Source organism: Triturus cristatus, chromosome 4_1 (genome assembly GCF_964204655.1).
Source record: "Triturus cristatus chromosome 4_1, aTriCri1.1, whole genome shotgun sequence".
Taxonomy (NCBI): Eukaryota; Metazoa; Chordata; class Amphibia; order Caudata; family Salamandridae; genus Triturus; species Triturus cristatus.
Window position 1 is genome coordinate 1141893321 of NC_140585.1, and position 60948 is coordinate 1141954268.

Genomic DNA, 60948 nt, shown 5'->3' on the forward strand with positions numbered 1-60948 from the left:
CTCCATTTACCACCCCTCAATGTAGCACAGTAGTGAATTTGCAGTTACAAATAGTCAATGAAGCACAGCAGCATATTCCGTTTTCACACCTCAGTGAAGGACAGCAGCGTACTTCCAGTTACCCCCCCTCATAGTCCGTACCACTCTTCAATGAAGCACCGCAGCATACTCTGTTACCATCCCTCAATATAGCACAGTACAGTATTTGCAGTTGGAAATTGTCAATGAAGCACAGCAGTGAATTCAGATTAATGAACGCTCAATACAGCACAACAGCGTATTCTGTTACCATACCTCAGTGAAGCAGAGCAGCGTAATCCCAGCTACCACACCTGAATCATAAAAAAACGTACTCTGTTACCACCTCCCAATTTAGTACAGTGGAGTACACCAGTTATCAACCCTCGAAGATGCACAGCACCATACTCCAGTTACCAGCCATCATTGTAGCACAGTGGCAAATTAGCATTTATCAATCACCAATAAACCACAGCAGTGTATTTCCAGTAATGAACGCTCAATACAACACAGCAGCGTATTCTACCCCACCTCAGTGAATCAGAACAGCGTACTTCTATTTACCACCCCTTAATGTAGCACGGTGACCAATTTGCAGTTAGCAATCATCAATGAAGCACAGCAGCGTCTTCACGGTTACCAACGCTCAAAAAAGCACAGCAGCGTATTCTGTTACCACACATCAATGAAGCACAGCAGCGTACTCCCAGTAACAAATACTAAAACAGCACAGCACCTATGCCCAGTGACAAATTCTCAATACAGCACAGCAGCGTATTCTGTTACCACATCTCACTGAAGCAAAGAAGTGTACTCCCAGTTACTATTCCTCAATTTAGCATAGTAGCTAATTCGCAGTTACCAATTATCAATGTAGCACAGCAGTGTATTGCCAGAAAGAAACGCCCAATACAGGACAGCAGCATATTCTGTTACCACTCCTCAGTGAGGCAGAACAGCGTACTTCCATTTACCTCCCTCAATATAGTACAGCAGTGAATTTGCAGGTACAAATCGTCAATGAAGCACAGCAGCGTATTCCATTATCAACACTCAATATAGCACTGCAGCGTATTCTGTTACCACAGGTCAGTAAAGCAAAGCAGTGTACTACTAGTTACTACTCCTCAATGTAGCACAGTGGCAAATTCGCAGTTACCAATCACTATTGAAGAACAGCAGAGTATTCCCTGTTACAAAGGCTCAATAAAGCACAGCAGCGTATTCTGTTACCACACCTCAGTGTAGCAAAGCAGCGTACTCCCAGTCACTTACCCCATAGCCCGTACTACTCTTCACTGAAGTATAGCAACGTAGTTATAGTTACCACCCCTCAATGTAGCACAGTAGCAAATTGTCAATGAAGCACAGCAACGTAACCCGGTTACCAACGCTTAATAAAGCACAGCAGTGTATATTCGGTTACCATACGCCAGTGAAACACAGCAAGTACTCCAGTTACCACCCCGCAATGTATCACAGTAGCGAATTTGCAGTTACCAATCATCAATGAAGCACAGCAGCGTGTTCCCTGTTACCAAGGCTCAATAAAAGCACAGCAGCGTATTCTGTTACCACCCCTCAAGAAGAGAACAGTCTATCAAAGTACTGAGAAGTCAATTACACAAAGCAAGTATACGGTATGAAATATTGCCTCATGAAGAGACCAGTTCACCAAAGCACCTAGAAGTCAATTATGAGGTGCAATTGAGAGGTATGCAAGACCGCCCCATGAAGAGGAGCATGCATCAAAAAACTGAGAAGTCAATCATGCAGAGCAAGTAAGAGGTATGCAAGATCGCCTGATGGAGAGACCAGTGCCTCAAAACACTGAGAAGTTAATCACGCAGAGCTAGTCAGAGTAATGGAAGTGCTTCAAAGCACCAAGAAGTCAATTCAGCAAAGCAAGTCAGAGGTATGCAAGATCGATTCATGAAGAGAAGACAATGACAGAGCAGGGAGTTCGAGGGTAATTTGACTCTCACCCCAACACCTACACAACACAATTAAAGAAAACTTACAAATGGCCTATTAGACACAGATTTTTCATTAGATACACTGCAATCTGGGGCATCGCATATCCTCCTCTTGGCTAGGGGCATTCAGGACCCCGGATGACCTCTGCTGTAAGGAATGCATCAAACAAGTCATGCTGAGCACCAGAAGATCGACATAGTCTGCACATACTCACTCGAAAAAGGTTCCACAGTCTTTGGCCTACTTCTTCATCCACTTCCAGAAAGGGTGTACTCCGTCGCCTTTGACATACAGTTTGCTAAATATGTGATGGACTGCACCCGGCAAAGGCTTGAATCTGCACGTCATCCTCAGGTTCCTGAGGGAGAAAAGCGTCAGTCAATGAGCATAGAAGCTGCTATGTGGTAGGTGCAGCACTACCTGCCTCTGGCGCCCTCTTCACTGTGGAATGCCCTATGTAAGTTAATTAAAGCCTCAAATAGGAGCTGAACTCCAGTACACTGCTCAAAGACCACCCCTCACCCCTGCCCATTACAGGCCTGTTTAACAAACTGGCTAGAAGGGAAACCTGGGATCCGTAAACCCTTCTCAGCATACGTTGCGCAACGTTAAACAAGCGGAGTGTATTTTACAGGGTCTTTCCTCATTTGGAGGGTAAGTTGACAATGATGCAAACAAGCCGACTAGAATGAACTGGAAAAGGAAATGGTCAGAGAAAACCTTTCTTTACCCATTTATTCAGTGCACGTCTCCAACTTCAAGTCTCTTCTAAGTAAGAAACATACGGTGGCTGCTGGGAAAAGCGAGCTCGGAACCATCAGCATTAGTCTGCCAACATCAGGCAGACACAAGATGCAAATCCCAAGAGTGCAAGTAATACTCACCTGTATTTTTCCAGGGACACCTTGTTTTTATCAATGTGTCTGGATGAGAACTCGTAAATGGACTTGACTGCCCTCCAGTCATCCACTTGGGCATACTGTAGAAGAGAGGAAAGTGAAGAGTGAATTACACAGAAAAAGTTAGATGTATGCAAGATCATCTCATGAAGAGACCAGTGTATAAAAAGCACCGAGAAGTCAGTTACATAGAGCAAGTCAGAGGCATGGAAGATCACCTCATGAGGAGACCAGTGTACCAAAACACTAAACAATTATGTGGTATGCAAGAACGCCTTATGAAGAGACCAGTGTACCATACACACAGTTACCACCACTCAATGAAGCACTGCAGCGTACTCCAGTTGCCACCCTTCAGTAAAACACAGCAGCGTATTCCCAGTTACCACTCCTCAATGAAGCAAAACAAACAAGTTCATTATTACCACTCAATAAAGCACAACTGTGTAATATGTTACCAGCCCTCATGCTCCCAATCACCAACCTTCAGTGAAGCATAGCAGCATACTCCCGGTTACCACCCTGTGACGCAAAGCAGCGTACTTGCAGATTCCACCCCACAGTAAAGTACAATATAGTACTCCATTACCACCCTCAAAGAAGAACAGCAGTGGATTAAAATTTGGAGGATAAATTGGCAATGATGCAAACAAGCCCACTAGAACAAAGCGGAAAAGAAAATGGTCAGAGAAGCCTTTACCCATTTAATCAGTGCATGTCTCCAACTTCAAGTCTCTTCTAAGCACTCTGTGAAACATACGGTGGCTGATGAGACAAGCGAGCTTGGAACCATCCGCATTACCTCCTCGTAAGTCTTCCTCACCACATGATTAACAAAGTAAGCTTCAGCTCCACACCAGAACCCTCCAAAGCAAAAGTTAGCCTCCCATCCCTTCCCAACATGGCCGACCCCTATCACCCCTGCAGATTCTCCAGAGCGTGGTTCAGGTAAGTGGTTCATGCTGTACCTGGAACTGGGGTCCCTGGTTGGTGGCCCTGCTCTTGCGGGCCCTAGGACCATCCTCCTTCGTTCCCCCGGTGTCCGGTCTGGGCCAGTTAGGCTCTGCTTTAGCAAGCCAAAGGTTTACAGGAGGATGGACAAGGAGGTCTGGGGCTCTTCCTGGTGACCTTTTTTTCCCCTCTCCCCTAGTCCATGTGGGCAGAGTGTTTGGTAGTTTTACTCGTGCCCCCCCTGGTGTCGCACCTTCTGTTGCATTAGCATGCCTGAACGGGGATGCGGACTGTTATTACCTTGATATGAGGAGTTCTAGTCTTGCCCTTTATCAGACGCCTCAGGTTTCCCATTATACCTGCTGGTCAGGTTCTGGAATGGCTTGGGGGCTTGTGTGAGAGGTGGGAGTGCCCGGAGATCCATTCTACGGTCCCCAGGCGCGCCTCTGCTTCAATATTTTATTTTTCGGGTCCCCCGTGGCCAGCGCTGGCTGCTGCGGGGCTCCGCTTCACCTAGCGTGCCTCGGTTGGATGATTTAGTCCTTGTGGTGAGGCCGGTCTCGAGGGGCCTGGTCTCGAGGGATCGCCTGCTGGTCTCGTCGGACAGAGGAACCCGTACTGCTTCCCCGGGGTGGGATGGGGTGGGGTGGGTACGCATACTCCCGGGTGCCGTGTACGGCTGCAGGCTGTCTGGAGCCGCACGCTGCTGCCGTTGCCTCAGGCGATCCTGGTCACGAAGTTGCCCAACACTCACACGTTCCTCAGTCGGGGGGCGTGCGGATTACAGGTGCCCCTGGAGTGGCACCGGTCCTTGATGGGATTCTTTATGCCTCTTGGGTAGTTCACTTTCCTACACGTAGCTTTCAGGGTGTTTAGTTTGAGGTGTCTTGCATGCACGCTTCGTCCTTACACTGTTCACATGGTTTACGGCTGTGTATGGGATTTGGCATTCTCGTCTAGGCGCGGCTTTTCTGCTGCCGGTCACGTTTGGGCCACTGGAACTTCGTACTCTGGGTGAATGTTAGTTATAGGTTTATACCAGTTTCTGCATTCCTGCTCAGAATCTTGATTCAGATTAGTCTGGGTTTCCCCCTTCTGCCTAGTGATATCGGTCCTGCGTCTACGCGGAGTGTGTGTAGGGCAATTTAGATGTTTGTGCTTTATGTATGTAGGTCCTATTTATTTTTGTTGTGCGTATTGATGTTTTGTGAAGCGGCATCAAGAAGCCGTACGTCCACTGTACCGTGCACTTCTTGACACCATTGGGCCCTTCTCAAATCTTTCTTTATTCGGAGGCTGCAGAGGGGTTCCATTGGGTAGTAATACGCACTTAGTAGAGGTGCTCTTTGATTGCTATTAATGTACATACTGGTGGTGACCCATGCTTCGACTATTTGCCCTTTGGGGTGTGTGTTTGTCCTGGTGTTTTACTGGCGTTTAGGGGTATATCACGGGGCCACGGATTCATTTTGTTTGCTGCGTTTGTGCCGGACTTTTTCCCTTCCGGGCTTTGGGCCTGCAGTCCTGTGTGCTCTTGTTCGAGCCTGCTCCCAGTTGTGTGGGGTTTGTCCCTATCGGTCCCTGGTTGGACGTCCTCCAGGGGCTGTGGGCCGCTACATGGCTGATGGGGGCGGGCTGCGGTTGGCGCCTGTCCGTCCGTCTCTGGGCTGCTTTGGTGGTCTCCTGGTGGGCTCTTGCTTCTGTTTCTGCTCCTGGTGGGCTTGCCATTTCTTGTCGAGAGCCACGGCTGCGGCTCCTCCTCCTGCTCCCTGGCTCAGCAGGCGGCTCTTGCTCCCCCATCCTGGCCGTGCTTCTCCTCGCTTCCTGGGGTTTGGGGCTCTGTTAGGGCCTTCTGTTGACTCTCCTCCCATTCTGGGTGGCCTGTGTCACGGTTTAATGGGTCCTGCTGCTCCGGTTGTCACCAGTTGTCAGTTGTTGGGCTCCCCTGCTCATGTCCTTAAGTGCTGTGGCTGTTTGGTTGGTCTACTACCTTTGGGGGGGGAATGATTGGTCGGGCCAGGGGTTCAGCGTGCACCTCTGCTGGGGTGTGCGTTTTGGCCTGTTCTTGCGGGGTCGCTTATTGGCTGTCTCGCTGGTCCTTCTCCGGCGGGTCCTCTTCATCCAGTTCCGGTTTACCGGTAGGGTATTGGTGTTTTCCGCATCCGGTTTGTTTTTCCGGTTGCCTTCCTCCTGGTGCCAGTCCCCCTTCGGCTGGTATCGTGTGGCCCCTCGGCTCTTCACGTTGGGGTTCTCTGCCTTGGTAGGGGCCTTCCCGGGGAGTGTTTTGGGTGTCTTTGTGCCTTGTTGACTGGCGGTGCTTCCCCGGTTCTGTCCCTTGTGGGTCCTCCCCGTCCAGTTGGTCTCAATGCTTCTGGGCCTTCCTGGGTTCCGGTTCATTCCCGGCTTCGCCGGTTCACGTGGGTGTCCCTTCTCTTGCCCCGGTGACTCCTTTCCCACCCTGTCTACTTGTGTGGCCAGTGGTTTTTCTGTTCTGGTATCCCTTTTCGGGGTGTTGACGGCCTTTGCCGTCCTGTGGGGCATGCTTGGGTTCCCAGTCTGTACTGGGTCGGTTGGTACGCCTGATGGCGAGTTTCCAGTCTGCCTTCTGTTTGCCGTTCCTTGGTTTCTCTGGGGTTTGCCCCTGCCCTGCGGGGGCTTCTTGTTGCTTTTCTGGGCAGTTTTTTCACCTGCCTCATTCCCCGGGGGGTTGCTGGGCCTACAGCCATATCACCATGAAAGCACCTGCTCTCGTCGGTCTCAGAAGTTGACAGGGTCGGGCCTGTTTTGTACCTGAAAGGGAGACCGCCTGGTAATACCAGGTGCTGTTTTCTTATGTTTGCCCCTTTGGTTTTTTGGCACGGTTGTGCGGTCGTCGACTGGGTCACGGTTTGAGCCCCCGATGAGGGCTCTGTCTACCTTCTCGTCCGGACTCCTGGCATTGCGCTTTCCTTTGGTCTCTTTTGCTTATGGGAGTCAGGGCTGGCTTAGCCTGGACAGGGCGTTTGACCTGTTGGTGGTGCTCGTCTGGGTGCTTCTCCCTTGGTTTATGCTGCTGCGAGTGTTGGACCAAGGGGCTATGGCACGATGGTAAGTATTGTGCTTCGGGGGCCACAGGCTTGCACAGGCCGAGGGTTTGTTTCCTGCCACTTCTTTCGAATATTCCCAAGGTGGTATATGTTAGAACGGTGATTTTAATTGTCCGGGAATGCTGTGATTTCCTGGTTCTCCTTCCCCGGGCGGGGCCCTGCGCTTCCTGTGCGGAATTTGCATCCTTTTCTTCTTTGTCCATGGTTTTGGGGTACTGGGGCCTGCTGGCTCGGGTTTACTCCCTGGAGGGGTTGCCGTTGCTTGGGCTCGTTTCGCCCAGCTCTTCTGTCCTTCTCACCTTTGGTGTGTTTCTGCTTGTGGCTTTTCCACCCTGTACGCTCCTGTTCCTATCGGCACTTCGTTGTTCAGGTGGGTCGGGCCTGGTTGTAGGCTGGCTGTGTGGCCACCTGGGTGCTCGCTTCGGTGGCTCGCTTCCTTCAGGTGGAACGTTACGGGGACGGTTTGCTTGGTCCCTGAGCAGGGCAGTCTTGCTCCTCCGTGCTGCGTTCCCCTCCCCGCCGGGTTCTATATGCTTTCTTGTGCATGGTAGCCTCTGGTGGACGTTCGCTTCCTTTCTAGTGGCTTGGCCTTGGGCCTGGTCCCTTCCGCTCTTCGGACTCCTTGGGCGGACTTGTGGGCTTACTGCTTTTCGCTGTTGGCTGGTTGGGTTCCCTTGGTGGCAGGGTCTCTTTGGAGTGGTTTCCTGCGGCTGTTTTGCCTTGTGCCTGCCTGGGTTCTCTCCTTGGGGTGGCGTTCCCTTTGGGTTGTTCGGCTGGCGTGCTGGGTTCCGTTCTGCATCTCTATCCGTTCTTGCGGCTCTTGCCAGTCTGTTTTGATTGCTTCTGGTTCCATTGCTTTGGTCCTCTGGTGGTTTCAGCTCTCTCGCGGTTGGTGGTCCACCGTGCGGTGTTACTGTGTTTCGGTCAGACTACATCTCTTTTCTACTGTGGCTTTTTGTTGGGTCACTGTGGTGGGGATGACCCCTGTTTCTTCGGTTCCGCTGTTTGTGCTTTTGCTCCCCTCTCGATTTTGGCTATCCGTTGGGCGGTCTTGGTGTGTTTGGACCGGCTTGTTGATTTCTGTTCTGGGGCCTGTTTGTTGTTACCTTTGGCTCCGTATGGTCTGGTCTCTGCCCTCCTTCGGTCATTGATTTGGGCGTATTTTCTGGCGGCCCTACGAGTATCGGGGTCTGGGTTTTCGGCCCTCCTGGTGTCTGCCCTGGGCTGGTTATTCCTGCTAGTGGTTGCCTCTCTCTTGGGTGATTCTTCCACTCGTCTTATCTTTTGGGTTTGCCTGCTTTGTTGGCTTCCCCTTCTGGTCCGTTGGTTTCTTGTGAGTTTCCATTAAGCAGCTTGGCTTTGGTATGTGCTCACTTCATTAATCATGTGGCGAGGAAGATTTATAAGGAGGTAATGCCCCGGTTACTTACCGGTATTCTTCATTACCCCAAGTATAATCTTCCTTGCCACATGAGTTCCTATCCCCCCCCCCCTCCCTCCCTCCCTGTCTGGCTGTTTGCTTCATGTTTCTGCTTAGTAGTTTCAGGCTGAAGGGTTGGGCAGGCCCTCCTTTTATAAAGGTCAGGGGTGATAGGGGTCGGCCATGTTGGGAAGGGATGGGAGGCTAACTTTTGTTTTGGAGGGTCCTGGTGTGGAGCTGAAGCTCACTTCGTTAATCATGTGGCGAGGAAGAATATACTCTGAGCAATGAAGATTACCGCTAAGTAAACTGGGCATTAGTCTGGCAACTTCAGGTAGACGCAAGATGCAAATCCCAAGAGTGGGAGATGTACAAGTCTAACTCACCTGTATTTTTCCGGGGACAACTTGTTTTTATCAATGTGTCTGGATGAGAACTCGTAAATGGACTTGGCTGCCATCCAGTCTTCCACATGGGCACACTGTAGAAGAGAGGAAAGTGAGAAGCAAGTCAGACGTATGGAAGGTCACCTCATGAAGAGACCAGAGTATCAAAAGCACTGAGGTCATTTAAGGAGAGCAAGTCACATGTACGCAAAATCACCTCCTGAAGACACCAGTGTACCATACACATATTTACCACCACTTAAAGCACAGCAGCGTATTCTGTTACCACACCTCAGTAAAGCAACGCCGTGTATTCCCAGTTACTACTCCTCAATGTAGCACTGTGGCAAATCCACAGTTATACATTATCAATGGTGTACAGCAGCTTAATCCCTTTTACCAACACTCAATAAAGCACAGCAGCGTACTCTGTTACCACCCCTCAGTCTAGCGTAGCAGCGTACTCTGTTACCACCCCTCGATATAGGACAGTAGCAAATTTGCAGTTGCAAATTGTTAATGAAACACAGCAGCGTACTACCGGTTACCAAAGCTCAATAAAGCACAGCAGCATATTCTTTTACTTTTAGCGTTCATATGAACAATATATCTTCAGAGCTGGTTCGATGCTTATTTAGTCCACCTCTCGACCGCCTCAATTCCGATATGCAATAAAAGCACGGAAGATTAAGGTGATCAAGCGAGGGAAGGATAGGGAAGGTACAGCAGGGAGGGAGATCTGTAAGAAATAAACAATATGGCTATCACTCACGGTAACACCCTTTGGCATAACAACATATAGCACTATATTATCATTACCTGTAAAGAAAAATACCACCTAGAAAACTTCATGTTAGTTATAGGCATATCCTTTAAACAGCTTTGTGATATCTCATTGGTATAGGGTAGGGAAGAAAATATCTGAAATGAGGTAAGGAGATATATTTTTACGTATAGTTCTTTCCTGTATGCTATCTTTTTAAGCATGAACCTTCTTGTTTGCCTACCCACTGAAAAGTATCATGTGTCCCACCTCACAGGGTATGAACTTTAATCGAAGGACTCAAGATCCCCGTTAGAAAAACAGTAGTACATATGAAGAGTAGGCGCCTTCAATACAATCTAGAAGCACATACAAAGCAAAGATCCTTTTTCCCCAATGTTCGCAATGTCATAGAAGGCTATTTGCGTCATAGACCTCTTCATTCTTTATTGCCAGGAATTATATCCCAACACGGTACTAGTTTATGCCCCAATTGTAAACAAATAATAATGCGACCAACAGTATTGTTGAATACTCCACAACTGACTCATAATCAATGGTATAACTGAAAGTTCTGCAGCACTTAATAGTCACACAGACCACCGCACAAAAGGCCTGATTTGTGTAACTACTGGAACCTCTGCAGTATCCCACTGTTAACCCTGGTTAAAGACGCCAGGCAGCAAGTCCAGCTAACCAGGCGGCTTCGTCGGGGGATTGTTCTCGAAGGACACACGAACAACAGATGTCCGAATTAAAGGATACTGTGAAAACGGTGCGAAGCGCACCCTTACCCAATATCAAACTCGGAAAACTTGTTGCGGTGACAGCCAAACGATCCAGAACACATGGCTCGAATCTGCCCCTCGCTCACCGCTACTGCAGAATAAATACCATTTCCGCCTCCCTCCTTCCTTCCTGCATGTAACAGTGATGCACTCAAGGCTGATGGGATTTGTAGTTCACCCATCTCCCGCCTTGTCTACCAGCTGAACAAGGCTTTGAAAAGCACCACTGCCTCATTCATGTTCACCGCCAGGACTGCTAAGATTACCCTTGGCGTCCTCGGACCTGCAGCTGAGAGTATGTGTGTAACAGTTACCACACCTCAGTGAAACACAGCAGAGTACATCAACTTAACACCCCTTAATGTAGAACAGTAGTGAATTTGCAGATGCAAACTATCAATGAAGCAAAGCAGTGTATTCCCTGTTACCAACGCTCAATACAGCACAGCAGCGTATTCTGTTACCACACCTCAATGAAGCAGAGCAGCGTACTCCCAGTTACTACCCCTCAATATACCACAGTAGCGAAATCACAGTTGCAAATTGTCAGTGAAGCATAGCAGTGTATTTCCGGTTACCAACGTTAAATATAGCACAGCAACGTCTAATGAATGGTCTCAGATCTCCCCTGGACCAAGGTATGTACCGTCACTTTCCCAGTGAGAGAATATCAGTTCCAAACTTATGGAATATAACATAGACAGCACTTCCTAAGGTGGGCAAACTTTCAACACTCCCCCAAAGGCAAGACAAGAAAACAATATCACATGAGTCTCCTCTAGACCAAGGTAACACACACACACACAACACTTCTCTAGAGCGAGATATCCTTTGCACATCACTTGCCAGGAGTAGAACAACTTCCTACAACACAATTACCTGCTAGAAGGGAATTCACCCATCCTTCTACAACAGGATACTTGGCCAAGAAGAGTCCACACCTCCTGCTACAAGGAAAAGATGAATTGGTATATCTGGGATATATTTATTAGTAAATAGCACCACACGGTAAGCCAAATGCACCCATCATTGCAGACTAACATATCAATAGTATGATTGAAACACAATCAAGGCAAATATATATGTAGAAATATATATATGTATATAAATGTATGGAACCTGAAAATAAAGTTATAGTAAGCAAGAACAGTAGGAAAACTAGAAATTAGTGGAACACCTCACCGTCTGTCTGTCCATCCAGTTTCCACTTCGCCAAAGGGGAGTCCGGTTCTTTGGCCGAAACAGGAGACAATAGTGACACTATACGCCCCAGCGCCACAGCTGCACGTCGGCCCTGTGATTAACTTCCATCGAACAGAACCCAGACACCTCCTTTAGTACAAGTGGAGACGTAAGATGAAGCTCCTGGTGAGCCTCGCCCCCTTTTCCCATCAGAGCCCATACCACTCCGCACCAAGGCCACAGCTTCAGCTGGCCAAGCGTCTGCTATGGCTTCAGAGCAGAGCGAGCACATTCCTCTGACAAGTCCAGTTCTTTCTGGTCAGTAAAGTGCGAAATACAAGTGAAAAGGAAAACATGCCCTTCTCACCTAGTGAAGCTCAGAAAAAGGCGACAGCTCAGAAAATGGAGTCACTCAAGCATAAGCCTCTATTCACGCAAAAGAGCAAAATTAGTATGCAAGATGACATAAGATCAGGCCAAAGCCAATAGCAAGCACTGCCGTTAAGCAAGCTAAAGTCAGAATCTGAAAGAGACATAATCAACCCCTACTTCGTAGCTTATTCTTACTAGGCAGGCCTACACATCACTATATTATGTTATAATATGCTACATAAGACTGAGATGGTGATGGGCAACGGTCAGTATCAGGCTATTTATCCACATAAATGGCACATTCATTACACAACGTATTCTTCTACCACACAATGAAGGAAAGCAGCGTACTCCCATTTACCCCCCTGATAGTCCGTACCACTTTTCAATACACCACAGCAGCATAGTCCTAGTTACCACCACGCAAAACAGCACAGTAGCGAATTCGCAGTTGCAAATTGTCAATGAAGCACAGCAGCGTAGTCCTAGTTACCACCCCTCAAAACACAGTAGAAAATTCGCAGTTAAACTGTCAATGAAGCACAGCAGAGAATTCCCTGTTACCAACGCTCAATACAGCACAGCAGCGTATTCTCTTACCACACAGTAGGGCAAAGCAGTGTACTCCCACTTACTACTCATCAATGTAGCACAGTGGCAAATTCATAGTTACCAATCATCGATGAAGAACAGCAGTGTATTCCCCGTTACCAACGCTCAAAACAGCATTGCAGCGTATTCTGTTACCACACCTCAGTAAAGCCAAGCAGTGTACTCCCACTTACTACTCCTCAATGTAGCACAGTGGCGAATTCGCAGTTACCAATTATCAATGAAACACAGCAGAGTATTCCCCGTTACCCACGCTCAATAAAGCACAGCAGCATATTCTGTTACCACACCTCAATGAAGCAGAGCAACGTACTCCGTTACCACCCCTCAATATAGCACAGCAGCTTATTTTGTTACCACACCTCAAAGAAGGGTAGCAGCATACTCCGTTACCCCCCCTCATCAATGAACAGCAGTGCATTCCCTGTTACAAACGCTTAATAAAGCACAGCAGCGTCGTATTCTGTTACCACACCTCAGTGAAGCAAAGCAGAGTACTCCGTTACTACTCCTCAAAGTAGCAAAGTCGCAAATTTGATGCTACTAATTGTCAATAACGCACAGCAGCTTATTCCCAGTAATGAACGCTAAATACAGCACAGCAGCGTATTCGGTTACCACACCTCAGTGAAGGACAGCAGCGTACTCCCAATTACCGCCCTCATAGTCCGTACAACTCTTCAATGAAGTACAGCAGCGTAGTCCCAGTTACCACCCCTCAATATAGCACAGTGGCGAATTTGCAGTTACCACTCAAAGAAACACAGCAGAGTATTCCCTGTTACCACACCTCAATGAAGCAGAGCAGTTTACTCCCAGTTATCTGACAAACAAAACAGTTCAAAGGAGAGGGTCCAAGGGAATACATTTTAAAGACCACTAAGGATTATATCCCCAGACAACTATTACCAAATATAGAAATCCTAGGGTCTACACAAGTGCCAGTAAACAAACAACACTACCTCCAAGTTATAGCCTGAACCGGTGCGGTAGTGGTCAACCTATTCGGTGATAATTAATAATCAAATTACATCTAAGGGCAGATCCCTTTCAGGACGTAATCCCTCACTCACCAATGGTGACATGCTTCTTCATAGGGACTCTCCGGCAGCAGGCTCTCCAGGTCTAGCAGTACCGACGGATAGAGCGGTGCTTCCCTCCTGAGCGGTTGCCAGGTAGAGGCGAGGTCCTGTACCCAGCCTTGGCGGGTATCAGCCTTTGTTGATAGCGGCCAATGATATTGCTTTGGCCACATATCCTTTTCAGTTTCTTTTTCACTTTATTACAAGCAGCAGTCTTTTCGCAAGGTCCTGATGAAAGCCTGATCCAGTTTGGGTCTTCTAGGGCTGAAACATGTTGACCACTTAATATCACACCATAGCGGTTCAAATCCATACCGCTGGTGCACTGCTTTTTTAACCCCGACAGCAAGCATCTCTTTATTAAAGTATGTTTTTGATGCCTCCTAGCCAGTTTTAACCATCACATTTTCTCACATGTTCACTATTTTTCTTATCATTTGCGCTGCATCCTCACTCATACATTCTTGCTCATCATATGTGGATTTAGTTGATCCTTAAAATCCAAATATAAAGCATCCCTGAGCTCCTCCCTCTCAGTAAGGGGGTTGTAGCCCCCAAAGGAACTAGGGTTTTCCTTTGGGAGGAGAGTCCCTATGATGAATCATGTCACCATTGGTGAGTGAGGGATTACGTCCTGAAAGGGACCTGCCCTTAGATGTACTTTGCTATACTCCCAGTTATCACCCGTCAGTATAGCACAGCAGCGTATTCGGTTACCATACCCCAGTGAAATACAGCAGAGTACTCCCAGTTACCACCCCACAATGTAGCACAGCAGCGAATTTGCAGTTAGTAGTAGTAAAAAAAGCACAACAGCTTATTTCCAGTAACAAACGCTCAATAAAGCACAGCATAGTATTCTGCTACCACACCTCAGTGAAGCACAACAGTGTATTTACATTTACCACCCCTCAAAATAGTACAGTAGTGAATTAGCAGTTACAAAATCGATGAAGTACAGCAGCTTATTTCCCGTTACCAATACTCAATACAGCACAGCAGCGTATTCTGTTACCACACCTCAGTGAAGGACAGCAGTTTAATCCCAGTTACTACTCCTCAATGTAGAACAGAGGCAAATTTGCAGTTACCAATCATCAATGAAGAACAGCAGCGCATTCCCCGTTACAAACCCTTAATAAAGCACAGCAGTGTATTCTGTTACCACACCTCAAAGAAGGATAGCAGCGTACTCCGTTACCCCCTCATAGTCCGTACTGCTCTTCAATAAAGCACAGCAGCGTAGTCCCAGTTACCAAGCCTCTATACAGCAAAGCACAGTATTCTGTTACCACAACTCACTAAAGAAAAGGAGTACTCCCAGTTACTACTTCTCAATGTAGCACAGTGGCCAGTTCGCAGTTGCCAATCATTAATGAAGCAGAGCAGCGTATTGTCTGTTACCAATGCTCAATAAAGCACAACAGGGTATTCGGTTACCACACCTCAATGAAGAACAGCAGCGTACTTCCAGTTACCACCCTTCAATATAGCACAGTAGCACATTGGCAGTTGCAAAATGTCCATGAAGCACAGCAGCGTTTTCCCAGTAATGAAAGCTCAATACAGCACAGCAGCGTGTTCAGTTACAACTCAATGAAGCATAGCAGTGTATTCCCGGATACGAACGTTAAATATAGCACAGCAACGTATTCTTCTACCACACAATGAAAGAAAGCAGCGTACTCCCGTTTACCCCCCTCATTGTCCGTACCACTTTTCAATAAACCACAGCAGCATAGTCCCAGTTACCACCCCTCAAAACAGCACAGTAGCGAATTCGCAGTTGCAAATTGTCAATGAAGCACAGCAGCGTATTCCCTGTTACCAACGCTCAGCACAGCAGCGTATTCTGTTACCACACCTCAAAGGGCAGCAGTGTACTCCCAGTTACCCCCCATAGTCTGTACTGCTCTTCAATAAAGCACAGCAGTGTTGTTCCAGTTACCAACGCTCAATAAAGGACAGCAGCTGATTCGGTTACTAAACCCCAGTGAAATACAGCGGAGTACTCCCAGTTACCAACCCACAATGTAGCACAGCAGCAAATTTGCAGTTACTAATAGTCAATAAAGCACAGCAGCTTATTCCCAGTAACAAGCGCGCAAAACAGCATAGCAGTGTATTCTGTTACCACACCTCAGTAAAGCCAAGCAGTGTACTCCCACTTACTACTCCTACTCAATATAGCACAGTGGCGAATTCGCAGTTACCAATCATCAATGAAGAACAGCAGCGCATTCCCTGTTACAAACACTCAATAAAGCGCAGCAGCTTATTCGGTTACCACACCTCAGTGAAGCAAAGCAGTGTACTCCCAGTTACTACTCCTCAATGTAGCATAGTGTTGAATTTACAGTTACCAATCATCAATGAAGAACAGCAGCGCATTCCCTGTTACCACCCCTCAATATAGCACAGCAGCTTATTCTGTTACCACACCTCAAAGAAGGGTAGCAGCGTACTCCCAGTTACCCCCTCATAGCCCGTACTCCTCTTCAATAAAGCACAGCAGCATAGTCCCAGTTACCAACACTCAATAAAGAACAGCAGCATATTCTGTTACCACACCTCAATGAAACAGAGCAGCGTACTCCCAGTTACCACCCCTCAATATAGCACAGTAGCACATTGGCTGTTGCAAATTGTCAATGAAGCACAGCAGCATATTCCCAGTAATGAAAGCTCAATACAGCACTGCAGCATATTCTGTTACCACACTTCATTGAAGCAAAGCAGTGAACTCCCAGTTACTACTCCTCAATGTAGCACAGTGGCAATTTGCTGCTACTAATTGTCAATAACGCACAGCAGCTTATTCCCAGTAATGAACGCTCTATAAAGCACAGCAGCTTATTCAGTTACCAAACCCCAGCGAACTACAGCAGCTTAGTCCCAGTTACCAATGCTCTATACAGCAAAGCACAGTATTCTGTTACCACAACTCAATGAAGCACAGCAGCGTACTTCGTTACCACCCTTCAATATAGCACAGTAGCACATTGGCAGTTGCAAACTGTCCATGAAGCACAGCAGCGTATTCCCAGTAATGACAGCTCAATACAGCACTGCAGCGTATTCTGTTACCACTCCTCAGTGAAATACAGCAGAGTACTCCCAGTTACCATCACACAATGTAGCACAGCAGCGAATTTGCAGTTACAAATAGTCAATAAAGCACAGCAGCTTATTCCCAGTAACAAATGCTCAATACAGCACAGAAGCGTATTCTGCTACCACACCTCAGTGAAGCACAACAGCATATTTCCATTTACCACCCCTCAATATAGTACAGTAGTGAATTAGCAGTTACAAATCATCAATTAAGGACAGCAGCGTATTCCCGGTTATCAACGCTCAATACAGCACAGCTGCTTATTCTGTTACCACACATCAGTAAAGGACAGCAGGGTACTCCCAGTTACCCCCTCATAGTCCGTACCACTCTTCAATGAAGTACAGCAGCGTAGTCCCAGTTACCAACGTTCAATACAGCAGCGTATTCTGTTACCACACCTCAGTAAAGCAAAGCAGTGTACTCCCAGTTACCACCCTTCAATATAGCACAGTGGAGAATTTGCAGTTACCAATTATCAAAGAAACACAGCAGAGTACTCCCTGTTACCAACGTTCAATAAAGCAATGCAGCATATTCTGTTACCACACCTCAATGAAACAGAGCAGCGTACTCCCAGTTACCAACCCCTCAATATAGCACAGCAGCATATTCTGTTACCACACCTCAAAGAAGGATAGCAGCTTACTCCCAGTTACCCCCTCATAGTCCGTACTGCTCTTCAATAAAGCACAGCAGCGTAGTCCCAGTTACCAATGCTCTATACAGCAAAGCACGGTATTCTGTTACCATAACTCATTGAAGCAAAGCAGCGTACTTCGTTACCACCCCTCAATATAGTACAGTAGTGAAATAGCAGTTACAAATCGTCGATGAAGTACAGCAGCTTATTTCCGGTTATCAATGCTCAATACAGCACAGCAGCGTATTCTGTTACCACACCTCAGTGAAGGACAGCAGCGTACTCCCAGTTAGCACCCCTCAATACAGCACAGCATCGTATTCTGTTACCACAACTCACTAAAGAAAAGAAGTACTCCCAGTTACTACTCATCAATGTAGCATAGTAACGAATTTGCAGTTACCAATCAGCTTGGAAGCACAGCAACGTATTCAAAGTAATGAACGCTCAATACAGCACTGCAGCGTATTCTGTTACCACACCTCAGTGAAGGACAGCAGCGTACTCCCAGTTACCACCCTTTAAAATAGCACAGCAGCATATTCTGTTACCACACCTCAAAGAAGGATAGCAGCATCCACCCAGTTACCCCCCTCATAGTCAGCACCACTCTTCAATGAAGTACAGCAGCGTAGTTCGTTACCAGCCCTCAGTACAGCACAGCAGCGTATTCTGTTACCACACCTCAGTGAAACAAAACAGAGTACTACCAGTTATTATCCCGCAATGTAGCACAGTAGCATTTATGTAGTTACTACTCCTCAATGTAGCCCATTGGCGAATTTGTTACCAATCAATAAAGCACAGCAGCGTATTCGCTGTTACCAACGCTCAATAAAGCACACAGCATATTCTGTTACACTTCAGTGAAGCACAGCAACATACGCCCAGTTACCGCCCACAATATAGCACAGTAGCGAATTTGCCGTTGCATATGGTCAATTTAGCACAGCAGCGTATTCCGTTACCAACGCTCAATAAAGCACAGCAGCATATTCTGTTACCTGCCTTCATGAAGGGACCAGTTCACCAAAGCACCTAGAAGTCAATTACGCAGCGAAATTCAGAGGCATGCAAGATCACCCCATGAAGAGAAGCATGCATCAAAGCACAGAATAGTGCATCGGGCAGAGCAAATCCGAGGTACGCAAGCTCACCCCATGAGAAGGCCCATGCGTCAAAGCACCGAGATGTCAATCACGCAGAGCAGGTCAGAGGTAAGCAATATTGCCACCTAAAAAGATAACTGCATCAAACACTGAGAAATCAAACAGAGCAAGTCTGAGGTACACAATGTCACCTAATTAAGAGACCAGGACATCAAAGAAAGATCACCCTATGAAGGGGGAGCATGCGTCACTCACGCAGAGCAAGTCAGAGGTCTGCAAGGTTTCTCCAAGAACGAGCCCAAGAGTCAAAGCATCGAGAAAAACAAGCAGACCAAGTCAGATGTATGGTAGGTCGCCCGATGAGGCCTGTTCGCCAAAGCACCAAGGCATCAATCACGCAGAGCAGATCAGAGGCACTCTAGCTCACCCCATGAAGAGGCCTGTGCATCACATAGAACAGACCTCTGCTGTAAGGAATGTATAAAAAAAGTCATGCTGAGCACCAGAAGATAGACATAGTCTGCACATTCTCGCCAAAGGTTCCACAGTCTTTGGCCTATTTCTTCATCCACTTCCAGAGAGGGTGGGCTCCGTCGCCTTTGACATACAGTTTGCTAAATATGTGATGGTCTGCACCCGGCAAATGCTGGAATCTGCACCTCTTCCTCAGGTTCCTGAGGGAGAAAAGCATCAGTCAATGTGCATAGAAGCTGCTATGTGGTAGGTGCAGCACTACCTGCCTCTGGCGCCGTCAACGCTGTGCAATGCCCTACTTAAGTTAATTAAAGCCTCAATTATGAGCTGAAATCCCATACGCTCCTCAAAGACGACCCCTCACCCCTGCCCATTACAGACCTGTTTAACAAACTGGCTAGAAGGGAAACCTGGGATCCGTAAACGCTTCTCAGCATAAGTTGCATAAAGTTAAACAAGCTGAGTGTATTTTACAGGGTCTTTCCTCCTTTGGAGGGTAAGTTGACAATGATGCAAACAAGCCCACTAGAATGAAGCGGAAAAGAAAATGGTCACAGAAAACCTCTCTTTACCCATTTCTTCAGTGCATGTCTCCAACTTCAAGTCTCTTTTAAGCACTACATGAAACATATGGTGCCTGCTGAGACAAGCGAGCTCGGAACCATTAACATTAGGCTAGCAACTTCAGGTAGATGCAAGATGCAAATCCCAAGAGTGGAAGAGGTACAAGTCCAACTCACCTGTATCTTTCCAAGGACACCTTGTTTTTATCAATGTTTCTGGATGAATGGACTTGACTGCCCTCCAGTCATCCACTTGGGCATACTGTAGAAGAGAGGAAAGTGAAAAGTGAATTACACAGAAAAAGTCAGATGTATGCAATATCATCTCATGAAGAGAGACCAGTGTATATAAAGCACTGAGAAGTCAGTTACATAGAGCAAGTCAGAGGCATGCAAGATCGCCTCATGAGGGGACCAGTGTACCAAAACACTGAGAGCAAGTATGTGGTATGCAAGATCGCCTCATGAAGAGACAGACCAGTGTACCATACACATGGTTACCACCACTCAATGATGCACTGCCGCGTACTCCAGTTGCCACCCGTCAGTAAAACACAGCAGGGTACTCCCAGTTATCACTCCTCAATGAAGCAAAACAAACAAGTTCATTATTACCACTCAGTAAAGTACAACTGTGTAATATGTTACCAGCCCTCATGGGCACACTGTAGAAGAGAGGAAAGTGAGAAGCAAGTCAGACGTATGGAAGATCGCCTCATGAAGAGACAAGAGTATCAAAAGCACGGAGGTAATTTAAGCAGAGCAAGTCACGTGTATGCAAAATCACCTCATGAAGAGACCAGTATACCATACACACATTTACCACCACTCAATTAAGCACAGCAGCGTACTCGGTCACCATCCCTCATACTCTTTTACAATTACTCAATAAAGCACAGCAGCATATTCGGTTTCCAAAACACAGTGAAGCACAACAGCGTATTCCCATTTACCATCCTCTCAGTGAAGGAAAGCACCATTCTCCCAGCTACCACCCCTCGATGATGAGGATTCTCTGGGCAGATGTAGATACAGATCATTGAACACGGCTCATAACTCAAAGTGAAAACAGTACTTACAATAAACCAATGCCCACCCAGTCCAATACTTGCTTTTATATAGAAGTATTTTATTTCTAACTCTTCACATGCAAATGTATATGACATTCAGAAGCAATAACGCAATCCTCCTTGTGATCGAATTTCTAGTAGGTGTCAGGCAAATCCCTGTCCCACCCTCCTTTCTGATCTTGGTGTCCTGGGTGATGTCCCCTCAGCCATCAGGGAGACTAGCAGGACTTTTCCTCAAGTCCTGGTCACAGGCTGACGTCTTGCAGAGCTTCACTTCCTCATAAAGCCCATCTGGCTGCTTAGCCAAAGATTCTGGTTTCAATCTCCCCTTTTTGGAGTTCTTTTCCAGACAGCAAATGTGATTTTGGGTCGGAGCCTTTGAAGTTTTATATTGGGATTTTGCTTTTTTTTTTTTTTTTTTTTGTTTTAAGTGGACATCTTTCCTCTTCTCCTTTCCTCTGAAGGGATGGTTGTCACACAGACAGGACTGAGGATTATTGACCCACAGCACAATTCATGGGAATGATCTGAGTTCACATCCAGATATCAGTCACAGTGCTATGTGCATAAAAAGGTTAATCCTGGAGTCCCACACATACTCTTTATGATACCTTTATCAGCCCAAACTCCCTTCCTGGGATGTGTCCAGGCCCCTTCCTAGTGGTCTATCCCTGAATCAAAGAGCACTCTTTGTAGTGCACAGGGGGAGCCTCGCTCTCCCTCCTCCAGTGTGTCCCACCCAGATCACAGGAATGCAGCAATACACAAACCTATCTGGGGGGATTCATCTGCTTCTCATTTCTTCAATAGGTTTGGGCGAAACTTTTGGAGTTTCACTCTGCAGAATTCTGCGGAGTTACATAAAACAGTGCTAAATTGTGCGGGCTTCCACCATCCAACAGAAAAAAATGCATGTTGCGCTGCTTGCGCCACAGTAGCTCGAGAAGCACTGAAAAATCAGCACGACTGGCAGCATGCAGTGTGAACGAACGCTTAGCCATTAACCCCTTGCGGGCGGGTAGATATTGCATTGTGTTAGTGAGTGTTAATAATAAATACATATTTTTTATAACTCAACTGTGTGATTATTTTTCTAGCTTTCTAAGGTTGCCTAAGGCAACTAAAATCACCACAAGGGTTGTCTGGATTAATGCGGGGGGCTAAGTGAGTACCATATACTAAGCCAGCCTCCTACCCGCTCACTCACTATAGACAGGATACCAATCCTTGTATTGAAGCATTTGTTGTGAAGTCAAGTTTTATTGTTCAGCCATTAACCAGCCACCCAAAGAAACAGAAGCACCCTCCCGTTCTGAGTGAGGACACTGCTCTAGCGGTGTCAGAGATCCGATCATTGTGCCTGCTGTCTTGGCACAGTTTACTGGAGTCCCACTAGTCCAGTGGCCACTGGCTAGCTGTAGGAGAGTAGTGACTGGCCAGAGTACCAGGACACCCCAATATCCCCCCAGATGTTACAAAAAAAAAAAAAGTGAGGCCTGTACCACAGGACGCTATTCACCAACTACAGCTTGTAACTGGAAATACCACACAGGCTCCAACAACACCGGGGAGAGGTCTAGGCAAAGTGATCTCACCTTCAAGGAATGGAATCAAGCTTCCCAGTCTCCCAGTCTCCCTCTGTCTCCGTTGATGTGCTGCCAGCTTCCTTATCTTCAGCAGCTATCTGCAATTTCCTTGTTCAAAGTGCCAGCTCCACAAGCCTCACAGAACAGCTGGTTTTCTGACCAATCCTGCTGACTGATTCTCCTCATCAAACTGTCAAATTCCTTGGTAGCATATTCAATCAGTTACACAGAAAACCACTTCAAGTTCAACCCTTTTCAAGGGGCTTTCAGATTGTCAGACGCAGCGAGCAAGCGTCTTATCTTGCCTTCACACCACAGGTCCTGGCTGGCTTCCTTGGACAGAGACTGTGGCTCACCTTCATCAGTAGACTAGTTGTGAACAGACAACTGACCGCTGAAGACAGACTTAATACTTCTGATTGGTAGACTGATCCAATCAGTGTGTCTGCTACTTTTGAATCCTGGGTGCCCCTCCAATCGTGAGGCACACTTGTGACATGTTCACTGCTGTCCAAGGTAGGCAAAGGTTGACATACTGTCTTCCATTGTACCACTCCGTGCTAATCCCAAGAGAGGAATTTCAATTAACTCCAGACCAGGAGGCCCTGGCCATCACTTAACAGAAAGGTGGAAGGGTCTCTCCTAGCAGAGTTAATGTAGCTAAACACAGATAAGCCCACTGGGCTTCTTCATGGATTAGGGAAAGGACACGTGGGAGCTGGCACATCGAGCAGAACTGCTCATATTACACACAATGGCTCAACTCACCATCCTTCCCCAGTACACCCACTGGCTATCAAACATGTTTCTTTTTGGTTTTATATAGCGCAAACACACCGAAAATATCAGAGCATTTCAAATGAGCACCAGTTGCGTTACAGATGGACACATTTATTTTGTTAGGCATGGGGAGATGAAGTAATTTGCCCCGAATCACAGGATGTTGAAACCCCCTTGCTGAGATTAACACGGATCCCCAGCTCCGAAGTAGCCTGCTCAAGCCGTTAAGCCTCATCCTCTCCCCACGTTCCAGGTAGACAAGTGAGACTGCACAGACTTGATTAGGAGGGTGGCAAGTAACCCACCCTTCTTAGAATACAGGGATATCAGACTATAGATTTATTGCTGCCACCACTGTCAATCTACCACAGCCTGGGTAGAGATGGCAGTAGCCACTCTGTGAAAAAAGGGGGCTCAATACATGCCCCCCCCCCCCTCGACCGCAGAGCCAAGCTCTAGGGTCTCAATCCATGTAAACGGGTGATTGTCATGCTCACTGAGGCAGGGATCTAGAAAACATACAGTAACTTTTAAGGTTACTTGACTGGAGATCACCATAAGGCAGGCAAAGCACGCTTTCCAGAGACATGCAGAAGACCTCCTATCCCAACATATGTCCACCCCCAGATTAGAAGGGCCTGTAATTATTCCCCAGTGGGAGAAAACAATCATCTGATTGGTTAAACCGGCAGGAAAGGACATCTTTGTTACCGTGCTGTAAGCCTGCCTTATGTTCCACAATGAAATCTAGCCCCTCAAGAGATATGGATCACCTGATCACCTCCCACTTAATTGCCATGAGCCACGTGAGGGGCTTGTGATCAGTCTGTACCACAACCTTTGCGCCAAAAAAGTAAAGCCTGACTCTTCAAAGGGCTCACATTATGGCAAAACATTTTCCACTCCAGACCAGTTCTGCTCCCTGGGGAGTAGTCAGCGGCTAATTAAGGCCACCGGATGCTCTCTTCTCTTCCCATTGAGCTGGGCAAGCACTGCCCCAACTCCCTGCATCCTCACCAACACTGGTCTCATATGTTGTCCTTCCAGGAGGTACTGAGCACTGCAATGTCATCCAGGTACACCACACAGATCTCTTCCAGACCTGACAATACATGGTTGACTAAGCACTGGCAGTAGCATTCTTCAACGCAAAAGGGATAACTTTAAATTGGTAGCGCACCCCTGGGGTTGAAAATGCTGTTTCCTCCTTGGCATCAGGGGTTAAGGCAATCCACCAGTAACAGCTGGTAGATCAAAAGTACTAAGGTGCTTTGCGACACCCAACCTATCCACCACCTCTCCAGCTCAAGGAATAGGATGGGCATCAGTTTTTGTCAGTGTTTAGACCGCAATAGTCCACACAGAAGTGCAGGTGAGCTGACCCTACTTAGGCACTAACACAACTGGGCTGGCCCAGAGAGTACAGGAGGTCTCACAAATACCCATGTCCAGAATCTTGACCACTTCATTCTTGATGCACTCTTGGAAATGGTCTGACATCCTGAACGCTTTACAATTAACAGGCAGGGTGCCCCTTTGTCTATGCTGTGAACATAGACAGGCATCAGCCCGGTGGTAATTGAAAAGAGATGGAAAAGTTTCCCGAGCAGCTCTTTATACAACACCTGCTGTTCAGGTGTCAGTTCAGAGGAAAGCTTAACACCCTCAAATGAACGATCCTTCTCATCGTTTTGCAATACGCCAGGGAGCGGCTAACTCTCCTCTTCCACTTCTTCAGCCATTGCAAGCAAAGAAACTGTGTAATCCCTTTGAAGACACAGCTTCAGCTGATTAACATGGAACACCCTTTGGGGCTCCTATGTGTCACCTGTGTCATCTAAATAGGTGACATCAGAAATCTTCCCAACTTTGTAGGGGCCATACCACTGGTCATCCAGAGCCATGGGACAAATCGGCTTTTGGACCTACACTTCCAGGTCCAGCATAACCTTCTGGTCATACCACTCCATCATCTCCCGACTGGCTTGAAGATTATTCTTTGCTTTACTCATGAGCTGGGCCATTACTCTGCGGAGACCCAGGACATAGTCTACCACACCATGGGTAGGGGATTTAGGGTTGCCCTCCCAGCCTCCTTGACCAAAGTCAGGGGACCTCCGACAGGATGCCCAAAAAGAAGTTCTAAGGGACTGAACCCAACTCCTTTCTACAGTCTCTCCCTGTAAGCAAACAGGCATGGCAAGAGGAGATCCCACTTCCTATTGAGGGGATCAGACAGAGTCCTTGTCATGCTCTTTAGGGTCTTATTGAAGTGTAGACTGTGTTGGGCTTCGCTGTGAACCGAGACTGCATTAAGGAAGACTCGCTGCTCCTGGTCTCGCTCTTCTGCCTCATCTGTGCTTTGCTCGGGTTACCCTGAAGACCAGTGGGCATCAAGGATATTCCAAAGAAATCTCTCTTTGAATAAAGGATTCACTACCCTGCATCTGCAGGCACCCTAACAAAGCTGAACGGTCTGCTGCACCTGACGTCCTACGGACTTTCCAAGGCCCAGCAACACAGGTGGTAGTTCTGTGGCCGTCCAAAGGCCTGACATGTCTTCCTTGCCTTTTCGAGTACAGTATTTCTTGTCGGAGCCACTGCGACCAAATCCCTGTGCACAGAGTAAACTTGCTGTTGCCAAGGCTTGCTGGCACTGCACTCCAGAGTTTTTGGGCTACAAGAAGCTCCAGCATCCAGCACTTCATTCCTCGAAGATCAGCGTCCTCACTACATCCCTTGCACCGTGGGCCTCCATCTTTGGTGAGCTGCCTGAGGTGCTTCTGCGACTCTGTGCCTTCGGCCTGGGTGTCCTCTCGAAGGTTCTCCTGCATTGGTGGGTTCCCCTGTTTCTCTGGGCCTGCCCCCATTCTCTTGCACTTGATGAGTCCCTTGGAGTTTGCTGGTTCCAATGATTGCATCTGGTCATCCACACACTTTCTGCAGCTACCAAGGCTTATTGGCACTCCCGTCAGACACCAAGCACCTAGACACCGACGCGGGACAGCTCGGGTACAGCTCCTGGTCTTCCTCAGCGTCGCCTGGTCCCCACAGCTGCACCAAGGTCCTTGTCAACTCTCCTGAGATCCCTGCCAAGGGTGGGCATTATGCTTCTGTGCATCCTGGTCACCTCCAAGTGAAAAAGACTTTGTCCCCTCTGCTTGCAGGTTCTCCTCTTCAAGAATCCACCCTTGGATTCCATCAGAGATCTTCAGAGACTTCTCCAGAGGCCTTTCTTCCCAAGTCTTCCATTGTCGTCTACCAGAGGTTCCGACGCCACTCCAACCCTCTGCATCCAGCTACCCTGCAGCAGATAACCTGGTTCCTGGGGAATCCCTGGCCGGGTAGGGTGGCTCTCCAACTTTCCTTCCTCCAAAGGGTTTCTTTGGGGTTCTGTGGGAAGGGTCCTTTTTCTTTAAAATCACGACTTCTCCATGGACTTCCATTAGGCACATAGCTGTGTTTCCACTCTGCACACAGCCTCCGTGGGGTTCCTTGTTATTTAACTTGGGTGGTTCTAAGTTCTCCCAGCTCCTCTGAGTCCTTTGGTACCAGTCCCGCTCTTCCTTGCAGGTCGCATTCCACTTCTTTAGAATATGGTTTGACCGCGCCCTGGAGACCAGTGTATATTAGTGCCATTTGCCGGATTCTTTGAAGTATTTTAATGTGTATGGTAGATATCTACAGCTAGGAGATATGCCAATGTGATCGTGACTATGCTGTGTAATACATGGCCTTATTTTTCATAAACAGTGTGTGGTTCTTTTTCATCTAATCTACACTATTGATTATATGTGGTAAACCAAGCTGCTTTACACTCCAAGATAAGCCTGAAGGCTGCTCCCCACAGCTATCACGGAGAGCCTGAGGTTATCACAGACCATTAAAATCACCATAAGTGTTGCCTGGATTAGCACAAGGTCCATCGCTCTTAAGCGTGCACCACGTACTGAGCCAGTCTCCTACATTTGTGTGCAGCGTCTGCGATTACATCCTGCACTGTTTTACCACTTAATCTATTCAAGGTTACATGAGAAACCATCACTAGCAAGGCACATATAAATACTGTATCAAGAAAGTTCTACTTAACTACTTGGATTGGTTATGAAGGGTCTTAGCACAACTCTTACTCCAATCTTTGGAACTTTAGGATCACTAGGGTAGGTAGCTGCACTACACCACACTACACCTAGTACCATGTCGCAGGTGGGCGAGTCCAGTGGGGCTCAGCCCTCTAGATACAGTGGTCTTAGGTTCCAGGAACTTAGGACCCTGTGAGCGTCTAGGAAACTTAAGACTAGTAGAAGCCCTACCAAATAGCCTCTCTTAGAGATGCTCCTGTAGGATGACCTCCAAAATTCTGCGGGGCAGAATAACTTGGGTATGGGTGGTGAGGCTCCAGAGGAGGAGTCAGGGGTGTACAACCCCCTTGGCCCCACTTCTGAGCACAACCATTTTATGCATCTCATCTGGCTTGTGCCTATATCGTCTCCATCTCATCTTGGTCTTCCCTTTTTTTTGGCAACTCACTCACCTGCCTTGTGCCTGATCCCCTTTCACATCAATCTTGTACTTTGTTTGGCTCTCATCCACATTGCCCCTTGATCCCTTTGCCCATACTTTCCTGATCTCATTTTAACCGCTCATCTGGCTTGTGCCTCACAACTCGCTCATCCCCCTTATGCTTCATGGCACTCTCATAGTTATACTGCACAACAGACTGCTCCATATTTGATCCTTTTTGATGTTCCTCTGTCGTTCAACTAGTGGACTGCTGCCCTCTCATCTGCTTCATGATTTCCACCATTTTTTCATCTGACTTGTGCCCAACTCCCTTCGCAAATCCAGATCATGTCTCTGGTCAATATTCCTTCCACTTTGCGCCTTGATTCTCCCTCTCATCTATTCTGAGCTTTGCTCTGCTTTCTCACCTGGCTTTGGGATTGGTCCTCAATTTCTTGTGGAAGGTCTCTTTATCCCTTCTTTTACAGTGTCTCACTTCCCTCTCTCATTCTGCTTGCACCTTGTGTCAGTCTGTTGACTAGGTTTAGCAGTGCCCCCTTCTATTAGTCTTCATCTCTATCAATCCTCTTTATTTGTGCCTTGTGCCCCTCTCTCATCTGACTTTAAACTTGGTTTCCTAGCTCATCTAGCACATGCTTTGCTCCACTCCCTCATCTGGCTCTTGGCTCAGGCTAGCACCAATCTTTTTGTGCTGATTTAATCTACTCTCTGTTCTGGCGTTTGCTTTACTGCTTCTCTCTCATCCATCTTGCCCAGGCTTTCTTCAAACACCCTATTGTCTTTCCCAGTCTTCTTTCTTTTGCCTGTTCCCTTCCTTATCCTTCAAGAGCCTTTTGTAAGTGTTTTACAAGGCTTCCCTCTCATTCTGCAGACATATTGTGGTCTGTGACACTTTCACATCAGTTCTCTCCATTGGTACTGCTCTCATCATCCTTCTTTACTTGTTCATTTTCAACTCATCTGTGCCTTGCTTCCCAGTTACCTGGCTTGTGTCTTGGTCACTGCCCTTTTATGATGTGCCTCTATACCTTCTCCCTTAGTGTGGAGCATTTACTTCCTCTTCCTCCTGGGTCTTTGCTGCCCGATCACAACCATCCTGCCCCTCCCACCTATTTCTCACCCAGAGGGTGTTTCACTTCCCTTTCTTTTCAAGCTTTGTCCTCGCTCAGTACTCAAATTTGGCTTGCATGCTGCTTCCTTTTCTTACCAGCCTTGTTCCTTTCTCGCCTATCATACAGTTCTTTCCCTGGTCCCCTCTCTCATCTTAATCATACTTGCACTCGCTTTGTGGTCACACATTACTACCATTAGTCTTCCACTATTTTGCCTTTGCCTTGTTATAGTTAAATATACACATTTAAAAAATGAGAGAAATACAAAATAACTATTTAGCAACATATATTGGCCTTTAAAAATTAATATTGCTCTGAAGTTATTGAAGGTAGCATAACCAAACACTTAGAATTACAAACTCATTAAGGAGAATAAAAGGTTATTTAAAACATTTAGAGCCTCGTTTCAGTATATTAAATAAATTATCCTGTAATACAGCTACCATCCTATAACTATCCATAAAACCCTTTTCTTAGAAGTATATTCCTTCAAAGAATTCTTATCTGCCTTGTGGCTCTGACCCATCTTTCATCCCTTTTATGCCTCATTTGGCTTGGGCTTTGCACCAGTTAATCAACCTTTCCCTGCCTATTTTTCCTTTCTTATATTCGAATTTCTTTCCTACTTTGACCCCCCCCTACATTCATTCTAGCTACAAAAGTAACTCTTGTCCCTTACACTAAATTGAATTAAATACGTAGCCCAAACCAATGCCTAGTAGTAACCCCTACCATGATTGGAACATCGTATTTAAAGTAATTCACTTCAGTAAATGTTAACTTGATAGCGACACTACATGAATTACAAATAAATGAAATCGGATTATATACATTTAAATATATAAAATTAAAGGAGTTACTTTTACCCAACTCTGAAAATAATAACTGCATCCAAACTTTAAACAAAATAAAATTAATTGGATGCCATTTAATGGTATTAAATTAAAAAAATGTATCTAAAGGTAAATCTTATCCAAATGCTAAATAAAGTTATAATTAGATTTTGTATATTACCTTAAATTATTTAATAACTTACCTTTTATTAATTACAATTACATAAAATATATTGGTGTTAAATAAAATCTAAATTAGTTTTATCTTTACCCAACATTAAAATTCGCATTCTATACTCTAAATTAAATGCAATTTAGTTACATAAGTACTCGTTTCGTGTTCCTAATGGTTTCTCTTTGTAATATTAAATTTAATTGACTAAATTACTGTCAGCTAACTCCAATGGCAAACCTAAAATTATTTAAATTTAATTTGGTTTAAAAAAAATAAGCAAGCTCACCCCTAATACTAATTCTATCCCAATATTTCAATTAAAGTAGAATAAAAAATACGAATTCTGTAACATTTAGAAAACTATGAACCTAAATAATATTGAAGTAAGTTTAGTAACCTTCAGCAAACTAGTGCGTACCTTTGAACTAACCTAGTTTCATCTAGTATGCTCTGCCATCACATTCTCAGTAGTGGCAATGTTAATGGAGTGATTAAAGGTAGTGAAAGTAGTGGGGTGTACTCCACAAGCTACTTCCCTGTAAATTAAGTCCTTTGTAAATGTCCCTGGCTTCTTGAACAGTGCAAGTGACTCTTTGTAAACTAATTGTGGTTAATCTTCATCCAGCTTGTGTTCTGCTCCCCTCTCACATCTATATTGTGTAGCTTTCCCGTGTTTCCATACTGTATGTGCCTTGGTCCCTTCTCATCCCTCCTGTCTCTTGATCTGCCCTTATCCTGTTCATGACTCTCTCTCATCTAGCACGTCTCCCTCACTTCTCCCATCACCCGTGTGCTCATACCCCTCATTTATCCATCTTGTGCGTCATTTTACTTTCATCTATTGTGTGGCTTAGCAGCTGCTCAAATATTAGGTTTTGTTCCTGCCTCTCTCTGCCTCATTGGTTTGGACCACATTTTCTTCTCTCATCCACCTTATGTCTTGCTCTCCTACATCATCTGTGGTGTTCTTCTGTCCCCTTTCTCATCCATTGTGTACCATGTCCCCCTTCGTCTGTCTTGGACATTGTTTTCCACTTTCATCCATCTTCTTCCCTGCACCCCGCTCACCTGATATGAATCTTTCTCATCGCCAGCATCCATTTTATGGCCCAGGCTTGTGTGTCTTCAAATGCATTTCTTGGTCCAATCTCATCTGCATTATGCTCAGTTACCTTTGCTTGCTCCCCTCTCTCATCAGCATAGTACTTGGCTTGACTCTCAGCCACATCAAGTCTCAATCTCTTCTCTGATCCTGCTTCTCTTGCCACACCCTTTTCTCACCAGCCTAATTCTTTAGTCTCCCCTTTCATTCAGCATGTGCAGTCTCATCTATTGTGTGCATTTATCTTTTTCTTTTGATTATATTTCATTGAACAATGTAATTCCATAATTACACATTAACATATACTACTAATTCATCATTAAAGGAGACATAAAAGCTTATGTCATAGAAACCTAGGTGCTTATTTACAAGCCCTTTGCGCTGCCGGTGTGTCACTTTTAACATGGGAAGAAGTGAAGCACCGGCCGGCGCAAGGGGCTTGTAAATAAGCCCCTAGTCCCCATGGTACTGCAAAAGAACACATTATAACTAACAGCCTAGTTCCAGTACAGGTCAGCTTAGTTACATTAATATGCCTTGTGATCGTACTATACTGCTAGGAGATATATTTTAAAGGGGAGCAGAAGTAAAAGTTTTATTTTGTAATCTTGTTGCCCTACTGCATCCAGATTGTGATAGTCTTCTGCTTTTCCATCCAGTGCATGTCTTGGCCAGCCCTCATCTGGCCTGTGGCTTGCCCCATTGTTCTCCATCTCATGCCTCACATATGTCTTTCATTTGGCTTTTTCCTCACTCACCTCTCTCATATGTATAGTGCCTAGTTCCACTTTCTCGTCTGTGTTATCCCTCTGGTTACTTCTCTCATCGGTCTTCTTCCTTTGTCACCCACATCCATTTACATCTCAAAGAATCCTTACCAAAGAGTATAAGTACATATAAAGTGGGCACTAGGAATGTACACCTTAAGCTATCAAATTAGGTTAACATATTCACTCCAGAATTTAATGATATTTTAGGGATCAATTGAGAAGCGCCATCCAGGCACAGGCTTGCCCACTATAAGCTGGCTTGTCAAAGTGGCCGGTGCAATCTCAATGTCTTGGGAGATTGCTTAGTAAAGGCGTTCTTGTATGCACTGTGTATAGTATGCCCCCGTTCTGGAAATGATGCGTGTGCAGCAGTAGCTGGGGAATCTTGGAGAGCGTGTTTACATATGGATTGCCCAGCACCGCCAAGAGGTGTCAGTTTGCAACCAAGAAGGGGACCATGGCACAGTGGTATGAGATTTCAGGGTGATAGTTTGTGGGTGTGCATGCGAGTGTCTTACATACTCTCTTTCTGCATCCTCGTGCTTAATGACAGAGGAAATGTTGCCTAGTGGTTTCTCAGAGAATGGGAATAATACAAAGGATAAGGGCAGCAGCTTCTCATTTCATGTGGTGCTCACAATATACCTCCACACATCAAATAACTCTTAGCCTTCCAAAATAGTACCCAGTAGTGCACAAAATATATGCTTCCCACCACCCGTGTGCAGCAGTATCAATGCAATACAGCACCCGGCTTTCCTTTACAACAGAAGTATAATGGAAAGATGATGAAGCAATAGAATGGGAGAACTGCTGGCACCAAAGATTTGGAATAGTTTCTCCCTGCTTCACTCTACTAGGTATGACGAATCCCATCCACAAGCAAAACAAGAGGTAATCTTTCATACAGTAGGTGCCTAATAAGGCCACACTGTAAATACCAAGGTGGCTATGCTGCCAATAATATTAAAATCTAAATACTATACAAAATGGCTGATTGACACAATGTGCATTTGGATGTTCCTTGCTGCTAATCCTGCATTTTTGCAAAGTTGAAGGGTTTCTGAGATCCGAGCACTTCCTGAAATTTCGTCTTTTCTTTTGGAGGCATTCTTTTTGGGCTAAATGAAGACAAATAGAGAATGTGCACCGCCACATCCATTCCTTATGTACTGCAGGCCTCCTCTAATTCTCTATGGAGGGTGGGTAGTCAGGCTGATCAGTGACCCTAACCTCTGCATACTTCTGACTTCTTCGGTCCAGCAGTGTACACAGGCACCAGCACAAGAGTTGTGCGCCACTGGAAGTAGCATAAAGACAAAAAGGAGATCCTGACCTCCATTAGTGGTAGGTATGAGGTCCACAGTCACACCCCGAGGTAAAATATGATTTCTCCTAATCTTGTTGCCATTTAAATTAATCTGAAGCACAAATTTATTTCAACAGGTTTATTTACTTTCAACAGAGCATATTCTCAAGCTGTGTACCTCAAAACTACAATAACAATATGTGAATCCAACCTTTCCAACCAAAGAATCTTCCTCAATCAATAAGAAAAGATGATAACCTTTCTGGCTCATGTGGGATGTTCCAATCTTAACACAATGCAACGTGGCCACTCCAAGGGAAATGGCTGCATATGAACCTTGTGGTCTACTGGAGAACAGAGAGCAGCATCCAGGAGAGCATGGACACATTACTGACTCTAGTGGAGGAGAGTACAGAACCTTTAATCCTGTTTGAAGAGCTTCAGCTGCCCCCAAGAGTAGCGGGAACATACCCTGGTCTACAGGTGTTAATTGTGCTGCAGTTTCCTTTCCTCGGTATACTGCCTGTAGCTGCGCCACCAGAAGAGCAGAGTGACCATGTCAAGCTCTTTATAAGAGGTTCAGGTAGGTGCAGCTGGTCCTAAAGTATCAGCGAGACAACACCCCACTCCATTGAAGAGGAATGTGTTGGGGTGTTCCGTGTGATGTTCGAATGGAAGCAGGAGGAACTCCGCCCACTCTGTAAAACAGACAGAGTTGGGTCTTCTAGGTCTATAGGTCTCCTGCTAGTGACTGGGAAAGGCAGATAAGAGCAGGGAAAAAGAAGACTGCAGGGATTGTAGTGTCACTGGCAGAGCCCTGCTGGAGCTGGGAGACTCCAGCAGACGAAAGATGGTGAAGGGTATACTGGAATAAAAAAACGTGATTGTGGGGAGAAAGAAGATGGACATGGAGGAGTCTGTTTAACCACTAGATACAAGTAATGATTACTGACTCCATGGACGAAGAGGTAAGGGCAATTGAGATGGGCTTATTGAAAATAATGAAGCCCGGGGGTGGGGGTTTAAGCGCTCTTCTAAGCACTCTGCGAAACGCAAGGTGGCCGACGAGAATACCGAGCTCAGAACCATCAGCATGAATCTGTCCACTTCAGGCAGATGCGAGATGCAGGGCCTAAGAGCGGAAGGAGTACAGTTCCCACTAAATGATATTTATCCAGGGGCATCTCATTTCCATCAATATCTCTGGCTGAAAACTTAAACATGGACTTGGCTGCCTTCCAGGCATCCACTTGGGACCACTGGAAAGAGAGCAAAGTGTTCACTCCTTTTCTAGAGGACACACAACCAAAACCACATGCACCAAACACAAAGGGAGTCTCAAATCTCAGCGGATAATCTCTTTCCTTCAAGGTGAATGCCCTGGAACATGCATTACTAAAACACTCACGAACAGGTCAGGCCTCGTAAAGGGTACATGGTGGAATGGCAACGTTAACTATTTCTGCCCCTTTTCCCCTCCTTCCCCAATAACTCAAATACATCCATCCACAGTACAGTGGGTTCACATGCTTCCAGGCCACAGGAATCTTTTACTGCAGCCTCTAGAGTGGGATATTTTTCAGCCCAGCCAGACCGCCCCATAGACTGTTCTTATTCCACTAGTAAGTGACCGATAATATCCCACATTCCATGTCTCTTCTCAGTCCCAGGCCTAGATTCTTGAGCCCATTGTACCCGATTTAAGCATTTTAACCTGACGTCTCCAGTCAACCTTTGAAAGAACTCAGTCCTTCAGAACTGGACCCAACACTGGCCATAGCACCCAATGCCCCTTTCAAAGCCCCAACCCCGGGTCCAAAACTACAGATATACCACTTCAGTACAGTGTCCCACCTGCCCTCCTACCCTTCCCAAAGGGACAGATGATTTGACAACCTAGAACACAACACTAGTTCTAATGGGAACCGTGGAAACAGATCATCACCTTCTGCTTCCTACTCATGCATTGGGCTCATTTTCAGATAAATGTCTGATAAATAATACATTTTAAAACGCATACCACCAAAAACATTGGTGAAAACTAGAAGCACTACATTTTGGTTGGGCGAGCCAAGTGCAATACAGTGGCACAAAAGGCCACCACTCCTGATCTGGCTATCTGCTACCCGGCCGTTTTTTCAAATGCATTAACAGTATTTTAATGTCCAGGTCGGTACAAAAATGGAGAGAAATACCCACAGCAGGTATTTTCTGCTCTTATCAAAATATAATGTTAACAATGAAGTGACTGACAGTTAAAACTAAAAAAAAAAAAGGTAGGAAAGCCATGTGAAGAAGGAATACAAACATTTTTATTATTGTATGAAGAATCCTCTTTCATTATGTTCCTGCCTTTGCAGAAGCTTAAAACGAGCAAACAAAAGGTTATATTTTTTAATCAGTTTTATATAGTTTGATTTCGGTCCAAGGGCAGCCATTATATGAACACCAGCCACATATAACACCCCCCCCCCCCCCACCAAACCAAAACCTAAAAAATACTTCAGTGGAGGTGCCAACAAAACGCCCTCAAGCGAAGCCCCTTCCCTTACTCCCGTAGCCTCCACCAGTGCTCAAGAGCAACCTAGCTCTTCGGAGAAACAGCGCCCAGATACCCCAAGGGGTGACACTTTATAAATGTTGTTAGTTTGTGTTTGATTACAGAAGATCAAATTCATTATTATTTTAGTCCTTTGCAATTATGTAATTTGCCCAGAATTACAGGATGTTGAGCTGAGGTATTTGCATAGTTCCCAATTCGGCAGCTCTGACTCTAAAATTACAGCCTCTCAATTGTCCTCGCTCAGAAAGGTGCTTCACGGCGTGGCCTATGCAAACATATCCCCCCAACACACTCAACCCCATCAAGGCCTGAAAGATACTGTAGTGGAGAGGTGCCAACAAAAGGCCCTCAAGCGACGCCCCTTCCCTTACTCCCCCCAGCCAACTACAACCTCCACCAGTGCTCAAAAGCAACCTGGCTCTTCGGAGAAACAGCGCCCAGATACCCCTAGGGTGACACTTTATAAATGTTGTTAGTTTGTGTTTGATTACAGAAGATCAAATTCATTATTATTTTAGTCCTTAGGCAATTAAGTAATTTGCCCAGAATTACAGGATGTTGAGCTGAGGTATTTGCATAGTTCCCAATTCGGCAGCTCGGACACTAAAATTACAGCCTCTCAATTTTCCTCGCTCAGAAAGGTGCTTCAAGGCGTGGCTTATGCAAACATATCCCCCCAACACACTCAACCCCATCAAGGCCTGAAAGATACTGTAGTGGAGAGGTGCCAACAAAAGGCCCTTAGCGAGGCCCCTTCTCTTACTCACACTCTCCCCAGCCAACTACAGCCTCAGGGCCACGGCTTGGTAGGGGTTGGGAAAAGCACATCGCTGCTGCTGCTCTAAGGGAACTGAGGTGATGATGAGCCAGCGGCCACATCACCTGCCCCCAGTCAGGGTGCCAGTCTCGAAAGGGGGGGGGGGGGGGGCGTTATCTGCAGTGCCCAACACATTCGGCGTTAGCACTCCAAGACCCGCGCTGGCCTTGAGCCCCTCACCTGGCTGACCCGTCCCTCCGCTAGAACCAGGCCTGCCTTGTTGCTTGCGCTCTATCACCCTTACCCTTCACTCGCACCTGCCTTTTGTCTGTTCCCAGGTAGCTCTCTAAGACCCGCGCTGGCCTTGAACCCCTCACCTGGCTGACCCGTCCCTCCGCTAGAACCGGGCCTGCCTTGTTGCTTGCGCTCTATCATCCTTCTCTCGCATTTACCTCTTGTCTGTTCCCAGGTAGCTCTCTCAAACGCCGCGCAGGCCTTCAGCCCCTCACCATATTCGCGGCTCCGCGGATTGAAGCGGCGCACGCGCTGTGTAACAGCAAACCATTCCTCATTGTGAGAGTCTCAGAATACAAGGTGTCAGCAGAGCCCCGCCCCCATCGCCACGTAGGAACTAATCACAGCCAGGAAGCGAGGTGACTGGCAGACAGTTTTTCCATCGCTTCAAATAAAAAAATAAAAAACATTTGCAATGCAACAGGTCTCGCATTTATGCGAGTTTGAGCTATTGTCATTGTAAATGACAATGCCTCATTTATGTTTTGGTTTCTGAAACATAAATAAAACGCAGTCATTGACAATGGAAATAGCTTAAACTCGCGTAAATGCGAGACCAATTGCATTGCAAATGCTTGTTTATATAAGGTATAGCATCAAAGGGAGGAGAGGTATATTCATAGTGTCTCACCAGTTATTTAATATACTGGCGACTAACATGTTAGCAGGCCATGAACAGTAGTTGAGCACGTTAGGCCCTCATAGCAGAGAGACTGTTTCTGCTTGTTGCATCCGCTGCGTTGCTAGGAGTAATCGCTATAAATATAAGGGGCCCCAGCAATGTGAAATCCAAATAAATGTTATGGTCCACATTAGTTGCAAGAGCTAAGGCACCTGTTTCGTGCACACGAGGGGGGGTGGGGGAATAGTAGGAATCAGTGCCATCTTGGAATGGCTTTCTTACTCTGGCAATGACAACATATTCACATTTTTTTCCACAGTCCGATTCTTCAAAACTTGACTTTAAGTAATCGTAACTGCGCTCTTTAATGAGTTTCGCCAGTAGTCTATGCACACAAGTGGCACGACACAGCACTTTTCCACTGACCGGCACGTAAAGAAACTCAGAAACATCCCACAAAGAAAATTCCCTTGGCAGCTTCAGAAAACATATTTTTGCGAAAGGAAATACCAGATAGTCCGTAGTGTTACAGTTAGCGCTCTAGCGTTTCCGCTAGAGCGCTGTCAAACGCGCGCAGGCTGCGCTCACGTCAAGGACGTGGGCGCGTAGATATAAATAATAAACGGGCGGACGAACGGCAGTTCACGCCCAACTAGCAGACTGTGTGTGTGGTCCCTCTTTGAGCTGCAAGCGAGCGAGGCCTCCCCTGGGCTCCCCAGGCTAGCGAGTGAACATACAGGGCATTCCCCTTCCCAGGCAGAGGGCAAGGGTTAAATCACTACACTGGCGACGAGGGGTGACCTCTGAACCCCCTGAAATTCCTTGAAATTCCTGCTGCTAGGCAGAACAGCTACAGAGGTCTCGCCTGACGGCGCAGCGTGCTTCACCTGACCACGTGCAGCGACCGACTTACCACGTGAGTGAACGACGACTCCTGGTCACACACCAGGGATTTTGACGCCGCGATGGGAGATGATGAGACGCCCGGCCCTGCAGGGACACTGCCCCATCACCCCGCGTCCGGAGTGTTACCTCCGTTTAGCGAGGTCGCAGACCCCACGACCGCCGCGCCGAGATGGCAGACATGGCTGGGGAGGCTGGAAAACTACTTCATCGGATCCAGGGAGACGGATGGAACGGTGAAACGCTCTCTACTACTCCACTACGCGGGGGAAGAGATCTACCTCCTGTTCAAGCACCTGCCGGACACGGGTCCCCCGTCGGACTACGCAGCAGCGGTTGCAGCCTTGAACGCACACTTTGACCCCCAGGTCAACCCCGATTACGAACACTTCAAGCTCCGCCAAGCGAAACAGCGTGAGGGGGAGTCGGTTGACGCGTTCCACGCAAGACTGAGAGTCCTTGCGGACACGCACCTGGTCGGCGACCGGGCAAAAGAGGAAATCAGAGCGCAGCTAATCTTGGGGATCCGAAGTAAGACGCTACGAGGCATGATACTTCGCAAACCGAACATCACGATGAACGACATCCTCGTCCTGGCCCGGACTCACGACCTGTCAGCAGCACATGCAGAGGAAATGGATCTAGCCCTAGTGAAAGGAGCGGCCAGCAAGGTGGAGGTCAAGGTGGAGAAAGTGGACGCAGTATGGAAGAAAGAACGACCACCTAAGCCCCACGACCGGCGGGCTCCCGATCCAGCCAGGTCGTGTGGATACTGCGGATACGATGAACACCCCCTCAAGGCGTGCCCAGCCCGTGGGAAAACATGCACCAACTGTGGCATCGACAACCACTTCGCGTCCGTCTGCTGCAGGAAGATGCAACGGAGCAGCCACAGGCGGGACAAGCCGATGAGGAAGCTAGTACGGCAACTATCACAAACATCCTTATCATCGCAGGCACGGCCCAAGAGAGAACCAGTCAGGGAGTACCCAGAATCAGACACTGAGTCCGACGATGAGGGAGAAACGTACCTCATATCGTTTACCAGAGCCCTCAAGAGCACCCGGCGACCTCAGCCACGCTGCGACATTCTGATTGCCGGATCAGAGGTGAACGCTGTGATAGATACCGGAGCGTCAGTGACAGTTATGGGGGTGCAACAATACAATCGCCTCAAACCACGGCCGGAGCTCCGCCCGTCGAAGGCCAAGATATTCGCTTACGGAAGCGACACGCCGCTTCCGCTGAAGGGCAAGATGAGGGTCGCAGTGCAGTCAGAAAAGGCGGAAATCGTCATCGACATTCACGTCATCAACCAGGAAGTAGACACACTTCTCAGCGGCCATGCGGCCGAAGATCTAGGACTGATCTCGTTCCTCAGAGTAGTCCAGGACCGACAAGTCGACGACTTGCTGGGAGAATTTCAGGGCTTATTCTCAGGCGTAGGAAAAATCAAGAGGCCACCAGTACGACACCATATGGACACCGCGGTGCAACCAACAGCCCTCCGGCACCGGCGCATCCCGTTTCGCCTACGCCCATTAGTAGAAGAGGAACTCCGACGGCTGGAGTAACAAGGCGTTATAGAAAAGGTTACGGGGCCCACACCCTGGGTGTCACCAATGGTCATAGCCGAGAAACCACGACAACCAGGGAAGATCCGGCTATGTATCGACATGCACCTCCCGAACAAGGCCATCACAAGGGAGAGGCACATCACGCCGACCATGGATGACATTGTCTCTGTGAGAAGTTGGCCTGATGTATGATGTCACTAGTTATAGTGTACACCTTATATCAGTCCAAATACCCTTATGGTGATTGGTTGTAAAGTCAACCTTATAGACCAGCTATCCTAGTGGTAGCATGGACAAGAGCAGTCTTAGGCTAAACTCTGAATGGCATGTGAAGCCAGCTGTGATACCATATATAATCCCTTGAATACCAAATGAAAGGACACCACAACAGATATATATAAAATAAAGTGTATTTATTCTAAGCAAACCCTCAGCACTCTTTATGAGATTAGAGGTAAGTACAACACAGTCTTATTTATGCATACATTAAGTCACACAGGTAAGTAATACAGTTAGGCCCTAGGGGCCACGCAAACCATATACTAAGTAAGTGGTATAAGAACCACTGTCACGGAAATAGAATAGGCCTAGGGAATCGCTGGGGCTACACTACACTAGCGTTAGTTAGGAAGTGGGAGGCCCACGGGATTCGTGTGCAGAGTGGAAACACTCACGCGTAATGCGTAAAAGTCAATAGCAATAGTACAGTTTAGAAAACGGTAGATTTAGGACACTTCCGGAGTAGCTAGGACGTTGAGACTTGAAAACTAGACACTAGGATAGTCACTATCCTGATGAGCACCGGAGTACCCAAGTTACCTAGCCCACAGGCTGCGGGTGCATAGGGGTGAAGATGCGTCGTTTTCGTCGTCGACTCCTATGGATGCCTGAAGAAAGATGCTGACAGGCAGTCAGTGAAGAGTGTCCGGTGGATCCCAAGGCTGGGATCAAGAAGAGAAGAAACCTGCAAGCAGAAGGGACAGAGTCAAGGTCACTAGCCAGTGACCACGTGGAACCAGGAAGGAACCAGGCGATGTTGTGAAGATTGCAGGTGAAGGTGAAGCTTGTCGCTGCAGCCAGGAGGACCAGGAAGCGTCGAGGACGACCAGGACCAGGAGGCGAGCTGTCCCACGAAGGCTCTTGCTGTCGGCGGCGTCGAAGTTGGACTAGGACTCACCAAGCCTTGGCAAGCGGAACCCACGAAGAACGAAGGACTTGCTTCTGGTGCAGACCAGGAAGGTCTGGGGTGCTTCTTCTTTGCAGAGAAGCGGGAGCCAGTCTGGAGGAGCCAAACCAGCGCAGAAGATTTCAGGGTGCGTCGTCACAAAGGCCACTAGCCAGCGGGCAAGCAACCGGACAGACGCGGCAAGCAGGAAAATGCTGAAGGGCCCCACGCAGGACTCGTGGAGTGTGGGGGGCTGATCTTCGGTGCAGATGGTGCTTGGGGTTGGGGCTTCTCAATCCCCGGTGCACAACTTCGAGGGTACCTCAGAAGCTGCGCTTTAAGTTACTAGCCACTTTTTCCAGGTAGCCGGTCCCACGTCGCTCGTCGCCTCCACGGATCTCAGCTTTGCTGTGGATGTGGATCAGGGTCGGAGAAGTCTGGAAGTCAAGGCTCTGGTCGGGCTCTGCAGTCGGTTCCTCGTAGAACGTGGGCAAAGCAAAGGGTAGTCTCTTGATGGTGCCTGTTTGCACAGGGTAGCCACTCCTTGGCTACAAGGGAGATTCTTCAGTCTTCTTCTTTCGTCGAATGTCGAAGGTCCAGAGTTTCTGTTCAGTTTTGCAGGTTCAGGATAATCTAAAGTCTTGAGGCCCAACTCCCACTCTTATACTAATCTGGGGGCTGGGATACCTGCTAGGTCACGCCTTATGGGTGGGACCTGGGAGGGGGTGGTTACACCCACTTCCCTTTGTCCAGTTTCGCGCCAGAGCTGGGGCTGGAGTGCCCCAGCGCCGGTTTGAACTGGACTATGCCAGGAACACCTTGTGTGCCCCAGGCATGTCTCATTCCTTTCAGCCCACCCTGCCCCAATACACTAAAGGCTGTCTGGGGAGGTGCTAGCACCTCCCCAAGCAGGAAACCTATTGTCCAGGCCTCCCTGGCTGGGATCACTCCCAGCAGCAGGAGGTCAGACTTGTGTCTGTGGCAGCAGCATCCATTTTGTGATGCTGAGGCTTTGGTTAGAGTTAAACAGCAAAGTAGGATTTTAACATGTCTCTCCCTCTAGAAGGGAGGGATAATATCCTCATCACCAGAAATGGTATGGGGGTATTATTCCAAAGTGTTAGACACCTTACACGACATGTTTTGATAAAGCCAAACCATAGTTACCATAACCGTTTAAGATTATAAGGCACTTTAAGAGTATATGGTAGGCTATATCATAGAACAGCTATAAGGACTTGGTTCCGAAAGCTGCAGACAGGCTCAGCTCATGCTAGAGCACCATCTCACATGTTACCAAGCACTCTGCCTCCAGGATTGTTAAGGCCTGCCATAGGAGTGACTGATAGGTACACATGTGTCTATATATAAGGGTAGATATAGGCATACTATACCTTAGCAAGGGGTGATTACACGACCTTGCCCCAGCTGAGTGATCAGCCAGTTGTGTCTGATTGGAAGGCCAGACCAGGGGTGGCATAATACATGCTGCAGCCCCTGGGAGGCCTAGGGTACACCTATGCCCTGGGTACCTAGGGTACACTGTACAGGGTCCAATAAGGTGATCCTTACCAATTGTGTATGTACCTAGGGTACATGGAGTCCATTTTACAGAGAGAGCAGACAGCCTGAGACCCTGAATGGCAGGATCTCAGGCCAACTAAGTCGAAAAACCAGCTAGACACTAGGCAAAAAGTTGGGGGTAACCATAGTCAGATATCCACCTTCCTACAGTCTCTGACCTAAACGGTGCCCAATGGTTCTCGAAACTGGACTTAAATGCGGGGTACCACCAACTCACCCTAGCCAAGGACAGCCGGTACATCACCAACTTCAGCACGCATTTGGGCCTACGGCGATACAAGCGCCTTAACTTCGGGATCTCGTCGGCGGCTGAAATCTTTCAGAACACTATTAGAGACCTCCTGGTCGGGCTGCCTGGTGTCCTGAACGTGAGTGATGACCTCCTCATTTACTCCAAGACAGTCGAGGAGCACTACCGACACGTCAGGGCCCCCCTCACGCGCCTCCAAGAGCACGGAGTCACCCTACACCGGGAGAAGTGCCAGCTGTTCCAGCAGAAGATCGAGTTCTTTCGCTACGTTTTTACCAAGGAGGGCATCCAAGTGGACCCTCGAAAGTCGCTAGCCATCAAAACAGCCGCGGCACCCGCGTCAGTGGCGGAGGTACGCAGTTTCCTAGGGATGGCCACATACTGCGGAAGGTTCGTCCCGAATCTGGCCACCCTAGCTGAGCCCCTGAGACGCCTCACCAAGGCAGACGTGGCGTGGCAGTGGACGGATGCCGAAGAGCGAGCCTTCGAAGCGATCAAAGAAGCGCTTCTAGATCAGACAACACTGGTCTACTTTGACCCGACCAAGAAAACCGAAATCCTAGTGGATGCCAGCCCCGTAGGGCTAGGGGCAGTCCTGACACAAGAACAGGAACCTGGACAGTGAGCAACTCTGGCGTACGCTAGCAAGGCCCTCACCGACACGGAGAAGCGATACTCCCAGATCGAGCGGGAAGCACTGGCGATCAGGTGGGGCTGCCGCCATTTCCACCTTTATGTGTGCGGGCACCCATTCACAGTGGTGACGGACCACCAGCCGCTCGTGCCGTTGTTCCGGGGAACAGCTCCACACCCGCCCCCACGCATAGAGCGGTGGGCCATCGGTCTGCAACAATATCACATGCCTGTAGTGTACCGGCCAGGGGCCAAAAACCCGGCAGACTTCCTGTCCCGTCACCCAGAACACGACAGTGCACCCGAGCACAGGGACACTGAGGACGACGCCGAGGAACATCTCGACATGGTGGCGGCATTGACGTGCCCCAGGGCCATTACGCTTGGAGAATTCCAAGAAGTAGCCGACCAAGACCCCGTGATATTCAAGGTCAAGAATACCATCCTCGAAGGAAACTGGCAATCGTTTCTACAAACGGCGAACTCGTGGGCCAGTGGAGACCGGGAGGATCTTCAACAAATGTGGAGGGTACGACACGAGCTGAGCGTGACCAGAGGGGGACTCTTGCTACGAGGGTCCCGAATCGTCATTCCTGGTGCACTCCGGACAAGAGCGACTCAGTTAGCACACAAGGGGCACCAAGGTACAGAGAAGATGAAGGCCCGGATGAGGGAGAAGGTCTGGTTCCCGGGCATGGACGACTACGTCACCGACACCGTCCGCAGCTGCCAGTCTTGCCAGCTAACAGGAGAAGCCCAACCACCGGCGCCCATCATGACTGAAGAACACGGGTAGGAGGGCCAGGAAGAGCACTAGGAACGCACGCTTCCAATTGATACACTTTTATATCCTCCACAGGGCTTACCTCACGCCAGGTAAACTTAGGGCATATTTCGGAGCGGAGGAGGCGGCGTGCCCTAAGTGCGGCACGATCGGAGCGGAGCTAGGCCATATGTTATGGGACTGCCCTCATCTGCACGATTATTGGAGGGAAGTGGGCGAGACACTGACCGAGGTAACGGACAGGGATTTGCAATTTAGCAAAGCGGTCTGCGTTCTGCACTGGTTCCCACACACGCCCAAGAACAAGACCACGAGCAGATTCATAGATATGGGTCTCCTTTTGGCGAAAAGGGAAGTGACGAGACTCTGGAAATCGAAGGTGGGGCCTACGCATAAGAGATGGCTCAAGGAGCTGCAGAAATGGGTGGCGTGTGAAAGCACACTTAGGTACCAGCTGGCGAGCCGCAGGGAGGATGAGAGGGCGCAAGAGGCGGCTGCGGCGTGGGAGGTGTTAGTGCAGGCCCTGCGCGGTTGGGGAAGAAGTGGACAGGGGGGATAGCCCCCGAGCAGAGCCGGCCACACACATACAGTAGACAGTCATGTACTTCTGATACATACCCAGAACAGCATCCTCGGGCCGGGTCCGGTCGTAGACGGAAGCACTGTTGGGAGGGGATGGTGGGAGGTGGGGAATAGGGCTTGGGGAGGGGTTAGGACGGGGTGGAGGGACAGGGGGCGTCAAGAAAACTTCAAAGCGGAATGTGGACATCCTCTGAGGACACAAACAACACTATTGGGGTGGCGCAGGTTGTGTAAATTGTTCCACATGTTACCGCTGCCCGGCCTCAGGGATGTGGGCTAATAAGCTGTGTATCGAAGCCTTCTGGCCTAGCAAGGACCTGCACTAGCACTAGCGGTGCAGGACCGCTCTGCATGTACGACGATTCTCCTGTGTTTCTGCAATAAAAACGGTTTAAAAAAAAAAAAAGAAATGACTGAAGAACACGGGCACGCCCCCTGGGAGAAGATCAGCGTGGACTTTGGGAGCCTACCGGATGGGCGAGTCACCCTCGTCATCATGGACAGCTATTCGAAGTACCCTATTGCGGAAGCCCTACCGTCCACCGCGTTTGTCCACGTGAAACCTGCCCTGGAGAAGGTATTTGGGATGTTCGGGTACCCCGAGGAACTGCGGAGTGACAATGGACCCCCGTTCCAAGGGCACGAGTTTGAGGAGCTCTTGAGGACACACGGCGTCAGACACAGGCGTATCACCCCGCAATGGCCCCAAGCCAACGGGGAAGTGGAGCGTTTTATGCGCACCATCAATAAGGTACTACGTATCGCAGTGTCCGAACAACTAGACCCAGAACAAGAGCTACAGCGATTCCTAGGGGAATACCGCAGTACTCCCCACTGCTCCACCCGACAAGCCCCCTGGGCGCTGATGTTCCAAGGAGCTCGTAGGGATGGGCACCACCTTTCAGCGAAGAAGAAGCGTTCCGAAGGCGCCAAAGGCGAAACGACAGAGTCAGTGAGGCTCGGAGGGCCGTAACCCGAGAAGTTCAAGCAGGTGACACAGTGGTCCTCAAAGAGCGCCGGCCAGGAGGAAAGTTTAAAACTCGATATGAAAAGGGATACTGGAGAGTGGTCGACCGGCGAGGGACCATGGTGACAGCGCGTCGAGGGAGAGACCTGGTCACCCGGAACATATCGTGGTTCAAGGTGGTGAGGAGGCCCGCAGATAACCCTGAGACAGCAGACCTCGATGTGGGCCACGACGTGGGCCACGACGTGGGCCACGACGCAGGGGACACATCCTGCTCCGACCCACGGAGCAACACAGACTCTGAGCCAGGTGGCGCCGATGGCACCGGAGGTGGACCAAGGCAAGAAATACCACCGGAAACCTCGGCCCCAGGCGCCCGAAGGGCCACCAGGTATGAGCTGAGGGAGAACCCCAGGCCCAGCAGTCGGCTGAGAGACTTTGCGTGCCAAGTAAGTGACGCAGCGAAGTAATAAAAGAACTGTCGTCAAGGACTGAGTTGAGAAGGGATGTTACAGTTAGCGCTCTAGCGTTTCCGCTAGAGCGCTGTCAAACGCGCGCATGCTGCGCTCACGTCAAGGACGTGGGCGCGTAGATATAAATAATAAACGGGCGGACGAACGGCAGTTCGCACCCAACTAGCAGACTGTGCGTGTGGTCCCTCTTTGAGCTGCAAGCGAACGAGGCCTCCCCTGGGCTCCCCAGGCTAGCGAGTGAACATACAGGGCATTCCCCTTCCCAGGCAGAGGGCAGGGGTTAAATCACTACACGTAGCTACTTAAATCAAAACCAGCGTTTTGGGCTAGAAATGCACTCACGCGATTAAAAGCCAACTAAACATCTCCCTGATCAACTAAAACTGGAAAATCTGTTTGCAAAAATGTAAATTATATTACATAAGTGTATAGTGACCAGTTTAAAAACATGTATCCTAGGGTTGAATAACTAAACTGATTTATTTCACTAATGTTTTGACGTACGTTTCTTTGTGAGTTTAGAACCCAATTTACACACATTAGAAATGAATTAAAATTTAAATGTTGTTTACATTGGGGGAAAAAAGTACTTACGGCTGGAACAGTTTGACCAGATCCCGGTTGTGTTGTTTGGAGGAAGTCCTCAGATGTAAAGGTTTGTTTTGCTTAACTGCTCCCACCCTGAGCTGCTGCTGCTACTACTGTGTTACTACCGGTGGTACTGGGGCTCGGTGGTGTCACCAGGAGGGCTGGGATAATTAATACACTGCTGCTCATTCAGTAAGTAAGTACTTGTTGTGTGGCCGAGTTTTTACGGATTATTCACGTAATGAGGTGCAAAGTGAAATGGATGTGTGTTTGTTGCTGAACGCCCTCGATCACGAGGTTTGAACGCTTTGTTTTCTGTTCCACGGGAGTATATTTGTTCTTAAAACGTGTAAATACTTTGGGCCTGAAAGTAGGAGAGTGTATTTTAAGGAGTAAACTGAAATGTTTAATCTAAAAGATTTAATGATATAACATATTAAAAGGTCAACAGGGAATAATGTGATTGAACGACAGAGCAGCAGCAGTGTAATAAACAAGCACTGATCGTATGCCTAAGGCTTCCAGAAACGAAATATTTACAGATATGTGCAGAAACCAGACCACGAGTTATACACCTCTGATCGCGTGTAAATACATCATCAATTTATACTTTAAAATCTGTCACCTGTAGTTTTGGATAACGAAAGGGAAATGCTAAACATATCAGGATGCAAGACAAAACAGTACTGGAACTAACCCCACCTAGCACAGACCAACGTAAAAGATATATAGGCAGTTAATGTATTTAAAATTGCATTCTGGTACTTGTAGTTCTGATTTTTTCATTATGTTCACTATGACCACAAAACGATATCCCTTCAAGGCAAAGACAAAGCAGGCCTGGAGATGTCAGCATGGCCCTCCTTTTATGATCGGCATTAAGTGTGACGCTAAAAGTCCGATATGGCGGGAAAATGCCACACTGCAAACACAAGTCTGACTACAGAAAACGGGGAGCTCTGAGGGGTGTTAGTAGTGTGTGTGAGGATGTCTGGTGAACCATGTGACATGGGTGTCTGTCATGTGTTGGTTTGTGGACACCTGTGTGCCTGCGTGTGCGCATGCGTCACACAAAGGCCACACCTAGGCAATGCTCTTGACCCATTGTTAGAAGGCGATCCCAGGAGAGACAGGGAGGTCACCTGACCACCTTGAGACCCACCCTCGAGGTAATGTAGCCGGGCACTGGCGGGAGACTCCTCAGAGGAAGAGCCTCGTATCTAGGATCGTACACACGGCACCACACGACAAAGAGACACCACACAGTAGGTTCTTGGGAACAGATCTTTTATCGACTCAGCGATGTCGGATCTTTATGATCCCCAAGATGGATATGTACAAATAGAGCACGGGCTCAAAGAGACTCGGTAGGGAAAAGGGGGTAGCGGGACAGTCTTTGGGGATCCGGATCAAATGCAGGGTCGTACCCAACGCACAGCTCACAATCCTCGAGCCGGGGGGATACGCTGCGGTCCAGCCGGACCGAGGGGGGGTCGTTCGGAGCCGCGAGTCACTCAGCAGGGCCCAAGCACAAGTTCGGAGGTCTTACGATCTTCAGGGGAACCGCGAGTCACTCAGGAGGGCTCAAGCACAAGTTCGGAGGTCTTACGATCTTCAGGGGAGCCGCGAGTCACTCAGCAGGGCTCAAGCACAAGTTCGGAGGTCTTACGATCTTCAGGGGAGCCGCGAGTCACTCAGCAGGGCTCAAGCACAAGTTCGGAGGTCTTACGATCTTCAGGGGAGCCGCGAGTCACTCAGCAGGGCTCAGGTGTTCCAAGGTTGCAAGGGAGCCGCGACCACGTCAGCAGGGCTCTCGTCGTTCCAGGGTCGAATCTGCCCGATAGCCCCAGAGCATCCCTTGATATAGGTCAGCTCCTCTTTGATGTCCGTAGTCTGTGTAGGCAGGGGTCTTAGCATCTGGGGGGTCGCTCGTTGGAGCTTCCTGCCATGTCGTCCTTTGATCCTTTCAGAGTCGGGTCGGGAGGAGTCCCAGACACCCAGCAGGCGTGGAGCCAGCCCTCAGGGAGGCCAGAGGGCCGATCGAAACCCATCTCCCGAGGGGAGGTCAGAGGTGTTATGGAAACTGCTCCTCCCTCTCTCACTCTATGGGAGCGCGATGTTCCCCAGCCGGGGTGCCGCCTCTAGGCCGGGGTTGTGCTGGGGCCGTGCGGCCATCGTAGGTGCAGGAAGTGGGCACGCGGGCCCGGTGGTACTGGGAAGATGGAGGGCACGGACAGGGAAGTCCGGGTTGTGTGTGTGTGTGGGTCCTGGTGGGCAGGACCGGCTAGGCCGTGTACTGGGGACTGAACGAGGTGTACGGGTCAGGGGTTGTGGCCAGGGGTCAGGGATGGCCATGCCACAAGGCCGGGTCTAACACCCATAAACTGGTTTCAAATGATGTGATTGTGGGCAAATAATTTAATTCATTGAGCCGCCATTTTCTGACTACTTTCATGACTACTTCACTTCAAGGGAGATTCTTCCAGGTGTCTTGAATGTCCACCGGCCTTGTGAGGATCTTGTATGGAGCACAGGCACAGACGTTGCAGCTGACTAGCAGGACAACGAGACCAGGAGCAGCAGGTGTCTTGCTAGTTGCAGTCCTGGTGCCTAGAGCAAAGTCTAGCAAAGTCCAGAGTGTCCAGACGGTCGAAGATGAAGTGGTGTCTGGGCTGAATCTTGTCCCGTGATGAATCTGCCACCCCCAGGTAAACCCTTAAGTACCCTAGTGAAGGGGTTGGGATGATTCAGGGGTCCCTACCAGAGGAGGGGCAGGACATTGATGAGGATATTCGCATGTCCTTTGTCCAGTTTCATGCCAGAGCGTAAGCCAACGGCTCCCTGAACTGGTTTGAACTGGAGTATGCAAGGAGGGCACCAAGTGTGTCCTTCAAGCAGTCTCAGTGGCGCTGGCAAGTGCCCCCACCCTACCCCAATACACTAAACCCTGTCTGGGAGGTGGTCGCACCTCCCTGTGACAGGATATCTTTTGTTCTACCTTCCCATGCTCGAGCTTGGCTCAGCAGCAGGAGGGAAGAAACATGTCTCTGGTCGGCAGCAGCCCTAGCTTGCTGTCTGGTTCTGGAACACTGGTACCCGCAGCACTGAGGGCCTCCTATGATTCGAAACATGTTTGATACCAAACATGACAGGGTTCGTTCCAGCCAGTTTAGAGATGGTCATCGCGTAATGACCCATGGCCACTCTATATATCGTAATGGCTGATGCACTTACAACCCGCGAGAATGAACTCCGAAGGTTGTAGGGGTGTCCCACTCATGCAGGGACACCCTCGCACTTAGAACCGAGCACCCTGCCTTCAAGACTGAAAGGCTTGCCTTAGGGGTGACTCATAGGTTTTAAGTGCACTGACCTCAGATTTAAGGAAACTTAGATCTGTCGTAAGTGGTGCTAGCACCAACTTACACAGGCTGCAATGGCGGGCCTGTAGTCAAAATTTGAGTGGTCTTCCTTGGGTGGAAAAATATATGCTTCAGCCCATGGGAGAACCCTAGTGTACCTATGCCCTGGGTACCTTGGTACCATATACTATGGACTTATAAGGGTGCTCCAGTGGCCAATCTGGGGTGTACCCGAGTACTCACCATATCCCATTTATGGGAGAAAGCACAGAAACTATGGTCCTGATTTGCAGGATCCTAGTCAGAAACAGCATAACACCAGGCAAAAAGTGGGGATAATCATACATAAAAGCAGATCCTACTTCCCTACACACATTAGTTTGGTGGCTTTTGTGTTTCACCCTGACAAAGACTGTGGTTGTTGTTTGAGAAGGGTTTTCACTCCCCTCAATCAGAAATCCAATTTCTAACACCTACTTTAGAAGATTTTCAAATAATGATCCCCAGGTTGGTTAGATAATGGCCCAAACCAACAACAACTAAAAGATTTCAAAATGATCACTCAGCCTCCATCCAATGTGCTGAGAGCCTGATATTGTTAGGGTATGTTGGCGTAGTACGAATGGGGAAGATCCCCTAGCCGGCTGCTCTGTGAGTCATTTCAAGTATACATTACATCCACTGTAGGCTGGTCTCATCACTTCAGAGCACAGGACTTTAGTTATCGCTATTCCGAGAGGCATGCTAAGATTATCAAAGTAAATCATCAGCATTTCTGGGTGTTACATCTGGCATGTCTGTATCTTTTACTGTTGATTACACTGAGATCAAGTGTCCAACAGTACTGTCTGATTTTGTGCCAGTGGGAACTTTCAGCTGCCAGTGACAGCAGGTATTGCAGCACCCTTTTCATTATGTACTTTTGCTTGCAATGGTTGTCCAGCTGATTGGGTCTGTGTTTCTGGCGTCATCTGCTCTTAGGTTGTTGAGGCCCCATAATGAAAGGAGGCCACGGGTCACCATTGGGCATTTCTCCCCAGGCTTCTATTGGGTCTATGAAGAAGCTTATTTAGCATATACCTCTCACCCATGTCGTGTAGTCTGTATTTGACCATCAGGAAAGTGGCTGTCTGTTGTTGCTCTGCTGCAGTATAATCTGGGAACATTATAAGCTATTTTCTACTGTGTAGTGTATGACTTTCCTGACCTTTCTTAGGATCATGTCCGTGTCTCTAAAGTTCAATATTTGGGTAACCACTGGCCCCAGTAGCCCGCCTGGTAGCAGCAATTCAACAGGGGCCTTGTGGGGTCTCTTGACTGTCTAGAAACTTAATTGGCCTTGGGGTGCACTGCTTGATAGAGCCAGTCTTCCAGTCACATTGCTGATGCTTTCAGATAGTCCCACTACAACTATGTTGCTTCACCTGTCCCACCCTTCTGAATCTTCTGCCCTATATTCTAAAAATCTCATAAGTTTGGTTAGATTCGATATTTGTGTTTGTAACGTTTCATTGATAGGCGGAAGTCCACTCTGCTCATTGTCCTTCATGAACTCTGGAAGTTTCCTCTTGTCATCCCTTAAAAGACCAACATCCACCATCATAGAGTCAATTTCTGCTTGTGGACCAACCTGGACGTTGCTTTGGCCTCAAGTATTTTATTGAGTTTCACTTGCACAGCCCTCAGGTGCTACATCATTACCTGGTAGCCCTACTATGGACTCCAAATCTTCATATATGTGGACCCAGGATGTGCAGCCCAGTTCGTGAGTTTGGTCTTTGTTTGATTTAGGTCTACCAGTCATACAAAAGCTTAACATTGGTTCTTGGACGTGGGCTTATCTGTGATGGGTCCCTGGAAGCAGATGCTGATAATTGCGTCAGCTGTCTCATCAGCACGTTAGCCCTGGACCATGCAAGAAGCTCTTATGAAGAAGAGGTCTCATTCTGGTTGATGTTCCAGCGTGCTACCACTCAGTGTGCTTGCGCTGTGCTGGCTTACCCAATCTAGGGTTTTATTTTGACTCTATGGTACATCAGGGCTTCACCACATAGCAGTCTTTGGTAATGATAGGAAAACATGTGTCAGGGATTGCTTTTATTCATTTCAGGTTGGCTTGGATGGTATTTTACCAATCCAAAGCTGTAATACTGTACCTAAAGTAATAAACAGCTTTTGTCATTTTACAGCTCTGCGTGAATGGTACTGTGCTAATCCTCTGCTTAAAGAAATAGTAAAAGACTTTGTCCCATTGCAGCTCGGCATGGATGGCACTGTGCAAAGGTTTATGAGGACCTTGAATAAAGCCCTCCACATTGCAGTAGACCAAAACATGGACCTGGAATAGAGTTTGCACCAATTTCTAAGTGTATAACTGCAACATCCCTCACTGTAAACCCAATGCATCCCAATACTCCTGATGTTACAAAGGCATGTAAAGGACAGCATCTCGTCCGGCCTAGGCTGGAGTCTGGCCACGCTGGAAGCAACGGACATGCAAGTAAGGCACCGGAAAACCACGAAAGACCCAGCAAGGAAGGCTGTGGAAAGACATCTAGAGGTGGGGGACAAAGTCCTGGTGAGGGACTGCCACCCGAGATGGAAGTTCTCCACCACGCTCTAGAGGAGCGTGGACAGTGACAAAAGTGAATGGTATTAAAATAACTGCCTAGCGAGGGCGTTAGGTCACCACATGAAACATGTTATTAGATGGACCAACTGATGCACATGAGAAAGAGGAAGAAGAGCACAAGGACATACCAGGGACCGACAACTATACATCAGAAGGTGCAGAGTCAACGGAGGGCTCTGGAGGCCAGGGGGGTCCCCCAACAAGGGGCTCAGAGAGGGAATGTGACCCACACAACATCAAGAGTGCTATTGGCTTCACTGGTTGGGAAAAGCTAATCATAAGGACTGAGACCCAATCTGACCCCCAATGAGAGACTCTGTGATTGTGTTTCCTGCCATCTGACGTTGGATGGGATGTGCTGAGCTACCCAGGCAATACAATATGCCTCAATGTCCGCACGCACCACTATGTCTGGTCGGAGGTGTTAAATAAACAGGAGCTGACCACTCGGGGTCATTCCCGAAGTAGTAATTGCCGTGCATGTGTGATTCCTTTGCACACGCCGAGTGAGTGGTTTGATCTGTGCTGAATACTTACCCGGCAGGGGTGGCACCCCAGCATAGTGTCCGCATCACCGTACTAAAATGCATCAGTCACACATATTATAGCACTCTGAAACCACACCACGAGGCACACTCTACGATGAGCTGCAGGAAGCTGCACTGGAGATGTGTGTGCTCTGTCAGAACACACTGGTATAACTCGATCTTTTTTACTTTGATTCAGTGAGAAAATCTCCATTACTTGTGTTCTTGGAGACAGTAACATGTATTGCGTGGCTGAAGTGATCATAAGTTGGAAAGGGTATGTCAAAGGATTTAGGGTAGGTATAATCCCCCACCTTGTCAAGGAATTGATCAAAGGAACTGATTATCTGGAGTTCCCCCTACTTTTATCCTAAGCCAGGGGAGATTGCGCTGAGAAGGATTGGTTGGAGGAGGCACCTCGTGAGGGAGAAACTCTTGTTGGGGGTAAGACCAAGGGGAAAATGTCTAGGAATGAAAAACGTGCAATTAATAAGTTCTATGTGCTAGCAGGAGACCCTAATCCTCCTTATGTTTCTTTACCTACAGCTGAACAGTGGGGGAAGCAGTGTAGCTTCGGAGCTGTCCAGAGGGAGGACGCCAACCTAGTACAGGCATGTGCCATGTAGTGGCAGAAAAAAAAGGACAGTTTGGTCTCCCAACTGGCCATCCCCCTTCCCTTTAGGAACCAGGTTCTCCTTTTGGCCCATTGTCAGGTGGGGGGTAGACATTACGAGAGGAAAAAAATGGAGGAATATTTGTTAAGAAGATTATATTGGCCACAGTGTTTTCCGATATCTGTTGGTTCTGTGCTTTCTGAGGCAGGTGTCAGGTGGTTAACCCACTCACGCATCCAAAACACCATCTGTAGGCTAGGCCTGGGCGGAGTTCGCAGAGCTTTGCGTAACAAAAAACTCTGCCGCGCTACGCGGAGTTCCGCAAGTGGCGGGGTGCATTTGTCATGCCGTTCGCACTGATTTTCAGCGCCGGGTGTTTGTTCCGCAGAGTAAAATTAGTGCACCATGTGCATCGCATGAGGGCGCTGCTTCTTTTCTGCCGCTTGAGTAGATTTTCTACTCGAGCTGCAACTTTCTCAATGTGAACGGAAGATTTCTCAACGCGAGCGGTCGCGAACATCTGCAACTGCCCACGTTGAGAAATCTCACCGTGATGTGGATTATCCTCGCTCCTGGTCGCCAACTTAACGTTGGTGAGCACCAGCGATAAAAACTCAACTCAGAGTCGGAGCCCAGTCCTCCACTGGCTACAGTCCCTTCGAGCTAGTTTATGACCGTCTGCCAAGAATATTGTTGGACATGGCAGCTGAGTGTTGGGAAGGGGAGGAAGGTGAAGGTCTATGGTTTCTGGAATATGTGGCCAGCCTCAAGGCAAAGGGTACCAACCCCTGGGAGGAGATTAGATAAACTATGGAAAAAGCACAGAAAAAAAAGGTCTAAAGTCCATTAGGTGCTGCATCGATTTCTGCCAACTCAACAGTGAGTCCAAATTTAATACTATCCTATGCCCCGTGTGGACAAACAAGCTGCATGAGATTCTAGGAAAAACTGCACATATAACCACTCTCGATGCGCCAGATCTTTCTGGGAATCAGTTGAAGTTTCAGTCCAGGTCTTATAACTATCCCCACTGTGCAGCCCTTCATGAGAGAGAAATGTGGGTACCATCCATGGTAAAGGGCGGGGGGCTAGAGCGAGGTAAAGCATACCTCTAAACTGGCTCACAGAACCCTGCTCTTCCATTTAGCCCTCCTCAGCACCACAAATGGGCCAAGAAGGCCGATACCCACAAGTCAAGGGGGTCACCAAGAAAACCCAGACTCTCCAAAACAAGGAGTGACCCTCCTTCTCGCAACAGATGGTGCCTGGAAGACACAGACCCTCGGAGTCAATGGGTGCTGCTCCTCCTTGCTATAGAATGCACCTAGAAGACCCGGGCTCTTGAAGACAAGGGGTGCAATGTTGCAATCTCGCCAGAAACTATTTATTTCTCTCAAGAATCGCACAGGCGGTGGTTTCACAATAGGGACAAAGGTCACATTTCATAACCACGAAGAAAGAAGTTGAAGATCAAGAACTTCTAACACCCTTTGCATAATGATAGTAAAATAGGCTCTATCTCCTGTGGCAGGCCCGGGGGTACGGGATATTCCAGTGTCTGGGCAGGTATCCAGACCACTGGCATCTTGGAGGACTTCCTTTCAGTTGTTCTCTTGGTAAGGTTGTGGAAGCTTACCCACAGCATCACAGCTCCCATCTTTAGAACCTGTGCTGAAGAACTCATGAAGGAAATGAACCCTACCATAGGTTAGAGGCATTGCATCGGAGTCGGAAGGGTGATAAAAAGGTTGCTGCTCACATAAAGGAGCACGCGGCCTCAGTTGAGGTTGGGGCAGCACAGCCTTTGCGTCAGGAATGCACTATGGGTTGGATCTCATCATCCGGAGTCGATGGCGCCGGCATCACCATTGATGGAGTGGCACAAGCAGAGTGTCGTACCGAAGTCATCCGAAGCCCTGAGAGGATCCAGGAGGTACAACTGGTGCAAAGGGCAGACCCGCCAATAGAAGCCCAATTGGGAGGCCTCCGATCTCCTTGGGGACCGCTGGTGCACCAGAGGGAGCAGGTAATGTGTCAAAAAGCAGCAGCATGGCTTTACAGAAGTCCTCTATTTGCTGTGCCGTCCCGACAGCCCCGATCTAGGAAGCTGGCTCTTTATGTAATATAGCAATACATTGATATACTGTGTAAATAGTCCTGGGGCTCCCTTATGAGTAGAGAAGGCTTGTTATGCAATCCCAAAGTCCTCTATTAGAGGGTAATGTGGTCAACAGTCTTAGACTTAACAGAGAGAAGTGCAAGACATTTGCAGATACACACAATGATTGATAAATGACTTAACAACTCAAGAAGGAGATCCACACCACTTTAAAAATAACAAGTATCTTTATATATGTTTGAGCATCAGAGAAAACTCATTCAAGTAAGGATGTTTTCGAAGATAAATTCTTTTCACTTTAAAAAGTGGACACAGTGCAATTTCTGAGTTCTCCAATGTTATCCTATGGAAAGAAGAACAAGTTCTGCAAATAGGTACAATACATCAACTTACAGGACCAATTTTCCAGAGTTAAGGTGAGACAAGGTCCAAGGCAGCATCATCAGTACACCACCAGCGGCATGAGGGCAGCCGGGTGCAGGGTGCAAATAAGCGCTGGGAGCCCAATAGGTTTCAATAGGGATATGTCTCTGTAAAAAGAAGCTGCAGGCTCTTGCTAGGAAGACAGCCATGTTGAATCAACAACGGGGGGGGGTCAAGGCTTGTGATGCTCAGGAACATAAGGACACCTGAGATCCTCTTCTCCACGGCCCAGAGGTGAACGGCTGCAGAGGTGTCTTTAGGCGTTGGGTTTCTCTTAGCAGTCGTAGTCGGGGGGTCTTCGTGCACACGTCGGAGAGACCACGAGGGGTGAAACCACGATGGACTTGAGCTTTGGAGGGCTGGGGAACCTTGTAGGCACTGTTGGCCCACTTCAACTCGGGCCCGAGATGACGGTTGCAGTTGTTGCCTTAGTGTCGGGTTTTGACGGTTCCGTAGGCCTCAGAGTCTTCTCCTTTGGAGTTCTTCAGAACAGGTCAGCTGTTCACTAGAGTTCTTGATCTTTACTGAATGCAGGCAGTCCTCCCAGGTTTTGGAACTGCAGGACAAGTCATCTTTGGTGTAGGGTCGACAGAGAACAGCAGAAAGGACAGCTGGGATGGAGCCATGTCAGGTTCTCTCTTCAGTCTTCTGCTTTTGCAGCTCTTCGTGTACTTCTTCTTAGGTCATCAGGATCTGCTTCTCTGGAGCCAGGGACTCCCCTAAATATGGAATTTTGGGGTGTTAGGGGAGTGTAGGGTAGTAGCCAATGGGCTACTGGCGCTTGGGGTCTTTACTCCCCCTTATGACCACTTCCTGTGGGAAGTGGGCATAACCCTGTCTCAGAATCCCGAAGTATGCTATCATAAACATGGCTACTTTTGAAAAGTTGACTCCACGTCACAGTAGCCCACCTTAGGGGTGGTACTAACCTGGGAGTGGCACGCCTATCTGACTAGCTGATTTTCCTGCCTATATGGGTGCCAAGGAGGCTCTGGATAGGGGTTGGCTTCTTCTCCTTTGAGAGGAGTAAGATTTGCATTCCAAAGGTGGCAGCTTTTTTGAAGCTCGCCGGCTCAATGAGGATAATCAGCAGCTCATCCTGGGAGGAGGTGTTACTCCCTCTTCTCAAACAGCCTTTCTTCCTAGGTCTCCTGAGAGTAAAAGGCTCTCGTACTAGGAGGTCAGAACAGCTTTTCAGGTGGCAGGCTGGCAATAACCAGTCAGCAAGGACACCAGAGGCTGGTACGTTTTCAGGAGGCACCTCTAAGTTGCCCTCTGAGTGCACGTATTAATAAATTCAACATTGGCATCAGTGTGGGTTTACCAACACGAAATGTTTGATACCAAACATACCTATTTTCAGTGAAGCCATCATGTAACTGTGGAACTTATTTTCACCAGTGTCCAACACTGTCACATGGTCGCTAAGAACATTGTCGATATCTTTAAGTTAGCATGAGCCCGCTAGCCATGATGCTGCTTTTGCGCACGTTCTTACATGCCTTTATTTTTGCACCGCTCTGTTTATACCTTTCACATGAAAACTCTCTGCTGTGCTCGTTCTCTGCCCGTTCCTGGAGCTTAGTCTGAACATTGTGAGCAAGGTCGATAAACACTGCCCCTTGTTATTCTGTTCTGGTCAGGCCCTAGCACCTAGATAAAACACTCTAGGAGTGGGCCCTTTCCAGGGAGAAGAGCAACACACAACTGTGATGTAGAAATACGATTTATGGCCTGAGGTAAGGGGTCTTCTGACAAAGCCCAGGGATCTTCTATTATATAATAATCCTTTTTCTTACCAAGGGGAGAGAGCATAGGCACTATAGTCCTTTCTCCATAGGCTTTGTATAATAGTTCTGTGTATGTGCAGAATCCCTGAAACAACACAGGTTTTAAAATGGCTTCTTCGGTTACTTGTACTGGCAGTAATGGAACTGACCAGCACAGGGGCATATCTGCTCAAGCAGGTATGCCCTCGCATGTAATACTATCCACCCTGCCTTAGAGCTGTCAGGCCTGCTGTACAGGTGACTTACAAGTATCACATGAAGGGATAGGAGATATGGCACGCAGGGATGTGTGACATCTTGTCTTTTCACATTTGTCTGCACCAAGACATAAAGCCCGCAACGGCACTCGTGCCTGTGCTTGGTGAGGGATCCCTTAGGGTGACACAATTCATGCTGCAGCCCATAGGGACCTTCTTTAGTACCTTAGGCCCTACGTACCAGGGTCCCATTTACTAGGAACTTACAGAGGGTGCTAAAGGTTTTGCCAATTGGGGGAAGAACTGTAAAGTTTCGGGAAAGAGCTCTGATCCTGGGGACCTGGATAGCAGGAACCCAGTGCACTTTTAGTCGAAATCACATCATTTACTAGACAAAAGTGGGGGTAACCATGTTAAAAATGAGGCCCTTCGCTACACCCCGAAATTCTGTTTGTCATGAAACAAGGGCTGGAATCAACTCCAAAGTAGAACAGCTTTGGGAGCGTGACCTGAAATCACGATGACACCCTTTCACCTTCACAGGAGACCAAGAGTGATGGAACGAGGCCAAGTCTCACTTGGACTTCTTGTGTTTTTTCTGAGATTTGCCTGTGGACTTACATTGTGCAAACAACCTGTTGTAGAAGCAATCTCAGGAGCAGCTCAGGGACCTACCTTTAGACATTAATCTTTACCGCGCAGGGTATTATGGTGCCTCGCGAAAAAAGTACTTTGCTGCCCGGTTTTGAATGGCCATGGGGCCGTGTTCCGATCCCAGGAACATGGAAACCACATGTGGGTCAGTGACAGACATTTATTTAGACATTTCCCACAGGATTAAAACCCTGTAGATTTGGCAGGTAACATAGTTACCCTGCATACTGTGAATTTTCAGAAGAAATTGTTAATGGAAAGAGTCTCAAAGAGATCAGTTTTCACTCCAGAGCCACATCTGTTTGTGCGAAAACAATGGAATTGATGTCAGTGCGCATGGATGGTGCCTATATAGACCCGCGCAAACCACAACTGTCGCGTAACGATCTCAACATGGAGCTGCTGGTGCAGCTTCAGGGGCATAGCTTCAGGAGGTTGCGAGGGGTGTTACACCCCCTAAAAATGTATTCTGTAGTAAATAGTTGGGTAAAAGTACTTTCAGTCCGGTAAAGTGAGGTGTCTGTCGTATTTCACCTGTAATTTATACATACAGACAGATATAAACACACACACTCTCGTCTCTGTTTCAAAGGTCTTAAAGAAATGTGGGTTAGTGTGAAAAATATTGTTTTAAATTGCTAACAATACACATTGCCTCTTAAGCACCCCTTTTGCTCTGCTTCTCATATAATGTATTTTAACAAGCCGTTAGTCTACTAATTCAAACAAAAGAGTTTTTTGTACAGCAGAAATGCTGAACTCGCACATTTGAAGGTGCTCTCGTATGTGATAATGAAGAAAATGGCGGCTCAATGAATTAAATTATTTGCCCACGATCACATCATTTGAAACCAGTTTATGGGTCAAGAGCATTGCCTAGGTGTGGCCTTTGTGTGACGCATGCGCACACGCAGGCACACAGGTGTCCACAAACCGACACATGACAGACACCCATGTCACATGGTTCACCAGACATCCTCACACACACTACTAACACCCCTCAGAGCTCCCCGTTTTCTGTAGTCAGACTTGTGTTTGCAGTGTGATGTTTTCCCGCCATATCGGACTTTTAGCGTCACACTTAATGCCGATCATAAAAGGAGGGCCATGCTGACATCTCCAGGCCTGGTTTGTCTTTGCCTTGAAGGGATATCGTTTTTCTGGTCATAGTGAACATAATGAAAAAATCAGAACTACAAGTACCAGAATGCAATTTTAAATAAATTAACTGCCTATATATTTTTTACGTTGGTCTGTGCTAGGTGGGGTTAGTTCCAGTACTGTTTTATCTTGCATTCTGATATGTTTAGCATTTCCCTTTCGCTATCCAGAACTACAGGTGAAAGATTTTAAAGTATATATTGATGATGTAAATTTTACTTTTTAAATAGACTAATTTTATTGATGATGTTCTTTTTTAAAACTATTCGCCAGCATCAAGATTTAATGTATTTTTAAATGTATCTTAATATAGTATTTATAGTATTGTTAGGATGTTTACTTGCTTTTATGACATGCTGTCGAATAAAGCTTTTGAAACTTGATGATGTATTTACACGCGATCAGGGGTAGATAACTCGTGTTCTGGTTTATGCAAAGATCTGTAAATATTCCGCTTCTGGGAGCCTTAGGCATACGATCAGTGCTTGTTTATTACACTGCTGCTGTTCTGTCGTTCAATAACATTATTCCCCGTTGATCTTTTAATATTTTATATCATTAAGGGCCTCATGTAGGTAGCGAAATACCGGTCGGTAACGGCCGATTTTCGGTAAATATGCCGTTACCGACCGGTATTCAGACAAGTGAGATGTAGGAGTCCAAAAACCACTTTTCGGTAAATATGAGGCGGTAAATACCGATTCATAGTTACCGAATTCTAAAATACCGATTCATATTTACCGAATACATAATTAACGAATCGGTAAATATGAAGTGGTAAATATGAAGTGGTAAAAATTTAAAATGACATGTAGGAGCAGTCGGTAATTAAGAAATCCAGGAAAATCGGTAAATAAGAGTCGGTAATTAACACGGATTGAAAGCAGGTGGTAACCATCAACAATGCACATAAGCAATCCCAAAATGCAACAGCGTGGACAACATGGCCGCCATGTACGTCATTGCAAGGCGCCTACGTCTACAGGCAGCAGGACTGAGGGTGTGGCGACGGGAGGAACAAATCTA

General features: G+C 47.8%; 1 long non-coding RNA gene across 1 annotated transcript; it reads right to left on the minus strand.

Annotated features, from left to right (window-relative positions):
- Positions 1-16737: 16737 nt before the first annotated feature.
- LOC146856197 (uncharacterized) lies at positions 16738-36646 on the minus strand. Its single transcript, XR_014980914.1, has 3 exons — positions 36474-36646; positions 19618-19702; positions 16738-19077 (listed from the first exon to the last, which is right to left on the minus strand). It is a non-coding gene; the product is annotated as an uncharacterized LOC146856197 (long non-coding RNA).
- Between the last annotated feature and the right edge of the window lie 24302 nt (positions 36647-60948).